Below are 72,089 nucleotides of genomic sequence, written 5' to 3'. Positions count from 1 at the left end.
AAATAAATAACGCTAGATAAATAATTTTAGGATTGTATTGTTTCATACTTAGTATATACAATTAGATTGTGAGCAGAAGCAAGATTTTATTTGTTCTTTACTCTGAGCTTGCTTATTTAACATTGAAGCCTGTGATTAACCCCCAAAAAATGGGAGAAGAGAGAAAATACAACCAAAAATATTACCTTAGCCTAAATCTTGACATAGTACCTCTTCTATACTAGGTTGCTGGCATCAGCACATAGTAAGACCAAACCATCTCTTTGTCCATGTGGATTTCTTGCAGGATGTTGGATTCATTTCTCGCATCCATCAGCGTCCCTCTTACTTCTGTGGCAAATCCAATGTGTAAAAGAAAATCATCACCAATATAAATATTATCCCACATTGTTATGAATAATTCCCACCTCAGAGTAAATATTAGTTAGCTTAGACTAGACAATATTGCCAAAAAGTTTTGTTTCTTCGTCAGGTTTTACATCTGGTAGTAGTTATGACTTAATGACTATTCTGTTCTATGTAGTCAGTCATTCTGGGACCCAGGATGTGGGAGACATTTTACATTGGAAGACGGTTCTCCGTGGATCACTTGCATTTCTGCATGTCTTATGAAAATACATTAGCAAATTTTCTTCTTAATTCTATATCCGAGGATCTTTTTGAAGAAGGTTCACCATGCACTGATTACAGGCTTGTTTGAATTTGATGAGACAGAACATGCATACAGGTAACAAGCTACATGTGGCAGGTTTATCACTCGTAGGAACAACAAGAGCCTGGGATTCACTCTGATCCATCCCAAAAAGCTCAGGAAAGCTGTCTGGAACAAATGAAGTCTCGTCTGTGCTTGTCTATGTGTGCCTCACTTGCACTGCAGCTGAGGGACCCTGGAAGTGCTGTGTAAAACACTGAAGGATCTCTTGTTCTAGTGGGGACTGGAACGGAGTCTGATCTCTTCTAGCCAGTCTTCCCCTATCTCAAGATGTTGCATTCCCAGCACATCTCAGTTATTCTTGAGAATTACAAATGAAAAAGGAAGGGGAACTGAGTTGTCCAAAGTCATCCAGAGAACTATCCTGAATCTCTGATTAGCAATCTTTGAACAGAGGCAGCACCTTCCTGATGGAGAGGGAAGATTTGCTTCCTGATCAGGAAAGTGAAAATATTGTCTCTATGTGGAACAAAGGTTGAACAGACCTTCTAGTAGCCCCTTTAAAATGTGGGTGGTTTTCTTAGCTATGGGTCCCTCAGGTGTGACCAAACCCACTGTGTATGGCATTCACTGGGACATTCCTCACTGCCCCCTGAGTCTTGGAGGGACCAGAAAAAAATTAGTAAAATAAAAGTCTATTGTTATTTCTCCCAATACATTTTTATTATGGATACTAAAAAAGTATAAGGTATATCAAAATATGAAAGGTAAGACTTGTATGCAACTTTTATTTGGCCGTATAGTCGGCAACCACTGTGAACATGGAGCGCGTGTTGTCTGCTCTACTTTGAGGAACAAACCCATTTGTCTCTGACCCCGGTGTTTCATGTGCTCTTCCAGCATTGATGAATCTGTGTAGAAAAACTGCATAGAAAAAAATGTGATTCCTGCTAGAAGCATGTGAGGAAGGAGAATGAGTTCATGTACTGAATATATTCCCTCAAAGGCAATTACAAAAAGAGAGTGACTGAGATTTAAGTTAAAGTATTAATTAGTTTACAGTCTTGCCAACAACATCACAACAACACATTTACTCAGATAGCAACATACAAAATGTATACTTATTGTAAATTATATTATTAAATTATAATCTTGAAATATTAGGCAACATCAACTTATAAATTAAGATATTTAGTTGTTAAAACCCAGTATATCTAGTAACTATCAAATTGCAATTTATTTTTTGAATATTAGTAAAATAAAACTCTATTGTTATTTCTATCAGTATATTTTTCTTATGGATACTAAAAAATTATACAGTATGCCAAAATATTCAATATAAGACTTGTATATAATTTTTATATGGCCTTATAAAAATTATAGTCAGAAAGACTATAGTCAGAAAGAATATTGATCTTGTTTTTGACAGTGTTAATGAATTTGTATATTGTGCAATTAAGTGGAATTTTTAAAAATTTTGTAGGCTTACTTGTAGGTAAATAACAAATAGAGTTGCAGAAAAGTGTTGTTTCATTACTTTAATCAAGTAAATGTTATACTTTGCTATATATGGATATTAAAAAATTATAAGGCATATCAAAATTTTCAAGATAAGACTTGTATGCAACTTTTATATGACCATATAGTCAGAAACCAATGTGAACATGGAGCCCATGTTGTCTGCTATACTGTATATAATATATACAGTTATATATATTGGTTTATATAAACAATGTTCTATTATGTAAAAAAATCAATCATTTCAATTTAACCAATGATGATTAGAATTATATTACCTGGCAGGATGGCTGCATCTGGTTGATCAATGACTGGATGAACAATGTTGGCCTCAATTATTTCTGGCAGGTGGCAGGCTGGTTAGTTTAGGGGAACTTACTCAGGATGAATGTTTTCTGATCTATATTGCCTAACATTCCAACAGGTTATCCAAGCCTTCATCAATGGCTCTTCTTTTTTCCACATTGTCTCATCTTCCAACAAACTAACCTGGGCATACTCAAATAATAATTGAGGGCTTCCAGTGGTAATGAGTCAGCACGGATATGCAAGTCTTTTCAAATATTTATTGTGTTATATTTACTGTTGTACCATTGTCCAAAGTAAGTCCATGACCAAATGCAGATTCAAGGTGTCAATAAAGTTAACTTCTAGAGGGGCGTATTAGACAGAATTCTTCAGAGAAAAAGAAACACCAATAAGATTTTATATATATATACACACACACATATATATGAAGGTATATATATGTGTATATAGATATGAATATTTAAACACACATATGTGTGTATATATACATAAAGATATATAATCAGCACTATCATGAGTGCTGATATATTATATATATTATATATATTATACATAAAGATATATATACACACACACACACACGTGGAGAGAGAGAGATTGAGATTCATTATAAGAATTTGTTTTATGCAATTATGGAGGCTGAGAAGTTCCAGGATCTAATGTCATTAAGTTGGACACCCAGGAGAAATGATGGGGCAGTTCCAGTTTGAGTTTAAAGGTCTGAAAACCAGGAGAGCTGATGGTGGAAGTTCCAGCCCAAAAGTCTGCAGGCTTGACAACCAAGAAGAGTTAATGTTTCAGTTTGAGGATGAAGGAAGAAAGAGCTCAATGTCCCAGCTCAAGGCAATCAGGCAGGAGGAGTTCTCTCTTGCCCAGCCTTTTTTGTTGTATTCATATCCACTGATTGGATACGGCCTACTCACATTTAGAAAAACCATCTGCTCTACTCAGTCACCTGTTTCAAATGTTAATTTCATCCAGAAACACCTTCACAGACACAACCAGCACAGTGTTTGAATAAATGTCTGGGCAGCCTGTGACCCAGTCAAGTTAACACATAAAACTCGTTATCACTATGGGTGAAATCATAAAGTCACATTAAAAGGGGGCATGCGTAGCTATAAAGAAATAACTTCTGACTCTTAAGCAGTCTGCTCCATTAAACATTCTAAGCAGATTATCTTGCGTTATCAAATATAGATAATAAAATCGGCATTAAAGCTTTTATATGTTTAAAATATTCATAAACTGGACATGTATTACATGTCTGTATAGGGCAGTTGCAATAATACATAATTTTCTAAGAGTTTGAATATTCAAAAATTTTCTGACTCTACGAAATAAGCATAGAATTGGGCTATAATAGGACTCATGATAATGCTGATGAAATAATAAATGATTATACTTCTCCATTAAACATATATGGCCAAAGAGTAATGAGTTAATGAGTTTTCTTGTAGTGTGTATAGGAATATATTTCTGCGCAAAGATTAGTGTTGTATTTCATTTATTTTATTTTCTTCACATAATTAGATATGTTCCATCTTCTTTACAGCAATTGAGGTCATTGAATCCAAGCATATTTACTTTTCTTATCACTAAATAAGATTCTTATTTTCAAATTCTTAATAATGTGTAGTTGAAGTAATACGACCGCTTTGGAGCCATGATGTCGACAAGTTCTAATTTTTGAAAATTATGTTGACCTTCCAAGCCCCAAGTGCATCATTTTTATACACTGAGTGCTAATTTCCTAAATAATATCCAACTGGCCTAATAGAACACAACTTCCAGAAGTGTTTCTTAGTCTCCCTGGTGTAGTTTACACGGTGGGAAAATATAGTTAAGTATGTCACACACTACATTATTGGATACAGCACAATGGTTGCAATTATATTTGTGGTTGTTTTAAACTAAGTAATTCTAATGGAAGTGTATCTCTAATAATACAGTTAAATTTGCATGCTGATTTGTAATATTAAAAGAACATTTTCCAATTTCATAAGTGTTTTCCAAAAATGTTTGTGTTCATCTACAAACCAATTTTAAGACTACCTTTAGGATACAAATGAGTGTCAGAAGGGATAGTCCATATCAGAGCAAATTTCTTTAGTGCACACAAAATGATTTTCATCATCTCCTATTGCTCTCTAAGGCACTTCTCCACTTCTGCAAACCAATATTTTGTATTTTTAAAGCTTGAACAGCAAATGGAACATATTATTTAGTCCAATGCAATTATATTCAGGCAAAATCCTACTTGTCTTGCATAATCAGCTATTTCAACTTTCTTACAGAAAATGTTTTTATGAGAATCATTCCCTATGCAACGAAAACAAAACTCTGATTTATCCAATTGATAGAGAAAGCATACTCAAATAAACAGCATATTGTGCATAATATGTTAGCATAATATCACAAACATATTAGCCTAGTTTTTCCCCAGTGCACTAGTAAATAGGTATCCTGCTTATAAATGAGAAAGTCTTTCTTGTCTTCTCTTCTATATCGGTTTTATTCTCATGCATAATCTAAAATAACATATGCTTTTTCAGGGTTATACTACTAATTAAAACCGGTATTTAGAAATTTGTGATAATTAATCTTTACGATTTAATTAATATTTTATTGCCATAAGAAATATCCTTGGAACATAATTAAATGCCCATAATTCTTTATGAGATTTGGAGATGAGAATGTTCAGAGGCTTTCCCCCACACACTTAGTTTAAAAAATCCCACGCACATTTTTCCTCTCACAATTTCACCTGGGAAATATGACTTCATTATAAAAATATGAATTTGTCATGATCAGTTTATCAAAGGATAAATATGCATCATGCTATGTAAGATGAACCAATGCTTCTCAAATGGGTCACCTGAAGATCTTGTTTAAAGTGTAGATTCTGATTCAACAGCCCTGGCCTGGATGGGAAATAAAATTGTGCATTTTTAACAATGTTCTCAAGTCAGGTCAGTGGTGGTCTAGCTGTATATACTTGAAGTGTGTGTGTGTGTGTGTATCCCTGCTGCATTGCCTTATGTATATTATACATTATATACAAAGCAACATTTAGTCTATAGATGCTTAACATCATTAAATAGCCTTAATTTTTTTTATTTAATCAACTAATTGGAATTCTTACAAATACAATTTTAATAAAAAGAAATATTTTTCCATTATTGAAATCAGCTTGAAGTGGCATAAAGCCATGACATCATAAAATCCAAATTTCACACTAAGGTGTTACTTAATGTTTTAAAATTAAATAACAATAGCCATATACTGTATTACAAATTTGAAGTAACAAGTTTACATTTAGTAACCTAAAACTATTTTTTCCTAGATCTCAAATTTCTGTTAGCAGCTCTGCGTTAAAAAAAAAGTTTGTTATTTTTACCTTAATTAGCTTATGCTATTAGCAGGAGATCTGAATGGAAGATAAAGACTGAATTTGTAGCATACTATGATATATACATTTCTGAAGCAGGTCAAACAGTAATGATGAGCAAAAGGAAGATTCCTTTGGCATTTGCGGAAATCAAATTGGGTGGGGTAGAGATTTTATGCTGGTAGAATATCTATAAGTTGAATATGTTGAGAGAAATATAAAATGATGGGATATGAACAACTCACAGAATAAGTACATAAACACATTAGGTATGTGTATCTATTACATGTACACATATAGACAAAAAGTTATCCTAATAACTAATATCTATAGAAAATACTATGTATATCCAAAACTATACCAAGAACGCTACATGAATTGTCTCACTGAATTTTCAAATGGCTGTTGAAATCAGTACAGTACTATGTATACATGTTTTGTAAATGTAGGTAGTCAGTCATGTTTTATAAATTAAGGCGGTAGACTCACTTGCATACCACAACACACCTACTAAAAGCTGGAGTGGAGATGGGATTGGAAAGAATTTTAATTTTTCTTATTTCTCATCCCTGAACAACAAAGATAATCCCACGTATGGGGAATTTTTTTCATCAGACAGCAACATTTTGCTACCCAGTTTTGGAATGGTCATAATGATGTTAGGCTGTGTTAGTGTAAAATGAATTTTAAAACCTCGGTAGTCCAACACTGAAAAATCATGTATCTCTCAATAATAAAATATTCACATAGGCAAGTGGCTCCCCTTTATGCCATGTGGAACATTTGTTTTCCAAAGTTGATGTGACAGTGAAAGAGAAAAGTGAAGAGTTGACTGGCTCTGAACTGCGCTGGCCTGGAACAGAAACACGAATTACTACCACTCATACTCCTTTGGCCTGAAGAATGTTTACAGTTTTAATCCAACAGCAAGGGAGAATGGAAAATACCAGGCAACATGTGCATAGCTGGTGAGTGTGATTTCTGTCACACAGTGTTGACACAGATTTTTAAGTCTTACAGGCATTTTATATTATATGTCATTTGTCTTAGATTGGGTTCACCCTAAAGCAGATACTAAGACAAGGAATTAAGTGTGAGTAGTTTATTCAGGCAGTGAACACAGGAATCACTGCTAGGGGAACTGGGAGTTTAAACAGGTAAGGGATGAAAGGAAAACACAGTTTCAACTATAAAGCAAGTCGCAGTTGTGGAATTCTATAGCTTACTTCCGCCTAGGAACTCTGGGAATCAGCATAAAACACAGGCCTCAAAATCAGGAACAGAAAGCTCAAGGAAATGAACCACTTCAGTGCTTCTGTCCAACACTGGCTGAGGACATTAGTTCCCTGCTACTTGTAGCCTGCCCCATGTACAAGATTGAGGGTTCCTTTAGTAAGAAGAATCTCCTTGACAGAGTGAAAGAGACACTGCTTTTGGAAATTCTGGAAAATGAAAATATGGGCAGAGAATCTACCATGAATATATATACATATACAATAAAATGCCCTTAATTATACACACACACATGCATATATATGTATACATGCATACATAAAATGTATGTCAATGAATATATATCTATACAACAAAAATATAAAGAATTCATGATTCTATGAATCATTACATTTCCTTTCAGATCAAAAATCATCTGCAGGCAAGATAAATTCAGTCTCAAAGCCCCAGTTGAAAGCATCACTCATGGCATGAACTTCAGGACGTTCAGGAAATGGCATAATCTGCGTTGCACACCCTCTCATTCTCACATCATGTGTACTGCTACAGAACTTTAAGCTGGACATTTGAGGATCAACTTTTGTAGGTGAGAAAGAGCATCTTGGAAGACATGAGTTGTATGAGCTGTGCTGTCTCTGAATGGGGTATATAGTTGTTTCATTGCCTGCACCTCTATGTTTTACTTTCTTTCAAACAAACTGACATAAGTGTTATTATTTTGCCTTACTCAGTGATGAGTACAAAGAATGCACTAGTAAATGTGAATTGCATGAAATTGAATTAAAAGGAAAAGTAAATGTTCTATGTCACTTTAATAAAAACATTAATCATTCATATACTGTTAGTCTCTCTTTAAAATTATAAAATTATAACTTACCGTGCGTATTATATTTTTAAATTAGCTTCATTTCATCTGTTCTAAATATATAGTACATTATCAAATGTGTTTTATCACTTTTTCTATTATTTGAAATGCTTTTAACTCTAATTAGTTAACATTCTGCATATACTAATTTGAAAACAGATATAGCCTCCAATTTATGTCTTTAGAAGAAAGAGAAACATTTAAAGAAATTACTATATGCATCTCCAGACTTTTTACAACTTTCTTCAAAGTTCTACGTGATTTGGCTGTAGCATAACTGCAGTATCATGTCTTGCCTCTTGACCTCTGCTTACTCCTCCTTACTGGCTCATTTTCTTCTCAGACATGTCAAGAATGTAACAGACTCAGCCTTTGCATTTGCTGATTTCACTGAAACCATCTCTATCAGACATGTGCAATGTTCCCTCAATATAGTCAGGATTCTTCTAAAATGTCAAATCATCAAACATCCCTTTCCAGATCACCCTACCTAGCAAGAAACCCTGATTTACTCTGCCTTTGTCCTGTCTTATTTTCTTAAAAATGTGCATCATTCTTGAGAAAATACACATATTTAGTTTCTTGGGAATGTGTATCTCTTATCCCTAATTAGAGAGTAATCTTCATGAGGGTGGGGTCTTTACCTTAGTCACTGTAAAATTTCCAGTGTTTAGAACATTGAAATACAGGGCATATTCAACTGATATTTGTGTAAGTAATAGATAAATGGAAGAAATAGTTTAATTAGTCTTAATAAAGTGTAAGTAAGACCTAAAGTAATTATAACATGAAATAATTACCTTCAACACAAATCATGTGAACTATAATATTATGTATGATGGCTATGATTTTTGTAGGCCATGTTTGAACTGATTGATTTGTTCCTTTCAGAAGCCCAAGGAGTTGGGTTTTATTATTACTCCTGCATTGTAGAGGGACAATAGATAGTAGCTACGTTCCAGATTCAGTTTATACAGATAGATAGGTTCACTGTTTTATCCAACATTTTTGTGTACAAATTTGGCAAAACAGTTGGTCAACTAGCTGATATATTTTTTGATACAGAATAGAGATTACACAATATCTGGAAATTGGTTCAGGGTTTTTATTTTTTGTTTTGTTTTGTGGAGCTTCTTGGTGACGGTGGTGGGGTTATTGGTTTCAAAGTTTTTAGAAGTAAAATTAACATATTATAGTAATTGGAGGTAGCAAACAATATGCATTATGTGGTACTTAGGATCTTAGGAAAACATGGGACAACCAGAAATAAGAAAAATGCTGAGGCAATGTATTGTTATGAAGGAGTATGTAAAACATTGATTTAGGCTTACCATCAGGGAGGATAGTCTCATCATCCTCAAGTCCTTGTGATGTTGAGCATCTCCTCCAGCAGTTCTGTTTGGTAGCATGTTTTCTTTATGCCCAGACTATCTACTGCCTTAGGTAGAACCATAGGCCAAGTTTTGTTTCACGAAGTATGATAGTGACTCGAGAATAATCCAGGTCAAGTATATATTATCCGGTTTACCTCATCCCAAACCAGTATCTGATCTGTCACATTAGTTTCTGTTCCCTTTGTTTATGTGAGCTTAATAAGTAGCTTAGACATTTTCTCACTTACATTCTCTCATGGATTTCCAAAAATCCATAAGATTGAGTTTTGATTAGTAGGATTGATTGTAGATTATCTGAATGTTCCATAATGTGTGTATGCTTTTGTGTGTGTTCCAGGAAACCATGTGTGCACGTGGTTTCCTGGAAACTAATATCAAATTGCTTGATATAAGGATACTAGAAATAAAAGAGATTTTTTAAATGGGAAAACAAGGCATTGAAGATGGACAGTTTATATGGGGTGATAGAGAATTAAAAAAAAAAAAACAAATTGTCTATGATGCCAAAGAAACACAGCTTCACTACTGTAATTGTTGCTAGGTATATAATGCAATTTTTCTATTTCCCTCCATTTTTTCTTTATTAGAGTCTTCTCTGGGCAAAATTGGCCTCCATTGATCTGAAATATCAATATACCAGGTGTGTAAAGTGATGGGCGTTAGGGGAAAGTAGAAGTCGAATAAATTAGTGTTCTTGAAACCTAGATCTTTATTAAAATCATTTTTGAGGACTTAAAAAATATAGATCAAGTAGACACATTATCAGAACTGGGACCCACTACCCTCGCTACCATCTCCCATCTTAGAGTAAGGGAGGTGGGTGGCATAAATCGATATGGTTAACCAGCGCTACAGTTTATTACAGTGATCGATCAGGATGGGAACAACTTCCATCATGTGGCTTTGTCCCATGCACAGTCTCATTCTTTTCTCCATTGGCTGTGGTGAGAATAAAATAGCCACTTTCCTTTGACAATGAGTCCCACCTATCTGTGCAGTTAGAGCCAGAAAGAATGTGTTCTCAGCACTCTTTCTTCCACAGCTAAAGACTGCAAAACATAAAATTGCCTTGGGAGCTTTTGTTGACGTCACCTTAATCTGATAATAACCCAGGTTCTTTCTACCTGCAGTTTTCTGGCAGGCTGGGAATGTGTGGCATTACCTTAAGTTGTATTTCAGGGTTTCTGGGAATAATTTATTTCAGGGCATATTTCCACCAATCCCTCCACTCTGTCTTTAGTCTTCCCATTTTACTCCATCTTCTAAATAGCTGCTTTACTGTGCCTTACCAATTGAGCATCAACTATGCGATCAGTATCACTATATGTGATTAATATGTGACACTGGCAAAATGATTCTGTTGTTTGTCTTGCTGTTGCTGAATCTGTCTTAATGTCAATACTTTGCATGAATGATAACGATGGTGATGATATGGCATAAATAAAAGCCAGTTGTATTACATCTGAGTCTTAGAGCTTTGGTGCCATCATTAATATATGCACTTAATTTAAATAGGAATCAACACTAAAAGCCCAGACTTCACCAGTATGCAATATATGCATGTAAGAAAACTGCACTTGTACCCCTTACATCTATAGAAATAAAGAATAAATAAAGGAATAAATAAACAAATGGAAATCAAGTAGTATATCTGTATCACAGAATTTACTCTTGTCTCATTCAGTTTGGTTTGTTTAATATATTTCAGTAGAACAAGGAAAAGTACTCAGTGGTTTTTTAAGATTCTAATTATAATTTCCTGTGAAAATTCCAGCTTAGTGTTCCATTTCTCTCTTGCTTTTTGGTGGCATCGGACTTATTTTACATGGTGATCCAAAGCATATCACTGAATCTGCAAATCAATTCAAAACTATTATAATTTGCTTGTGGAAATGTCTTATGTTTTCTGTTATGTTAATGATCCAGATGGCAACAAGAACTTGTGAAGCAAATAATACAACATAATTTAGACAAAAATATACATAACATATTTATGTCTGATATTGAAAAATGAAGATTGTATAATGTATTGTGATACAACTTAAACTTTTGGAAGCAAGTTCCTTTTCAAAGTTTGAATTATTGTTCTGTCAGTTATTTATATTTGTTGTTGAGCAAACTTTTGGATCTAGATGTTGGATCTACATTCTCATTGGTAATATAGTGACAATAAAAGCTACCTTTCAGAGATGTTTTAAAACCTAGGAAAAATATCTCTAGAGTATGTGGCTCATAACTTATACATAATCAATTCAAATCATAAAATTTTTATCCTTACATCCTTAAAGTCAAAACAATGAAATTATCACAATAATCACCTTTCTATATATATGAATAAGATTTTGTTATAATTAAAATGACAGGCCAGGGGCGGTGGCTCACATCTGTAATCCCAGCACTTTGGGAGGCTGACGTGGGTAGATCACGAAGTCAGGAGATTGAGACCATCCTGGCTAACATGGTGAAACCCTGTCTCTAATAAAAATACAAAAAAATTAGCCGGGCAAGGTGGCGGCGCCTGTAGTCCCAGCTATTTGGGAGGCTGAGGCAGGAGAATGGCGTGAACCCGAGAGGCGGAGCTTGCAGTGAGCTGAGATGTCACCACTGCACTCCAGCCTGGGTGACAGAGCGAGACTCCGTCTCAAAAAAAAAAAAAAAGACTTAAAGACTTAAGGTTTTTGGAGGCAAACATTTTTTCTCATACATATTTTCTAGAAACTTGACCTACTGCATAATAATGAGCACAGGCATAATCTACACCTTATACTTATTTAGTGTTTAAAAAGTGTAATTCTACTAAGGTTGTGGGTTTCTTTTTTCTCTAAGGTATTACCTTGCTTATCTGTGAAGTTTCTGCTGGCCATTTAGCCGTTCCAGATGGCATGATTTCCTGTGGTCAGAATTCTTGCACATAGTGCACTTAGTTGTCCTCATTTGTGATCCACATCGCGAAGAGGCTCCACTGCTACATATGATGAAAGGTTAGCAGGCCATTGACAAATGTCACCTGGACTAAAATCTTGAAATGTTTTCTTCAGACTTGTTTAACTGCTGCGTATGTACATTCACCCTATGAGAAGAGGAAAACAACATTCAATTTCAGTAGGGTAGGAATCAGTTCATTTATATTCCAAAAGAAACACTCAAATTATAATCCATAATAGTTGTTCTGTTATAGATGAGAGTGGAGTGTGTTCTCATAAAATGGTAAAGAACTGGTTGATAAGAGGTCACCCTAAAGTGTTCTTGAACCTCTTTACTGATATTTTCCTGCATTATGTTTCTCTGTTAATCCTGCAGGAAAAATTACCTAGAGTGGTGTATAAGGTTCGTTTGTGTTCAGTCCATGCATGACGGCTTTCACGTATTTGTTTCACCTGAGATAATGTCTATAGGTATTTACATATTACTGCTTCTTGGTTATCATTAGGGGACACAAAGCAAGGATATTTACTTTAAAAGATGACAAAGATAAATCACTGGCTGAAACGGAAGTGTGCACTTTGGGGTGGAAATATAACCAAGTCAGTAATTTTTAAAGGAGAAATTTAGATTTTATTACACAGTGTTCAAAAAAACAAAAGCTTCAAATTTCATATTGTTGGTACTGGGGTGATGCCTAGGAGTTAAAGATAAATCTTTAGATAATTCAACGAAATGCATGCCAATTTCTTGTTTATAAACTGAGTTTGACAAAATTGGGTAAAATTAAACTTTAGCTATGTTGGTAAATTTAGTGATAAATGATGTTGATTAATCTAAAAGTCTACCATTTTATTTGCACATGCTACTTAATAGTATATACATATTTGTCCTCATGGTCAATCTTCTTCATAAACGTCTATTTAATTAATTAATTAATTGTCTCAACATAGACAAATGTATTCTGGAAACTATGAGACACACAGGACAGAATGTGTTCATATTGAGGAAATATACAAGTTAAACAGTCAATTAAAATACAGAAGAATGTTCTGAGGAGTAAGCCATACATTTTATACTGTCAGTTAAAAATCTAGAACTTCAAACCTTTGTATTCCCCCAAACATACACACACACACACAGACACACACACACAGCCTCACACACGGACACACACACACAAGTATATTTTGTGTGCTTCCTTTAGAAGTGAGAATTTGCATATAAGAACAAAAAATAAAATAAAATCAACTATTGAGAACAGACCTAGGTAAACGTATTAAGACTTGTAATTTATATAAAATGTTTCTATAAGAATTATATGTAAAAAAGGTCTGGAGCAGCTAATTTCTAAGATTTGTTTTTTTTTTTTTTTTTTTTTAGAGGGTTTCTTAGTCTATTTTTGCTGCTATAACAGAATACTTGAGTCTGGGTAATTTAAAAACAATACAAATTTCTTTTTCATGGTTCTAGAGGGTGGGAAGTCCAAAACCAAGGTGTCAGCAGGTTCAGTGCCTGGTGAGGGATGCTTTCTGCTTCCTAGATGGTACCTTGTTGCTGTGTCTTCATGTGGAGGAAGAGCAAGATAGAATGAGGGAAGGAAAAAAGGTGGCCCAAGCTTTTGCTTTTATAATGAATCCAGTCCCATGATAACTGCATTAACCCATTCACGAGGGTGGAGCATGCATGGCCTAATCACCTCTTCAAGGTCCTTCCTCTTACTGCTGTAACAATGGCAATTAAATTTCAGCATAAGTTTTGGAGGTGAAAAACATTTAAATCATAGCAAAGGCGTAATGTTTTAAATTCTGCCCCAGGACATAGGGAACACACACACATGCACACATGTGCATACACACCCATACACACACACATGCACATACACACCCATACACACACACATGCACACATGCGCATACGCACCCATACACACACACATGCATGCACATATCACTTTTAAATCTTTTTGTGTGCCTTCTTCCTCCAAGTACTTAGTACTGACAATTAACTTCAAGGCCAGACAAAAAAATAATAATAATAATAAGACAATCTTTATTTCTGCTTTCTGAATATTGCCCTAACCTATCCTACGTTCCTCCAAGTACTGCACTATTCTCTGTGGCTTCTCTAAACATTCCGACACATTGTAAGTAGTCTGAACATTAAATTCTTCGCAAGATTCTCAGTGTGAATACAGCATGTGTTTAACCGTGGTATCCTGACTGATTTAGAGGAAAATGTTCTATTTTATATGCTCAGAAAGTAAACTCATCCTCATCAACGTCTCTTGAGCACTTCTTATCATGTAATTTTGGTTCAAGACATTCCCTTTTATTAAGTTTAGTAAGCTAGAATCTTAGCAACATGTTCAGTTTGTCTTTTCCCTCACTCCCAGCAGCTGAATGCTGTAATCCTCAACAACTCTCCTACTTTTGATTTCCTATCATCTGGTTTTTGATCTATTGCTATACTCTTATTTTATTCTGTTTCAAGAGGTGACCCTCATCACAGTGAAGGCTTTGAGGGACTCCCTTGCTCAGTTTTTTCAATCATGGGCCAACCCCATCCACAACTCCTACACAATCTTAGCTCCAGATACTGCAGTTAGTTAGGGAGACCCATTTCCCATACAGCCTATTATGTACACACTACTGGTCTGGAAAAATAATTCAGCATGTGTGTTTTTAACAGTATATTTACTGATGAAATTCTGAGCCTGTCCTATGAGGGACCATCAGTGTCACTGTAATAAGCCTGTCCTATATCTCAAAAGCAGTTATTTATTAAAAATACTTTCTTATTCTTCCAATCAGCTCAAGGTAAAGGGAATAAGATTTTAGTCCCAGTCAATTCAGACTCATTAATGGACCTTTCCTGAGGTTGTTGAATAATTCATGACTAATAATATGTTCTTGAACTTTTCTGAGCTTATGATCACAACCAGAAGGCCAATCATTTTCTTTTTTTTTTTTTTTTTTTTTTTTTTTTTTTGAGACGGAGTCTTGCTCTTCGTCCGGGTGGAGTGCAGTGGCCGGATCTCAGCTCACTGCAAGCTCCGCCTCCTGGTTTTACGCCATTCTCCTGCCTCAGCCTCCGGAGTAGCTGGGACTACAGGCGCCCGCCACCTCGCCCGGCTAGTTTTTTTTTTGTATTTTAGTAGAGACGGGGTTTCACCGTGTTAGCCAGGATGGTCTCGATCTCCTGACCTCGTGATCCGCCCGTCTCGGCCTCCAAAGTGCTGGGATTACAGGCTTGAGCCACCTCGAAGGCCAAGATCATTTTCTAATGGGAATTATACGAAAGTAGTTGAGGAGGCTCTCATCAGAGATCAGAGCCCAAAACACCTACATCTAACAGCAGTGCAGTTGCCTCATTCATTTATGCTACTTGCGATGGTCTGAATATTTGCATGCCCCTTAAACTATTATGTTGAAACCTAATCCCCAATATGATGGTATTAAGAGCTGTGGCCTTTGGAAATTGATTAGGTCATGAAGGCAGAGTCCTCACGAGTGAGATTAGTGCCCTTGTAATAGAGACGCAGCGGAATTTGTTCGCCTTCCACCATGTGAAGATGCAACAAGAACGGGGGTCTTTGCCAGACTCCAAATGTGCCTACACCTGAGTCTTAGACTTTTGAGTCCCCAGAATGGTGAGAAATCGATGTCTGCTGTTTATAAACCACCCAGGAGAAGGTATTTCGTCATAGCAGCTTGGATGAAAACGCTTGGCTTTTAGGTATTATCTCTGTGCTAAAATGGCTAAACTGAAGGTCTGTCTCTCAAAGACAATTTCTTGAATATTGTATATTCCCACCAGGTTCAGATTTTAGGCCTACCTGAAGTCTCTCCTGCATTAGTTCTATTTACTACCCAAAAAAATCACACAAAAACAAAATAACTTCATTATCTCCTGTGTTTAGAACATAATTTGTAAACAATGTGTTTGCATAAAGGCAAAGAGTTAAAAATAATAACAAAGAAACTGTAAAGAAAAAAAAAAAGAGGTAAGATTGCAAATGATAAACCCTAAAACATATTTATGACAGTGGCAGCTTTTAACACATTTGTCTCTGTTTAGTAAATTTCACCCCATCATATTGCTTTTATTTCAGAAACATCAACATGAATATTATCACTTAATCAATGTTAATGTCCTAAGAGACTATATAACAGACCTGCGGTTCACTACCTACCGGAATTTTTTGTTGAGTGTAAATAAAATGAAACAAAAAAGAAAATAGGCCATCAATATGATAATTTTTGTTTCTATTGAAAACTGCTCTAATTCAAGAGCATTTGACTACTTGCAACCAGGGGAACTAAAAACAATGGAAACCTTTAATAACCCCATGTCAAATATTAAAAGAATGTAAAATGATCTGATTTTTATTTATAAACATTTGGCACATTTCTACTCTACAGCCACAAAATCATAATATCGAATATGATGCTTTTATAAATCGTACCTTTAAACTTGCCCTAAATTTTTAATGGAATTTATTACCAAGATTTCTCAGTACTTTCATACCTAAAATTGTTAAAATATTCATCATCCCAGTATTTCATATAAAAATGAAATATGTATTTAGTTCAGTGAACTTGGGCTCAAAAAAATCTGACTTCTTCTTACATTTTGCCATTTGGTTATGATATAAAATTTATTTTAATATTTTCAAAAGAATTTTAAAGCAATACCAATTTTGTCATTGTGTATTTGATTAATAGCTCTTTTGGGAAGGAATTACCCTAACAATTACTGTAGGTATTCAAGTAAAATTTTTCTAGTTCTATTTTAATATTATGTTATGAGATAAATTTCTTTTACTCCCCTTCTTTCCTTCTTTCTTTTATAAGATGAATTATTTATCTTCAGAATTCATAAACATAAACCTCAAGATGTCCTATATGAATGATAAAATGAATTTCAAACTGTTTAAAGTGAAATGATTTGCTATTCTAACTGGATTTCTATACTTGTGAAGATAAATAAATGGATGTATTGTTTCTAATAAATGGATGTATCATATGCTAACCATCCAAATACATACACACACACATATATATACCCATATATATATATATATTTATATAGTAGGAGAGTAGCTTTATTTTTCTTCAACATCCTTCTCATCGATAAGCTGACAATTAAAACCATATTTCTCTAAGCTTTGTTCTTATATTGAAATCCATGTTAAAACTCTAGCAGCACAAAGGCATGACAACAAAAAGTGTTGAATCTAAAAAAATCAATTACTTTAACCAAAATAATCCCAATTGAAAATGCATTTGAGAACTCTGTTTCTACAACAGTTATTATTAAAGGTTGAACACTTACTGGCTTGGTATAAAATAAGTGACTAAAATATATTCAGTTTGAACATTTCATTATCTCTAGTTAAATATTTCCCTCTTCTTGATGTTACCATTTTTTGAAACAAAATAAATGGTTTAATCTATGCATCTATATGGCAGGTAAGGTGAAATAAATGTATTTTTGGAATTTTGATTATCACAGAATTACAATATTTGCTATTTTACCACAAATATTAAATGTATATGGTCCTCATGGCCCTGTGGAGTTTTTTGCAACATATTAATATTGTTAGATTATTTTCTATTACTGTTAAAAAAGAAAACACTGGAGCTTATTTATGTTAATGCATAACTCAATACAGTTTGTGTGTGTGTGTGTGTGTGTGTGTGTGATAGAGACACAGAGAGAGAGAGAGAGAGAGAAGTTGAGATATTTTCAACCCTATATTCCTTAACTTACATCCAAATCTCTGGATCCAAATTCCAAAGAGGCAAAATAACATTCCATCGTTCAAGTATCTTGTGAATGACGATGTGAATGCAGAGTGTGAATGAAGTTATAACCTCCATCTTCTGAACCTTAGACTGGTCACATTTGTTGTTTGTCTGTTTGTTTTGAGACAATGTCTCATTTCTTCACCCAGGCTGGAGTGCAATGGTGCGATCTCAGCTCATTGCAGCCTCTCCCTCCTAGGTTCAAGTAATTCTCCTGCCTTGGCCTCCCCAGTATCTGGGATTATAGGCATGTGCCACCACACGTGGCTAATTTTTCTGTTTTTCAGTAGAGACAGGATTTCACCCTGTTGGTCAGGCTGGTCTTGAACTCCTGACCTCAAGTGATCTACCCGCCTTGGCCTCCCAAAGTGCTGGGATTACAGACGTGAGCCATCGCACCTGACCTGTTTTTTGTTTGTTTGTTTGCTTGTTTTTATATATATTGTAGGAGAAAAGAAACCTAAAATTGAAGGTAAAAGACTCAAATTCCAGTCCCACTTCTGTTCTTTAATATATTTGTAACTGAAGCAAGTCTATTATATTTTGTGAATTTTAGCTTTCTCATTTACTTAGTGGGTATATCAGTAATTACTTTAGTGTTGTCATGGATATCTGGTGGTTTCAAATATATGAAACTGCTTTTAAACTGTTCTTACACCATTAAGAATCAATTGCTTCAATTTTATGAATATTCTTCTGTTGTATATGTTTCTCATATACAGTTAAAATATGAAAGTATTGCCCAGTGCCTTATTTAATTAATTTTAGATTTATCAGTGTAGTGGTAGGTCATGTGATCTATGTATATCTCAAAATCATATTGGTTATCATAGGCTTAAAACTGAACTTTGTATTAAGATTTAAACACTGTATCTTATTGGAGCTGGAAGAGATAATAGCCTGCTCTTTGACTTCTTTGCTTCTTCTTAAGCATTAGATTGCCAACTGAGCAAAATAAAAAAATTATTCCTCTAAAGATGGAAACCTCTATGTCTGTCAGTTTCCAAAATATTTTTCTTTTTTTTTTTTTTTTTTTTTTTTTGAGGCGGAGTCTCGCTCTGTCGCCCGGACTGGAGTGCAGTGGCCGGATCTCAGCTCACTGCAAGCTCCGCCTCCCGGGTTTACGCCATTCTCCTGCCTCAGCCTCCCGAGTAGCTGGGACTACAGGCGCCCGCCATCTCGCCCGGCTAGTTTTTGTATTTTTAGTAGAGACGGGGTTTCACCGTGTTAGCCAGGATGGTCTCGATCTCCTGACCTCGCGATCCGCCCGTCTCGGCCTCCCAAAGTGCTGGGATTACAGGCTTGAGCCACCGCGCCCGGCCTTCCAAAATATTTTTCGATGCTATTATGGGTCTCCTTGAGGGATACTGGGAAGTGTTAGATGAGGAAGATTTTCACTATCTCTTGTGCCCACAGTTTTAAACCTTCTATTCCCTGAGTCCTGCCTCTGGAGATGTCATGCAAGCTGGAAACTCAGCCAAATTCAGACTCTGCAACTGAACATGCGAAGCTATTCTTTGTGTGGAGTTCACACACTGTTGATTTGTCCCTGTGGATCTTTGTCAACACTGTGTTTCTTCTGGCACAATTAGTTATTATAAAAATGAAATAAATAAACAATAGTTTCTCTAATGTGAAAAAAAATCTTGCATGCATCATGTAGATGAAATTGAGAAATAAGGCAAAATAAACTTCTGGTAGCAAGCAGTGAATGAGAAACAGCTGCAGCAAAGACGGTAATAAGAGAGAAAGCGTAATTAAGCCAGATGTTGTAAAACATGCAATTTAAAATGATATACAACATTGATTTTAAATATAAATGTAAATAAAAGGGATGGATCAGAAGCATAATTAACACCAAAAGGAAACAAAAATAAACTTGGTAAAAAATAAATTAGAATGATACACCATAATTGACTTTGCTCAGACCACAAGATATTTCTTAGTGAAGGGAGATTTTTCCTGATTTTTAGATTCAGTGCTACTCAATCAAATATGCATTTAACAGAGTCTTAGTAGGCCCTTCAATGATAATAAACCTCAGAGACAATAAAACAAGAAAAATGTGCTTTCTTAACATTAAAAAATACAGTCCAAGCTATTCTCTCTCTTTTTTTTTTTTTTTTTTGAGACGGGGTCTCAGTCTCTTACCCAGGCAGGAGTGCAGTGACACCATCAGGGATCCCTGTAACCTCTACGTCCCCCAGGCTTGGGTGATCCTCCCCCGCCCCTCAGTTTTCCTGGTAGCTAGGACTACAAGCACAGGCCACCACACTCCACTACTTTTGGTATTTTTTTTAGAGACATGGTTTCGACATGTTGCCCAGGCTGCTCTAGAACTCCTGGACTCAAGAGATCCACCCATTTTGGCCTCCCAAAGTGCTGCAATTACAAGCGTGAGCCACCGTGGCCAGCCCAAGCTGTTTTAGTTCATGCTTTCGAAAAGCTTTTGCAATCCTAGGGACTAGGGAACTCAAAATAATGAGACTTATTTAAAAATATTAACTTAAACACTGATTTGCTCAAATTTCTAATCTTAGCCTAAATTTTTTCCTCACATTGACTACCAGTTTCCTTTCACCCTGAAACTAACTAAGTTCAGCTACATTTCCTGAAGAACCACAGGCCCATACATGTCTCCTCCCGATCTTACTTCTCCTTCATCAATTTAGTACCCCAGTCTCTACTTGTACTTTATTGTGCTAACTGCTGTCAGGTCTGGTTATTGTTATATTTGAAATTGATGCCCAGGCTCTCTATATCAGGGATGGCTACTGAGGTGAGAAGCAGAGACTAACTCATTGGGAGAAGTGAGGGAGACCAGTTAAGAGAGAAGTGGCTGGGAGACTGGGTTTCCTTCCAAGAAGACAGTATAAGAATGTCCAGATGAGGAACTCACATATGCTGCAACCCTGGAGACAACCATGGACACCCTAAGGAAGTAGCTTTCTGCACAATATTTGACATTAGACATATTGTATTTGAATTAGTTACAAACTTAGTACATATAAACTCTCCTCCAAAACAGCAATCTTTATTAGATAGCAAGTTTTAGGAAAAGCCAGTCCAGTCCCAGTCATACCAGGACCACAACACAATGTTGAATATTCCAAATCAATAGAATGCCGAGGACTGTATTATGTTGCTAGAAGCAAGCAAATATACCCCGCAAAGTGTTCTGAGGAAGCCACACAATACAACCATTCTAAAATTACACCCAGGTATTAATTTATAGAAGTATGACTGAGTGACAACATGAAGAGGCCAATTCCATTAAGAGAAGAACTTACTACTTACATTTCACAAAGGAAGGGTACATCCTGTGCTTCACAGGAACACAGGATGGTCCAGAGACAGAAGGCAAGAATCAAAGGGAAGCCTTAGTCGGAGTCTGTATTGGGGTTCCCGTGGAAAAGGCAGGACAGGACAAGGTGCATGGGTTAGGATTGGCTAGATTCAGTAATTCTGGTGGGCTCTGGGGGATAGGGGCTGTCCTTAGTTGTCTGTCACCTAGGCTTGGGATGATTTAGACCAGAAGAATATTGGCTTGGTGTGTGAGGGTGAGACAAAGAGAGTGGTTGGCTGGCATATGAAAAGCATGTTTGTAGGAAAATTGCTATATTTAAGAATAAGCTAGCCCTGGAAGGGGCAGTCTCTCCCTGCGTCTATAATGGGTCTGAGGCTCCCAAATGCCAGAGCATAAAGAATATAGAAATTAAGAAAACATAGTAAATACAGTTGGTCTTGTGGAATGGATACCAAATAGAGAAACTGAGAAAACAAAAACAGAACAAGAACACCCCTCTAACAGATGCTCCCTCAATGATAACCCTTTTCTGTTTGCCACAGGCAATTGTAGCTTTAAGGCACAGTTATCCAGAGACCTCACTGGCAGAGGCTGATGAAGAGGTGAATTAGGGACAAGAGAACACACAGCACAAAGGACTTCTGGAATTTCATCAGAGTTCTCTCCCCAGACGACATGACTGGAACATCAGCTCTTCTGATGCTGTTGGGAAATAATCAGTATTTATGAAGTTGGCAGTACATGCCACACTGGATGCACCTACATGCCCTGAATCTTATGGTTTTGTTATGGAAGCAAAAGAAGTCAATATGATCTCCCTTACCAACTGTCTGCCTCTTAAAGGATGAAGTCTTCCCTCGGATCACCAGAGCTCCCCACCTCACTAAGTTTACGCTAAGGGATGGTGAGGCAGGATTTGGAATCTTCCAGAAGTCCATTCAGTGAGCTTCACAATCCCCAGGTGTACTCCACAGGCTGCAAATACTGACCCCACTACATCGTGTAACATTTACTCACATACCAAAAACTGTGATGGGAAAAGTTTTAGGTTATTAGAGCGAAAAGGATTTTAAGAAAGGAAAGTAGTTTTAACATGAAGTAAATATTTTATTAGTAAGATTCCTAAGCCTGATTCATATGTGAAGAAAAATCATATTGCTATGAAAAAAAAAATGAGAGAAAAAGAGGACATTATTTAAAGTAAAAAATAAGAGTAATCATACATAGCTGAACAGATACTGGTGAAATTTTGATTGGCAAGTTAGAAAGTCAATTTTGGCGCAGGGGCTGGGGGACTAAGAAAATCATTCACTCACTATTAGGGGTCAAAAATAAGTTAGAAATTGTTCTGAGTGTCAAAGTTTGGACCATATGTGCAATAGGTGCTGACCTGATATAGTAAAATATCTGTACGAATGTTGCAAAAAGGGAAACGCAAGCCATCATAGAAGCTCTCCCTTGGGCCAAAAACTAGGAGAACCAAATTTTCTGTGGTAGAATGGGAAAAAATTTTTGCAACCTACTCATCTGACAAAGGGCTAATATCCAAATCTACAAAGAACTCAAACAAATATACAAGAAAAAACAAACAACCCCATCAAAAAGTGGGCAAAGGATATGAACAGACATTTCTCAAAAGAAGACATCCATACAGCCAACAGACACATGAAAAAATGCTCATCACACTCGCCATCAGAGAAATGCAAATCAAAACTACAATGAGATACCATCTCACACCAGTTAGAATGGCAATCATTAAGAAGTCAGGAAACAACAGGTGTTGGAGAGGATGTGGAGAAATAGGAACACTTTTACACTGTTGGTGGGATTGTAAACTAGTCAACCATTATGGAAAACAGTATGGCGATTCCTCAAGGATCTAGAACTAGATGTACCATATGACCCAGCCATCCCTTCTGGGTATATACCCAAAGGATTATAAATTACTCTACTACAAAGACACATGCACACGTATGTTTATTGCGGCACTATTCACAATAGCAAAGACTTGGAATCAACCCAAATGTCCATCTGTGACAGACTGGATTAAGAAAATGTGGCACATATACACCATGGAATACTATGCAGCCATAAAAAAGGATGAGTTTGCATCCTTTGTAGGGACATGGATGCAGCTGGAAACCATCATTCTTAGCAAACTATCACAAGAAGAGAAAACCAAACACCGCATGTTCTCACTCATAGGTGGGAACTGAACAATGAGATCACTTTGACTCGGGAAGGGGAACATCACACACTGGGCCTATCATGGGGAGGGGGGAGGAGGGAGGGATTGCATTGGGGAGTTATACATGATATAAACGTCATGCACATGTACCCTAGAACTTAAAGTATAATAAAAAATAAAAAAAGAAAAAAAAAAAAAAGAAAATCTAGGAAAAAAAAAAAAAAAAATTTTCTGTGGTTCATCATTCTTAAATCAGCTTTCATCCTCTATAAGCTATACGAACTTAGACCAGTTACTTAACATGTCCTAGTTTTCTCTACTAAATATGGCATCAAGATAATTGCACTTAAAACATAATGGGTTTATATTAAATGAGTTAATACATATACGATACAATAATATCTAGAAGAAAATAAATGTTAGCTGCTATTAACTTTTTATTGTATTATTAGGGTTACTATTTTAAAATTGTTAGTTCATCTGGGATTCATTTTGTGTGTGTTAGCAACAATGGCCTAAAAGTGTCCTCAAATGGTCCATGTTATGGGCCGAAGTGTTAACTTATTCATATCCCAAATGTGTGTTGTGTGTATGTCTTAAAACTACCTAGTCATTCTATGTCTGTGTCTCTGGTTCTCTTGGTGACTAGCCATATAAAGTTTGTCAAATATTCACTAAACTTTTAACAGTAATTCTTTCTTAGCCTGTGTGGTGGGGAGAGTAAGGCTTTAATTACTTAAAAATATGTTTACAGGTATATCAGTACAGTTTTAATAAATAATTATTACATTTATAACAAAAAAATCATTGGGAATGTATACAATTATGACAGTAGTCTATTTATATGTGTGACTTCCTGACAATTTTTTGCATTGCATATCTTTATCTATCTGCTTTGGCCATAAGCAAATCACTCTGGCCACTAGTATAGAATGATCTCAGTAGGATTCCTGTTATCTCTCACACTCAGAAGGCAGAGCATTCATAAGTTGAATACAGACTGCCATGATATGGCACAAAGTACAGGCAATACTGATTTTCAAGGAAAACAGAAATTCTCAGTTTAAAGACGCTTTCTGTGTGTTAAGCAACAATAAAACAAGAATCATAAACATTAAGTTGGCAATAAAATTTCCTAACCACAAAAATAAAGGTTCTATATTTGTTTGTTGTTATTTGCATTTTTCCCTTCCCAAATAATTTTAGGCACAGTGTTTCACAGCAGATCCAATGGGAATAAAAGAAAAGAAATTAAAAGGATACATTTTAATAGGGCCTTTGAGGTTGGTTGTAAATGTGAGGTTTCAGATAAAATAGATGATGAAATACTATTTGTAATTTTATTGCAGAGCACAGTACAACATATTTAAATAAAATAGAAATTTGAAAACTAAGATATGCATATTAGCATGTTTCCTACCTTAAAATTAAGTATTTATTGGATGTGTAGTTTGAGAATACTTTCTTCCTTTCTGTAGATTATCTGTTTATTCTGTTAATAATTCCTCTTGCTAGATACAAGTCCTCTAGTTTAATTAGGTTCTATTTGCTTTGGTCAGTATGGCCATTTTAACAATTTTGATTCTTCCTATCCACAAGCATGGAATGTTTTCCCTTTTGTTTATGTCATCTCTCATTCCTTTTAGCACTGTTTTGTATTTCTCTTTGTAGAAATCTTTCAGTTCCTTAGTTAGCTAGATTCCTAAGTATTTCATTCTTTTTGTTTTTGTTGCATTTGCTTTTGATGACTTAGCCATAAATTATTTGCCAAGACTGATATCAGGAAGGGTATTTCTTAAGTTTTCTTCTAGGATTTTTATAGTTTGAGTTCTACCATTTAAGTGCCTGATTTATTCTGAGTTGATTTTCATATATGATGAAAGGTAATGTTCCAGATTCATTCTTTCACATATGGCTAGCCGGTTATCCCAGCACCATTTGTTGAATAGAGAGTCCTTTTTCAACTGCTTAGTTTGTTGACTTGTCAAAGATCAAATGGTTTTAGGTGAGTGGCCTTATTTCTGTGTTCTCTGTTCTGTTCCATTGGTCTATGTGTCTATTTTTATACCTGTATCATGCTCTTTTGGTTACAGTAGCCTTGCAGTATAGTTTGAAGAAAGACAATGTGATGTCTCTGGCTTTGTTCTTTTTGCTGAAGATTGTTTGGGCTATTAGGACTCTTTTTAGGTTTCATATGAATTTTAGAATAGTTTTTCTAAATCTGTGAAAAGCGATGTTGGTAGTTTGCTAGAAATAGCACTGAATCTGTAATTGCTTTTGTCAGTATGGCCATTTTAACAATTTTGATTCTTCCTATCCACAAGCATGGAATGTTTTCCCTTTTGTTTATGTCATCTCTCATTCCTTTTAGCACTGTTTTGTATTTCTCTTTGTAGAAATCTTTCAGTTCCTTAGTTAGCTAGATTCCTAAGTATTTCATTCTTTTTGTTTTTGTTGCACTTGCTTTTGATGACTTAGCCATAAATTATTTGCCAAGACTGATATCAGGAAGGGTATTTCTCAAGTTTTCTTCTAGGATTTTTATAGTTTGAGTTCTACCATTTAAGTGCCTGATTTATTCTGAGTTGATTTTCATATATGATGAAAGGTAATGTTCCAGATTCATTCTTTCACATATGGCTAGCCGGTTATCCCAGCACCATTTGTTGAATAGAGAGTCCTTTTTCAACTGCTTAGTTTGTTGACTTGTCAAAGATCAAATGGTTTTAGGTGAGTGGCCTTATTTCTGTGTTCTCTGTTCTGTTCCATTGGTCTATGTGTCTATTTTTATACCTGTATCATGCTCTTTTGGTTACAGTAGCCTTGCAGTATAGTTTGAAGAAAGACAATGTGATGTCTCTGGCTTTGTTCTTTTTGCTGAAGATTGTTTGGGCTATTAGGACTCTTTTTAGGTTTCATATGAATTTTAGAATAGTTTTTCTAAATCTGTGAAAAGCGATGTTGGTAGTTTGCTAGAAATAGCACTGAATCTGTAATTGCTTTTGTCAGTATGGCCATTTTAACAATTTTGATTCTTCCTATCCACAAGCATGGAATGTTTTCCCTTTTGTTTATGTCATCTCTCATTCCTTTTAGCACTGTTTTGTATTTCTCTTTGTAGAAATCTTTCAGTTCCTTAGTTAGCTAGATTCCTAAGTATTTCATTCTTTTTCTGACTACTGTAAATGGAATTGTGTTCTTGATTTGGCTCTCAACTTGAACGTTACTGGTATATAGAAATGCTACTGATTTTGTACATTGATTTTGTATCCTAAAATTTTACTAATGTTGTTTATCAGTCTAGGAGCATTTTGGTAGAATCTTTAGGGTTGTCTAGTTATAGAATAATATTGTCAGTGAGGAGACATAGTTGGACTATTTCTTTTCTTATCTGGATGCCTTTTCTTTCTTTCTCTTGCTTGATTGCTCTGACTAGGACTTTCAGTACTACACTGAATAGGATTGGTGAGAGTAGGCAGCCTTGTTTTGTTCCAGTTCTCAAGACGAGTGCTTCCAGTTTTTGCCCATTGAGTAAGATATTGGCTGTGAGTCTCTCATAGATAGATTTTATTATTTTGAGGTATGTTCCTTTGATGCTTAGTTTGTTGAAGTTTTTAATATAACAGAATATTCAGTTTTATCAAAAGTTTTTTCTGCGTCCATTGGAATGATCATGTTTTTTGTTTTTAATTATGCTTATGTGGTGAATTACATTTATTGGTTTGTATATGTGGAAACCAACCTTGCATCCCAGGGATAAAGCCTACTTGATGGTGGGAAATTAACTTTTGATGTGCTGCTAGATTCAGTTTGCTAATATTTTGTTAAGAATTTTTGTATCTATGTTCAGAGATATTGGTTTGAAGTTTTCCTTTTTCATTATCTCCCTGCCAGGTTTTGGTATCACAATGATGCTAGTTTTATAGAGTGAATTAAGTTGGGGTCTCTCTTCTTCAGTTTTTTGGAGCTTAAATCAACAAGCAAAAAACAGCTCCATTAAAAAGTGAGCAGAGAACATGAACAGACACTTCTGAAAAGAATACGTGCAAGCAGCCAATAAACTTAAAAAAGCCAGTTATCACTAATCATTAGAGAAATGCAAATCAAAACCACAATGAGATACCATCTCACAACAGTCATAATTGCCTTTGTTAAAAAGTTTAAAAACAACAGATGCTGGTGAGGCTACAGAGAAAGGAGAACACATACACTCTCAGAGGAAATGTAAATTGGCCCAACTATTGTGCAGAGCAGTTTGGAGACTTCTCATAGAACTAAGAGTTGAACTACCATTCCATCCAGCAATTCCATTACTGAGTATATCTCTAAAGGAAATTTAGTTGTTCTATCAATAAGACACATGCATCTGTAGATTCATCATAGCACTATTCACAATAGCAAAGACATGGAATCAACGCAGGTGCCCATCAACTCTGGACTGGATAAAGAAAATGTAGTACATATACCATGGAATACTATGCAGCCATAAAAAAGAATAAAATCATAGCTTTTGCAGCAGCATGGGTGAAGCTTGAGACTGTTATCCTAAATAAACTAATGCAGAAACAGAAAAGCAAATACTGTATGTTCTTATTTATAAGTGAGAGCTAAACATTGATTATACATGGACATAAAGATGAGTACAATAAACACTGGGGAAAACAAGAGTGGGGAGAGAATGAGAGAGGAAAGAACTAAAAAATTACCTGTGCTCACTACCTAGGAGATGGATTCATTTATACTTTAAACCTCAGTATCACACAATATACTTTTGTAACAAATTTGCACATGTACTGCCTGAGCCTGTAATAAAAATTGAAAAAGAAATTGATCTTTAAAAGGATAGAACAATCAATACTGACTTAAACTATAACATCTGCAAGTGAAAATTCTAGTGTGTCATGTAATAATTTGGGAGTGAAAACTGTTACACTGCAGTGGTCTGACATCACTAACCACTAAAGTAAATTTCCATGGAAGCTATTGGTAGTTATGAGAAACCTAGATGGTATATATGAAACAGTAAGTTATACAGCAACACAACACTCACTCCCTCTCTCACCCTGCCCCTGTCTCTCTCTCTCTCTCTCTCTATCTCTCCATCTCTCTCTATCATTCTATTTCACAAACACTGACTAAAGAGATGAAATATTTTTACTGACTTAAAAAGTTATTACTTATTTGTCACCAAAATTACAAAGCTGGAACTATATCTTCATGATATAAAGGCATATAAATGTTTTATCCATTGCCATGTCTTCTGATTTTAAAATTCAGAATTAATGCAATGTTCCAAAGCATATGTTAAACGATGTATATAAAACTCATAAAATCTACATATCTTACAGCAAAAAACCACAAATCTATGAAATGTCTACACATTGGAATCTTTATTTTCTTTTAATATGCTCTACAAGATACAAATGACAGTTCATTGACCAGGTATAGATTCTCTCTTGAGTCAATGAAGCTCTGGTCTTTGCTTTAATTTGATGGGAATGTAACATGCTGCTTTGAGATTTGTCAGTAAGAGATGAAATGCCTTCATGACAGATAGAGTTATGGGGTATTTCTGGGTATCGGAACCAAATAACTTCCTTTAGCTGAAAAACTTATTATCTATTCCTTAGTTCAGTTCCTCTTTTCACTGTATTGTAAAAATTCACCCATCTCTTTTGAAGCATGTATATGTATTTGTGTTGTGCCAATTCAATTTAAACATTTTGTTGTTTAATGATCTTCAGACCCAAATGAAAGCTTTTTTCCAAAATAGATATTAAATTATATGTATCTTTCCTGATTAATTATTAAAATGCCATACCTCAGTTATCTATAAAAATAATGATATGGTTAAATAATTGATCAAGTTAGCTTCTTAAGATAATTGTATCCATTAGGTCAACTAGTGATCGAGATTTTGGTGGAGATTCTTTTTATATTCCATAAATTAAAAATTAAATATTATGTTACAATACTGCCTGAAGGTAGGCACCTGGTTTACTCGATGTAAATACATGATGTTTAAGGAGAGAAAATAAAAGGCCCAAGGATGTAAATAAGGACATAAGCAACAATAACAAACAACATCTATCACTGTTCTTATACTTTGTAAATAAAAGGAGAGATATAAAATTCTCTTTAAGGCACACATCATTTAATCACTTTTCTGCATGAAGGAGAGGAAGTCTCTGAAGCCAGATGACTGTTTCACTGAGTTTAGTGATAAGGAAAAGCTTTGAAAAAGAAGAAGATCAGTGCAGAAACTATCTTCTCTGGGCCAGAGGGGAAACTGGGGAGATGTAGGAAGAAGCTCTGCATGAGACTCTGGAAAGATCCTGAATTGTGGACTTCAGAATTAGGTCTCTCACAATCACAGGCAGATGCTGCCTAGTTCAGCTTTCCTTGGAGTAACAGATCAATTTTGTCAAGAGTAGGTTAATAAATCATGGAAGGAATACCAGGCGCAGTGGCTCACGCTTGTACTCCCAGCACTTTGGGAGGTTGAGGTGGGTGAATTACATGGTCAGGCGTTCAAGAGCAGCCTGGCCAACATGGTTAAAATCCCGTCTCTACTAAAAGTACAAAAATTAGCCAGGCATGGTGGTGTGCGCCTGCAGTCCCAGCTACTCGGGAGGCTGAGGCAGAATTCCCCAGAGGTGGAGGTTGCAGTAAGCCAAGATTACTCTATGGTACTCCAGCCTGGGCAACAGAGCAAAGCTCCATCTCCAAAAATAAATAAATAAATAAATCATAGAAGGAGATTTTTGTAGATGAACTAAGGAAATGGCCAGTGTTGAGATCTGAATAAAGAGATGAAAACCAAACAAAAGAAACAATTTGAAGTAAAAAAATACAAAAAGAAGCAATTGTGTAGAGGAAATAACTGGAAAACAAAAGGTATTATAGGTCTAATATGTGCGTGTTGAAAGATCAAGAAAGAAAGTAGATCAGATGGGGAGAGGCAATGAGTACAAAAAAGTACCAGAAGATGTGTTTTCTGATTGGTTTTGGGGCAAATAATAGATTTGAATAGTAGATTGAAAGATTTTTTTGAGTTTCAGACAGAATTATTCAGGGAAAACATATATGTATATTTAATTTTATTTTAGGAAATTCTTAGGCAACAAAAATAGGATTAAAAACTGCCAAGCAAGTTATAGGAGGGGAGTGACTAACAAATATTTCTGCCAAAAAAAGGTCCTTGATGAAATATTTCTTTCAACTCTTAATTAAGGGATCCAAGATAAGTGAGAATCTGGTCTAGGTTACTATAAACATGTGCCCATTGTTGTAATTTTTTAATCAAATGATATATCACTCATATTGATAATATACATCTGCATCAGAAAACAGGAGATAGTCAATATTACCGAAAGACTTCATAACTAGCGAGGTTAAAAAGCCAAAACGTCTCTTGAGTTCTCTGTGTTGATCTCTGGGAACCCACTCAGTTTCCTTCTTGAAGATGTGTGTCCCAACCTTAATAATTTGGGAACATTTGGAAACTTTGTTTGAAAATTACAGAAATTATAATATACTGTTGCTATGGATAATGCATTTTTCTTCCTATTCTATATGCTTTCATAAGATAAATAAATAAATAAATTGGTACTAGATGAAACCTATTTTATTTAGTTAGTTTGTCAGTTTCAAGTAAAGATCACTGATGCTGGTAGAGTGAAGAGCCTGTTGCAGAGGGATATCAGAAGCAGGAGTGACCACCACATCCTCATGTCAATATGTCAAAAGCAACTTTGCGTAAGGGAAAGTTTGGAGAGAGAGGTTCTGACAAAATTCTGATGCAAGGATATTGAATAAATCATTCTTGGTTAGTTGTAGGGAAAGTTCTGTTGAAAATTTCTGGAGATCGTATTAAAAATAGAAGTTGGATTTAACCATTCCACAATGTATAACTATCAAAATATCATGTTGTATACCATAAAGACATACAATTATTATTTGACAATTAAAATATATAAATATGTATTTTTAAGTAGAAGTTGGAGAATATAATTGCTGATTCTCAGCAGAGGAGCCAAAGCTTCTAAAATGAATGCAATTGAATGGTGTAAGGAAGGTAACACAGCTTGTTGGGAGAATCAGAAACTGGGTCATGACGAACTGCAATATCTCTAGAAGGACATGAAGTAATAATAGAGGGCAGAAAGTCAAAATGCAAGGTGTGGTAATTGTGTGGTAGAAAGTAATAGCTATGGTAAAAGAAAAATTTAGAAAATCAGAAAAAAAATCTGTATATAGATTCCATAAATGAAATAGATGTAAGAATAGAGGACTTCACTGCAGCTGACCTATAGTTAGATAGTGAATACTTACATCTTTTGCCAATTTTAATTGATCATGTGTAATTAGAAAGCTATAGAATAGCCCAAAATCTCTTCCATTATGAATATCAAACATTATTGGTAACACTAATGATTCAATGAGGAAAATTAATTGTCAGCAACCATGCTTCACTTATGAGAAAAGCAGATGGATCCTGGATGCTAAGTTGATTATTATGACTTGAATAATCTGGTTCCACCAGCAGCCTCTGTTGTGCCACATATCGTGAGAGCTGTTCATGATGTCCAATGGGATTATGGGACAGATGTGCCATCATAAACTTGTGTGATGTAAAGTCTAAAAGTAAAGCTCAATACATGTGCTGCATTGACATCTGGTAAAATTGGAAAGGCCTTGGATGGCTTCACCACAGGTTTCCCTCTCTACTCTGCTTCCATGGATAAGGTCTTCTAGTCAAATGACTCTCCTCACCAGGGCGATCAGGCACAGTTCTAGCTTATTGTCAAGTAGCAGTTTTTGGCTCCCTGCCAGGCTACAGAGTCACTAAAGCAAGCTCTTCACATTCTCCTGCAGAAACCAGAGGAAATCTCACTCTCTTGATTCTACAAAGCCTGTCTCTTACAACCCCTGGTTGTTATTCTGTTCCTGAGCAGAAGTCCTCTGTGGCCCTGCATGCACGTGGCATCCTCCTCCAGAGGGCTGTGAGTTATCAGTGCCTAATAAACTGCTGTCAACCTACCTGTTCAGAGTTGGGTGGTCACGTGTTCTGCTCTCACCAAAACCCCAGGGTAGGAGTCCCACTCGGCAACAGTTGGAATAGAAGGTGATTAAAACAGCTTGATTCTTGCTTTTTATTACCATTCCCATGTTGGGAGGAAGAAACTTTTGCTTTCCTTTTGCGTTGGAAGGACCGCAATATATACTTGCTGTCTTTCTTCAAGGTACCTGGAAAAGGCTGTTTTTCTTGGCATGGTCGACACAATGATATTTCCTGATATTTGGTGTGCTAAACACTGCTTTCATATTTCTATAATATCTTCATTGCATATTATTATGTTTTTATTTACAGAATGTATTTTATAAGAACGTCATCATATCTGACCCAAAATAAATAAGAATCCAGCTTATGTTACTATGTTTAGGATCAAACACCAGAACTTCATTACAAGATTCTATTGTTGAGCTGCAGCTGCCCTAGAAGATAAGAACTGGCCCAGTACCAGTGGGAGAACTAAGGGAGAACTAAGTGATTAGGGATTTTTGAAAGCAGTAAAGGCTTAGAAAGGATGACTACTCTATTTCATCCATGCTCATTCTGGCCACTTTCTTGTGATCACTTAGATCCCAAATTAGGAGTGACTGGGGAATCTGAAACTGGATTTATAAAGCCTGAGCTCTCACTCTGCTGTGTTGTTGACTGACCTATATTTCTCACGAATCTAAGTAAATATGGTGGTGGGGTAAGTCTACTGTGTTGATGGGCTTAGCCTGATTGCTCATCTGAATTCAAGTTTGTTAGTACTAGTTTATCAGAATGGGTTTTGCAGTACACCGTGGAATTGTTTGAAGATTAATGTGATACCACAGATAAAGTACTTCTTATAGTGACTAACATATATTCAGTTCTAAATAAATTATTTTGTGTGTTGTTGGCACACATGCTTCCTACTTTTTCTTAATAGAGTTTTCACATTTGTCAAATGTCAAGTTTCCAGCTCATTGGACAAATGCCAATATTAATCAAAAATATGTGTTGTCTTCAAAATATTGAAATCATATTTATATATTATGAAGAAATGTGTGTTCAGTATTGAATTAGCATATGCAAATTCAACATATGGGGTTTCAAAAAAGCAACAAACAATGAGTATGATTTCATCCAGTGAGGATATAGAAAATTACAATGTGTCCAAAGTAAAATGCATTTGGCGTAGTTTCTGCTGTGATTATGCTGCTGTTAAATATAAACTTGTTTTACTTCAGTAATAAAAACATGGAGAATTTATTTTTCTGATTTCTCTTTCTTACATATGCTTGATGAACTAGGAACCTCTAGTTATCTATTCCATTATTAACACAGAGATAAGCTAATTTCAGACTTAGTATAGAAAAATATTTATTTGGGGACTGGGTCATATTAGTTCTCCTCCAATACTCCAACACCTGTTAAATAAACATCCAACAAAATACACTAATCAATTCTAATTTGTCTTCTTACAGAAAAAAACTGAAAATACGTTCTTGTTTGAATTTTATTATTTATTTATTTATTTATTATTTAATTTTAAATAAACTTTATTAATTTATTAAATCTTTTATTTTACAATCTTCTTTTGAAGACATGTGGCTTAAATATTTTGAATCATATTCACCTACCATCACAAAGATTCTCCTTAAATTTACTTAATATTGCAGTAGTTATTTTATATTTTTCTGTCATGAATTGAAAATCAATTGCAAAATATACAGCCTTTTGACAAACTTTGTCTTCCTCAAAGTCAAGTTCAAAAATTTTTATTTAAAAGTGATAATTAGTAAAAATGACAAAAGTTTCAAAAGGTCAGTCACTCTTTGGCATTTAATACCACTTCTGCCATAAAAAGACTATAAAATATATTTATTCTAGAGGCCTTACATTTGTCCCTTAATTTTCTTTACCCTTTTTAGATATAAGTGGGCAAGTTCTCATCACATCAGTTTCTGAGTCTGGGCAATCCACTATAATATCATTCCATAAAAATTAAACACTTTCAAGGCCTCTCAAATGTATGCTTTGTTATTCTGCACAGAGTAGGTCCTTTCATAACATACAATCCTTACCTCACTAATTTAGATCCTCAAAATTCACTGTCCGATCAAGAATTATAAATATACATAAAGACATACACATAATTTTGTGTTTTATTATGTACCGTATGCTGTATATATATGTTTATTTAACATGTATTTTATGTATAATGTCATATGTGATGTTTACGATATATTATGGTAATGTATTTATAAATATTCGTTTGGAGTTGGAAGGAGCCAGAAAGTAGTTTTCATTGTCCCCACTTTCTATTCTTTAAGCCTATATATTTCTTGTGGAATTTAAGTGATTTATCCCCCTGATTCCTCCAGCTGTAACAGTATTCATAGAAATAATTTAGTTAAAAATACCTAAAAATATATTTTTACGGTGAACACTGTCAAAATTATTCCTAACTATATAATTAGAATAGAAATCTAATATTAGGGGACGGTACACACACAAACACAGAATGACCGGATTCTGAAATAATAGCATAAGAGTTTATTTAAGATAAATCTTTGTCCCTTACTGATTGTAATTTCCCTTACAAAATGACCCAGTAATCACATAGTCATCATGAGCATGGTAGAGTGAAAGCATAACCATGTCATTCCCAACTTGACTGATAGCTGATGTATAAAATGAAATGAGGAAGAGGAGGACTTAATTAATATGTTGAGCAGGATGAGAGAGTTTAGCCACCTGCATAATCTATATAATTTTCTTTATTTCTTTTCTGTTTTTTTTTTAGATGGAGTCTTGCTCTGCCACCAGGCCAGAGTGCAGCAGTGGCCTGATCTCAGCTCACTACAACCGCCGCCTCCCAGATTCAAGCAGTTTTCCTGTCTTAGCCTCCCAAGTAGCTGGGATTACAGGTGCTAGCCACCACGCCCAGCTAACTTTTGTATTTTTAGTGGAGACGGGATTTCACCGTGTTGGCCAGGATGGTCTCAATCTCTTGACCTCGTGATCCGCCCACCTTTACCTCCCAAAGTGCTGGGATTACAGGCATGAGCCACCATACCTGGCCTATAACTTTCCATATCAGACAAAGAAAGGAAACATGACATCTGAAATCCCTTTTTCAAGAATGTAAACTCTAGAATTTCACTATGAGACCAAAGTAGCCCGAGGACCCTGGGTGTTTTGTCCTAAATATCTGCTGGAGGTTAGATTTAGTATTACACCTTCTATTCCATCAGATTTTTCAGTGGCTCGACATTGATACTCTAACAAAGCTTTAAGTCAAAAAATATCTCCATCTATTTATTGCCTAAGAAGTAACAGGTTATATTCAACCTATGAGTAAGATGATACAGTGTTTGTCTTTCTGTGCCTGGCTCATTTCATGTCCTCCAAATTTACCCATGTTGCTGCAAATGACAGGATTTCAATCTGTTTTGTGGAGAATAGTATTTCATTGTGTATATGTATGACATTTTCTTAATCCATTCATCATTAGATGGACATTTAAGTTTATACAATATATTGGTTATTGTGAATAGTGCTGCAATAAACGTGGGTGTGCTGTTGTCTGCTAGACCTACCAATTTCATTTCCTTTGGATATACCCAGTAATAGAATTTCTGGATTCCATTACACTATATAAACATGCATTGAAACATCATACTGTACCCTATAAATATGTATAATACCATGTGCTAATTAAAAATAAAAATTAAATTTAAAAAAGCATTATGGTTTTTTCAGGTACTATTTTATACTTTAAAAAGATTGAAAATTGCTTTAGGAGTATGATAATTTGGTTACGTATTTTTAAGTTCAATAATTTAAGTGTGCTTTGAAAACGCATTATCTCATTAGTTTTCAATAAACAGGAGTGAAAATAGTGGAAAATAATGGGCAAACATTTTAATGTTTTGTATTTATAGTTAGAATCTTACAGAGTACCGTGAGCTTCTTCGAATCAAAGAACTCACATCCTCCAGGCATCTTCCTTCAGAAAGAATAGAGATGATTATAAATGTCATTGGTGGTACAGCAGCATAGGAAGTCATTTCAGAAAACCTGTGACACAGTAGTGGACAGGAACCCAATTGCCATTGTTCTCTATGTGAGAAATACCTACATCATTGTCCCGTGGTTATTTGTTTCACTGATCGGTATTTATTTCTGTGCTTCTCAAAGGAGGGAACATCAACTGCAAGAAACAAGTACATCACAAAATGCCTGACGGGAAAATAGCTAAAATTCAGGTTTCTAATCAGTCTTCATAAATCAGTAGCTCTAAATATCCAGATTATAGAAATCAAACTAGACTTCATGAAGCTTTAGTCTACCATGTAAGGTTATGCTTGCATGAATTGATCTAAAATAAAATACCATCACACTACTTCATTTTTAGCTTCCTAGTAAAGCATTTGTGAAATCACAATGTTGTTTTGTGAAAACTTGATGCCAAGTGCATTAAAAGAGACTTTTCTCGTGTTAGACAAAAGGGCCAAAGGACACATGACCTAGAACTGAGCATAATCTCAGTGGAAAGAGTTAGTGCTTTCTAATTTCTATTTCTGAAAAAAGGAAAATCATCCAGTGTTAGCACAGATAGAAAATAACAGCAAGTTGATCTAACACTGACAGTGGGTATCAAAGTCTCCCACTATTATTATGTGAGAGTCTAAGTCTCTTTGTAGGTTTCTAAGAACTTGCTTGATGAATCTGGGTGCTCCTGTATGGGTGCATCTACATTTAGGATAGTTAGCTCTTCTCCTTGCATTGATCCCTTTACCATTAAGTAATGGTCTTCTTTGTCTCTTTTGATCTTTGTTGGTTTAAAGTCTGTTTTAGCAGAGACTAGGATTGCAACTGCTGCCTGTTTTTGTTTTGTTTTGTTTTGCTTTGCTTTGCTTTCCATTTGCATGGTAAATATTCCTCCATCCCTTTATTTTGAGCCTATGTGTGTCTTTGCATGTGAGATGGGTCTCCTGAATACAGCACACCAATGGGTCTTGGCTCTTTATCCAATTTGCCTGTCTGTATCTTTTAATTGGGGTATTTAGATTATTTACATTTAAGGTTAATAGTGTTATGTGTGAATTTGATCCTGTCATTATGATGCTAGCTGGTAATTTTGCACAAGCAATGGGGATAGGATTCCTTATTTAATAAATGCTACTGGGAAAACAGGTTAGCCATATGCAGAAAATTGAAACTGGATCCCTTCCTTGCACCTTATACAAAATTTAACTCAAGATGGATTAAAGACTTAAATGTGAGACCTAAAACCATAAAACCCTAGGAGAAAACCTAGGCAATACCATTCAGGACATAGGCATGGGCAAAGACTTCATAACTAAAACACAAAAAGCAATGGCAGCAAAAGCCAAAACTGACAAATGGGATCTAATTAAACTAAAGAGCTTCTGCACAACAAAAGAAACTATCATCAAAGTGACCAGGCAACCTACAGAATGGGAGAAAATTTTTGCAATCTATCCATCTGACAAAGGGCTAATATCCAGAATCTACAAGGAACTTAAACAAATTAACAAGAAACAAACAACTCCATCAAAAATTAGGTGAAGTATCTAAGCAGACATTTTTCAAGAGAAGACATTTATGTGGCCAACAAACATGAAAAAAAACTCATCATCACTGGTCATTAGAGAAATGCAAACCAAAACCAAAATGAGATACCATCTCGCACCAGTTAGAATGGTGATCATCAAAAAGTCAGGTAACAACAGATGCTGGAGAGGATGTGGAGAAATAGAAATGCTTTTACACTCTTGGTGGGAGTGTATATTAGTTCAGCCATTGTGGAAGACAGTGCGGTGATTCCTCAAGATCCAGAACCAGAAACACCATTTGACCCAGGAATCCCATTACTAGGTATATATCCAAAGGATTATAAATCATTCTATTATAAAGACACATACAAACATATGTTTATTGCAGTACTATTTACAATAGCAAAAACTTGGAACAAACCCAAATGCCCATTAATGATAGACTGGATAAAGAAAATGTGGCACATGTATACCTTGGAATACTATGCAGCCATGAAAGAGAATGAGTTCATGTCCTTTGCATGGACATGGATGAAGCTGGAAACCATTATTCTTGGCAAACTAACACAGGAATAGAAAATCAAACACCACGTGTTCTCACTTATAAATGGGAGTTGAACAATGTGAACATATGGCACAGGGAGGGGAATATCACATCCTGTGGCCTGTTGGGTGGTGGGGGGTAGGGAAGGGATAGCATTAGGAGAAATACCTAATGTAGGTGATCGGTTGGTGGGTGCAGCAAACCACCATGGCACGTGTATACCTATGTAACAAATACGCACATTCTGCACATGTATCCCGGAACTTAAAGTACAATAATTTTGAAAAAGAAGAAAATAACAGCAAGAAATGTATTTACTTTCCTTAATGAACCAAGGTTTTTATAAGATCATTCCACCCTATTGCTGGTTATTGGTTTTTATCCTGATGAGTTGACTATCTCACTCAGATTCCCAGTGGAGACAGAAAAAGAGTGTTCACCTTGACTGACGTCTCTCTCTCATCAGGTTTAGCTGCAAGAAATCTTAGGCCTAAAATTGTCTTATAGCTTTGCCACAAAGTTTTAGAGAAAGACCTTTTTTTATTTTTACACTGTTTAATTTACTTTATAGTACTTGGAAATGTAGGTTTGATGGGAATAAACTCTGTGAGGAAAAAATATCATCACACCCCTTTAAACTTGTTTTCTTTCCCTTTCTCTGACTTTATTTCTTTGCTTGCTTATTGTAACAGTAACTCCAACCTTGGGTTTCAAGTAATATTTAACTGGGTAAGGCACTAGGGCAATTTCTTATTCCCGACTCTGATTACATCTCAGGGAATATTAGTGCTGACCTGCAAGGTTTCCCTGGCAAGGCTAGGGCCATCTCCTGGACAGTGCAACTAAGACCTTTATCTTATTCCACAGATTAAACCCAGACCTTTAAAATGCCTAGAAATATTTTCTCCCTGCTTGTTCCTACAGGGTATTCTGTCTAGAACATTTGATGTAGAAATAGTGTATAACCTCCCGAGCTGTGAAAAAAATGGGTCAGATTTGTCCATTTCAACTGTGCACCTTTGCCTAATTATATAAAATGGTTGAGAGACTTTAAGATTCTTCCTCAAGTTCTTATATTTAAAAGGTGTTATAAGTGCTCAAACCAGAAAGTCTTGCTATTAAATTTACACTCTTTCTTTCAATTTCTTCTTATTTAACAGGTTTCACTGCCATCGTGAGATATTAGGGTGCCACTCTCAAGACCACAAAGCTCATTATGACAAAAAGAATCTATAGGTCTCTACTTCCAGGCCACTGCTGTTCCCGTTATGTCACGTTAGTATTAGGACAATCTTTTTTTGGACAATAATTCCTGAAATCAGATCCTTTTACTTTGAGTTAAATATTTTAAAAAATTAGGTGTGGCATTACTTTAATGAAGCTAAAGTTAGAACAATAAAACTATTAGATGTTAATGCATAATCACTGCAGTGTTTCAGTTCTGCATGTACCGTCGCACGAGTTCATTTGTTGATAAGGAAATACTGACAGGGCAAAACATTAGGAAAACTCCAGTGCTAACCAGCTAGCACAGGTATCTTTTTCACAGACAAAGCAACAAGTTTTGAAAGACATTTGAATGACATTTGAATGAGCTTATTTGTAAAAAGAGGTGGCCATTTAGATTTCAGTATACATTATGAGTTTTTTTTCCCCCAAGATAGTGCTTCTGTTTAAGACGCTGTTCGATTTGCATTTCTGACAAGAAAATTTTTCTGAGTGGGTCCAATTCAAGTTGGAGAATCATTTACATGAAAAATTTCATTTGACTAAGAAATGTGGCCAGCTGAAAGAATATAAATGTAGCTTTAATCACATATTGAGGAAAGGACAAAACTGCACGGTTACTAATTGCTTTGGTTTATAAAGATGCTAATGCTCATTTAAATCCTTTTCAAGAGAGGACAATTGAATGGACTCTTTTTGGGACTTTGTAGGACAATTATTCCCATATTATACTTTTATGTAGTTTTTCTTCATGGAAAAAATAAATACATTTGCCCGCTGAATAGTTTTTGCTGATTCTTAGAATAAAACCGAAAATATTGTGGTTTTGAGGGGATAAAATTTTGCTGTAAATTAAAGTCATGCAAAGTCCATGCTTCTGTGTGTATGTGCAGTGTTAAAATATACACAAAATTAAATTTCCCATTTTAATAATGTTTAAGTGTACCATTCTGTGACGTTGTGTACATGCACATTGTTGTACAAGCATTACTGCCATCCGCCTCTAGAACTTATTCATTTTCCCCAACTGAAACCCTGTACCCGTCAAACACTAAGCCCATGTGTTTCTCCTCCCAGCTTCTGGCAACCACCATTCTATCTGTTTCTATGAATCTGACTACTCAAGGAGCCTCATACAAGCGGAATGATGCAGTGTTTGCCCTTTTCTAACAGGTTTATTTCACTTGGCATGTCATCAGGGTTCATCCATGTTATCACGTGTGTCAGAATTTGTCTACATTTTTAAGGCTGAATCACATATGTTGGCCAGGCGTGGTGGCTCACACCTGTAATCCCAGCACTTTGGGAGGCTGAGGTGGGAAGATCACCTGAGGTCAGGAGTTCGAGACCAGCCTGACCAATATGATAAAACCCATCTCTACTAAAAACACCAAAATTAGCTGGCTGTGGTGGTGCATGCCTGTAATCCCAGCTACTTAGGAGGCTGAGACAGGAGAATCACTTGAACCCGGGAGGTGAAGGTTGCAGTGAGCTGAGATCGTGTCATTGCACTCCAGCCTGGGTGACAGAGAAAGACTCTGTCTCAGGAAAAAAATGCATATATGTGTATATATATGCATATGTACATATATACATGTATTGTATATAAATTACTTTATATATGTAAATTTTATATAATTTATATATAAATTTAAGATTTATATATAAATATTAAACTTATATGTATAAATTATATATAATTTAATATTTATATATAAATTACATAAAATTATATATAACTTATGTATATAATTTAAATATAAATACATGTGTGTATGTACATATATTATATATATAATATATAACATCTCTATGTAATAATACATTTGGTTCAACATTAATGTATTATATGTAGCACATTTTGTTCACCCATTCATTCCTCAATGGACACTTGGGTTGTTTCTACCTTTTGTCCTTTGGATTGTTTCGATCTTTTGCCCATTATGAATAATCTTACGTAACCGTAAGTAGAATTGCTGAATCATATGAATATTTGAGGAATCACCAAATTGCTTTCACTGTGATTTTGATTTGCTTTACCTTAATAAGTAGTGACATTGAACATCTTTTCATGTGTCTATTGGTCATTTGTGTATCTTCTTTGGCTAAATGTCTATTTAAGTCCTTTTGCTCATTTTTAAAAATCCGATTGTGTTTTGTTACTGTTGACCATGCCTGTAGATGAGGAAGTAAATACTGGGAAAGAATCCAATTTTACAAATAGATAAGAATGACATCTTAACAGCCAAGTTTTCTCAATATTTAGAAATTTATCTAATGTAATATGAATTATGCCTTCTAAGTGAAAATTTATAGATGAATACTGAATATTCCCTGTATTCAGCACAATGCAGCAGTTTTCAATGACCAACTGATATTACAAATGACATAGCTATTTTGAATGAACATCTGGAAAAAGCAGCAGCAGGGATGAGTTCCAAACCAATCTGTGTGCCATGAAAATTTTACTTTACAGTTTAGTTCATTAATATATTCATGAAAAATGTTGGATAGTTGCAGTAACTCTCACCTGTAATCCCAGCACTTTGGGAGGGTGAGGTGGGTGGATCACCTGAGGTCAGGAGTTCCAAGCCAGCCTGGCCAACGTGGCAAAACCCCATCTTTCCTAACAATACAAAAATTAGCCAGGCATGGTGGCAGGTGCCTACAATCCCAGCTTCTCAGGAGGCTGAGGCAGAAGAATCACTTGAACCCAGGAGGTGGAGGTTGCAGTGAGCCAAGATTGGGCCACCATACTCCAGCCTGGGTGACAATATGAGACTCCATCTGAAAAAAAAAAAAAAAAGTTTAACTTCCAGAACTTTCGCCTGCCCAAATGGCACCTGCTGCATGACTTTGCATCATTTATGAACACCTTTCAGACGTGTTATTCAAAGTCTCTTCTGATATGAATTTGATATAAGTATTTCTAATTTTAACATTAAAGCATAGAAACAGTTTCAACATCATGAAAGTCTTTTTTTATTTGAAAAATTGAAGTTTTAAGTGTTAAATTAATTTCTTTGAAAATAAAAGAAAATATCAATAAAACTACATTGTATACTTTGCTCCAGTTACAAGTCTGGAGATAATCAAGTAGTTCATTCCGGAGTCTTCATAATTTTCATTTTGTATTAAGGAAAATGTTACCTGGTTGTTATTATCTCATTAAAAATTAAACTACTTCAATTTGAATTGTAACTAAAAATGTCATTAAGTCAATGAGTGACTCACATGCTAAAGCTTGTCCAATATTTGGCCTGAGAATGAGACATCTGGGAAAGGCAAATTCTACTTTAGAGGGCATCTATGTAGAAGGCTGTCTTTTTTTATTATTTATTCTTATTGTTATTTCTATTATTATTATTCTCCATTTGAAAAATACTTTTCACATTGTATAAATCAGTCTTAGAATCAGTACAATTTGTGCGTTGGTATTTTTGCCACTCAGATTTTCGGAAGCTATTTTACTGATGGAAGTCGACTTGTTCATCTGTAAGATCCTGATGAGTATTATAAAACATTTAGATACGAGCAAAATCTAAACATACATTTTAAGATGACTTTGCTCTTAGCTGGAATAAGTATATCATCCTATAGCATGTAATATACAACCTGTTTTTACTGCTTTATTTATAACCTTCAGTCGTGTTCAAATTGTATATGGCAACTATACTTACTGTAGTGATTAGAAAAATAAAAACAAAAAGAATAATCTTACCCATCTCATCTTATTCAAATGTTAATTACAGTAGATCATATCCTAAGAGCAGAATACATAGGAAATCTAAGAATGGATATATATATATATGCAAGTCGAAATTTTTTGAGAATAGGGGTTTCCAGGGGTATAAGAGCAGCAGTATTAAATCTTTTCATTACAGATACCCTTCCAGTGTAGCAACTACACTTTCCTTTGCTTTCACTTTCTCGATAGGGATTTGATTGAGATAGAATTTGCTTTTCAACTCAGCTCTTGCAGCTCAAAACTTCTGCTGTAATTACTACCTTAACACCCTGCTGAGAATCTTCATTAACTGTTAACCCAGAGGAGATATAAAAGACCTGACAATTTTAGAAGTGATGAATATCTCAGAGTTTAAAATAATCTCTGAATATGACGCCATTTTGAGAATGTTGCAATAGAAGTACATGGAGGAAGGTTGAGGAAAAAATGAAGGCAAAATTGGCTCTATTGTAGTCAGGCTTCAGAATGTTTTAAATTACAAATGAATGAGTAATTTTAATAATGGCTAATGTGTACTGAATGGTCATTATTGGCTGGTCATTGCAGTAAGAGCTTTAGATGCGTTAGTTTATTTAATACCTTCTAGAAGCTTGCTGATGAGTAATCTAACTTCGGTAAATTAAATAGCTTTTAAAATACATAAATAAGAATGCTTTGAAATTAAAAGAGAATATAATGCTTGCCTAGGAAAAAATATTTCAGTAAGTTATTCAGTACTTTTGGAAGTAATTATTTCAGGAAAGCTAACCATGAGCTAAATTCCTAGGATGTGAAATTTGCATTTTAAATTTGTCCAGGCAGTGTCTTTAAATTTTAAAGTGAGATACTCACTGTTGCATAATGGTTCATCATCACTATTGTGGGATCTGGCCAGCAGCCCACAATGCAACGGGGCTCTCTCTTTGTTCCCAGGCGGATCGGCAGGTCCAGAAATAATAGACACATACAAGATGGTGAAAGCTGGGTCCAGGGGGGGTCACCGCCTTCTGGTTCCATGGTGCTGCCGATGCACTGGATATACCAGCATTTATTATTAAGTTTAGTGAGGGCGGGGGTAGGTTAGTGAAGGATTTAGGGTCGTTTGCTTATGAGGTGAGATAGTCACATGGGGATGAAGTAATTCTTTAACATAACACCTGTATGCAGAAGTACAATGTACAGAGACAAGAATTTATAAAATATTATGTGCATCAGTAATTTTAACAGAGCCTCAAAACAGAAACACAGTCTTTCCATAACCTATGATTATCCAGATATTAATCAGCAGTAACAGTTGCAGCAAAAACTGGTTACCAACAATCCATAGAAACAGGACGTGAAGCTAGACAATGGATTAGACCAGAAATTCTCAGAAGGGAGTATGCCTTAACCCTAAAGAGGCCTAGAAGAGCCGTGGCAAGATGAGGGCATTTATGGCCCTGTCTTATCCATATGGACAGGTGCCCCCTATGCGTCCATTTATAGACTCTGCACAAGGGTCGCATTCCATTCCCAGAGCTATGAACATCTGCTTTTCTGGGATAGGAATCTTGGTGATGTGAAACCTCCCTGACTGCACGTCCATTCATAGGCTCTCTGCAGGGAGAAGCACATCACACGCTGTTGGCTCATTTTGGGAGTCCATCCTGGCATTGTCTTTACACAATCCTGCATGCAATTTTGTATTTACTATGATCAGGAGCATTTTATCTTTTATTCTGTAGCAATAGTTTCAGGGGGTCTCCCTACACATCACCTTCTTGCAAACCTAAGATATATTCATTATAGATAACTCTAGATGATTGATTTATTAAAATAATCATTAGAGAAATTATATTATTATAGTATTAGGTTCATGTGTAAAGAGATACATCCTGTACTTTGCTTAAATATTCTTACATATTTCTTAGTTTGCTTTTCATGAAAAAAAATTGACAGGAAGAAATCCAGGAAGAGTAGTGGACTCCAGTAACAATGACAAAATGAAACAGCTAAATGAAGTTGACGACATCCCATTAAGACCTAAGCTGTTACAAGTTAACCAATACTGCTAGTCTAGAAAAACATAATTCCAGTTTTTCTTTCCATGTTGCTAATGTAGGAAATAATATTTTGTGCAAATATTAGCTCCTTTATCCAAATCAAAATTATATGGTTTTATTTACAATATAATGTTTTCATTTTGTATGGATTGTTAGAATCACTACTGCTAATCCCAAGTATAAGATTTACTTTAGGAACTTGAGATATTCAAATTTTCTAAAATCTGACTTAAATGATGAATCTAGGCAACTATATATTCTACTGTTACCATTTGTTATTTTAAGCGTTAACAGTATCTTGTATTTACGGCGTCATATTGTATTGACATTCATTAGACTGTTATATCTAGCTTTATTAATCTGACTTAAAAATTAGAAAATTACAAAAAGTAAATATCGTGCAAGTTTTTTCCAGATTACCTTAAAAATTGTATTATTAAATTCAATTTTAATCCAAGTTCATAGCATTTTGACATAGTTAAATTATTAGACTAAATATATTGCTTTCTAGATTTATATTATCAAAAATTAAATGTGGTTTATGACTTAGAGTCTTAAAGTAATTTAATTATCCGATTTTTATTGATAAAAAATTACATTTATTTAGTGATGATGGAACTTTTGACAGAATTATAAAGGTTCACATTTTTGTTTTTAATCAAAATATTGATTTATATGTTTGATTTGTTTGTGACATAGTCACTTAGATGCGCTATTCCAGGATACCATATATTGGGTGTTTAAACAACAAACATTTATTTCTTTCAGGTTGGAAGACTGGGAAATACAAGATCAATGTACTAGCAGATCTGGTGGTCCAGCTGGCTTTCTTTTTCTATCCTCATATGGCACAAAGAGAGAGCACTCTGGTCTCTTCATGCCCTTATAAAAACACTAATCCCAGCATGGGGGCTTCACCTCTACGATCCCATTTAGACCCCCAATTACCTTCCAATGGCCCCATCTCCAAACCCTACCACACTGGGGATTAAGGGTTCAATGCATGCATTCTGGGAAGACAGCAATTTTCAGTTCAGTCCATAGCAATTTGTTTCAGTCCAATAGCTAATTTCATCTACTGAAAGTTGCACCTTTAAAGTCTTCAGTTGAGCAACAAATCTCCTTTTTCTGTTTCCTTGTCCTTTCTCCATTTTGTTCAATCCCTAGTGTTGCCTGGGGAAGCGCACTTGTGACACAGGGCTGAAGACAGGGTTTGTTTATTACGATGAACAACTTTTCTGATATCATAAAAAATGCACTAATCAACAGCTACAAAAAATTACAAAAATTAAATACTTTGAAAATTGCACTCAACAACCCCCCAAAAATTAATGTAAAAGGAATATTTTTTAATCCATTTGCAATTTATCTCAGCGAAGCTTATGAACAGATACATTAAATACACTTCAAAAATAGCATTACATTCTTCTATGATTCAAATATGGACATTTTCAGATAAACTTACCTTTTTGAGAATAGTGAGCTCTATTTAAAACAGCAGAACCCATTAAAAAGTGACAAATCTATATGATTCAAATGGAAATCAGTTAAATTAAATTATAATAAACTTCAGTTATTCATTAGTTATAATATATTTATTACCTACTGAGTTATTGTGGGCTGATAATTTGGTTTATTGGCATTTAAACAAACATATAACTCATGATTTGAACAGAAGTTTATGTATTGTATTTTATTCAATTAATCAATTAAATAGTAAAGTATAATTTCCTCAAGCTTGGGAAGAAAACATAATACTTATAAATATTTTTATGAGTTATTAGAAATAAATACAGGCTGCACTATAACACCAACAGTTATAAACATTTGTGTGAATTATTGGACATAGAGGCTACATGGTAACATCAACCTCCAACTGAACTTGCCTCTCTCCCAAAATTTTTAGTACAGTATATTATCTACTAGTCATATAAGATCATATAAAATCAGCAAACAACCAATAAAACTATCCAGTTTATTGTTTTATGAAAGAGAAACTCAAATAACTGTGCAAAACTTTTTGAGATATTATGGAATAGAAATAATACTGGAAAGATACTTTCCTACTTATATCCACAATGTATACATTTTCTCGTTTTAACCTATAACACACTTATAATTTCTTTCCATTACCTAAAGAACCTATTATCTTATTACTATGATAAAAATATAAAGAGGACATGATATTTTGATTTTAGCAACTTCAAAATGCTTTTAGTACACTTATCCATGTCAAACTTCTAATAGCCTATAAATCATGTCTAATAAATTATATTAGTATTATATAAAATTACACCTAATCTTTTGAAAATGTGGTTATTATAAAATTTTGTAGTTAAATTGTCAAAGATAGCTGTAGTTTACCTTTCTGAATATAAAGTTGTGTTTCCTTGCTTAAGTTTTTGATCTTTCTCTTTTATTTAATGCACTTGAGTGGAAATAGATATAATTCAAAATGATATAAATCCTGGCATCATTCATTTTTTTAAATTTTACGTAAAAAATTCTGCATGTAAAATTTCCTGACTTCCATCTGTCTTTTTCTCTTTTTTCTTTTTTCTTTTTTCTTTTTTCTTTTTTTTTTTTTTGAGACAGAGTCTCACTCTTGTTGCCTAGGCTGGAGTGCAATGGTGTGATCTTGATGCACTGCAACCTCTGCTTCCTGGGTTCAAGCAAATCTCCCCCCTCAGCCTCCCGAGTACCTGGGATTACAGGCGCACCCGCCACCATGCCTGGCTAATTTTTTTGTATTTTTAGTAGAGACAAGAGTTTCACCATGTTGGCCAGACTGATCTTGAACTCCTGACTTTAGGTGATCCACCAGCCTAGGCCTCCCAAAGTGCTGGGATTACAGGTGTGAGCCACCTCTCCCAGACCCATCTGCCCTTTTATATTATCTTATTACATTTAAATTTAGTATAATTTTATATTCATATGTAAAATACATTCTTTTTTGAGAAAGCACTTATGAAATACAGTTCTATTCAAAAGACTAATGATGATAATTGGAAATAATCATTGATTCCAGGTAACAGAAAGGAGTATACTTTTGTATCACTTAATAAGAATGAAAATTCTTGGAGATGATAATATAAAGCAAGTGCCTATTTTTATTGTATAGATAGAGTCACCCTGGATTTTGCTGCTGTCAGTCATCAAACATTTCTGTAATACACTAAACTTTCAGTGTATACTCTTTTTTCTTTAATGTAACTACTTTTTCACTCTGCAGTGAGGCAAATAACAAGCTTTACACAGTAGTTGCCAGTTTAATAATTAAATAAATGTATTAAGATAGAAATACTCCTGTCTCTTATATTTTCATTTAATAATTGTCAAGAAACTATGATGGTGATGTGATTTAAAATTTATGTACAAACTTCCCTGAAGATTATGGTAAGTTCTAAAAATTAGTGAGTTATATTGCGGAATCTGGCCAGCAGCCTGCAGTGCAACAGGGCTCACTCTTTGTTTCTAGGTGGATCGGCAGGTTGAGAAATAAAAGACACTCACGAGATAGTGAAAGCTGGGTCTAGGGTGTTCACTGCCTTCTGGTCCTGTGATGCTGCCAATGCACTGGCTATACCAGCATTTGTTATTAAGTTTAGTGAGGGCGGGGGTAGGTTAGTGAGGGATTTATGGTCATTTGATTATGAGGTGAGACGGTCACATGGGGATGAAGTAATTCTTTAATGTAACATCGGTATGCAGAAGTACAGTACACAGAGATGAGAATTTACAATATAGTGCATGCATCAGCAATTTTTAGCAAAGCCTTAAAACAGAAACACAGTCTATCCATAACTTATGTTTAGCAAGATATTAATCAGCAGTAACAGTTGCAACAAAAGCTGGTTGCAAACAATCAATAGAAACAGGATGTGAAACCAGAGAACCGATTAGACCACCAATTCTCAGAAAGGAGTATGCCTTAACCCTAAAGAGACCTAGAAGAGCCGTGGCAAGATAAGGGTGTTTATAACCCCATGTTATCCATGTGAACAGGTGCCCCTCATACATTCGTTTATAGGCTCTCCACAAGGGTCGCATTCCATTCCCAGAGCTATGAACATCTGCTTTTCTGGAATAGGAATCTTGGTAATGTGAAACCTTCCTGACTGCATGTCCATTCATAGGCTCTCTGCAGGGGGAAGCACATCACACGTTGTTGGCTCATTCTGGGAGTCCATCCTGGCATTGTCTTTATATAATCCTGCATGCAACTTTGTATTTACAATAATCAGGAGCATTTCATCTTTTATTCTGTAGCAGTAGTTTCAGGGGGTCTCCCTCTCTACTAAAAAAAAAAAATACAAAAAATTAGCCGGGCGAGATGGCGGGCGCCTGTAGTCCCAGCTACTCGGGAGGCTGAGGCGAGAGAATGGCGTAAACCCGGGAGGCGGAGCTTGCAGTGACCTGAGATCCGGCCACTGCACTCCAGCCTGGGCGACAGAGCGAGACTCCGTCTCAACAAAAAAAAAAAAAAAAAAAAAAAAAAAAAAAAAAGAGATTATATTCAAGAGAAATGTTTAGTATAGCTGTGGTTATTATTAACTAACTACAGTTTAGTGTTTAGTAAACACTAAAATTGGTTCTTGAAAGGGTTTTGGTATGCACAGTTTCAAAGTTTCTTAAGTAGTACTTGGTAACTGCAGAAAATGAAAATGAACAGAGACACAAAATTGAAGGTAAGATCGGTGAGATGCATATTACTAGAAAGCACTTTATGATATGTATTTTTTCTGTAGATTAGTTAAGTGGGGAAAGTACAGGACAGGGTGGATTATAAAAAAAAAGTTGTCCATTGTTGTATCGAAACCAAAGTCACTGATGCAATGACAATATGTAAATTAGACTTGGTTTTCAAGGGGATTTTATGTAATTAGGACAACAGAAAACTAATGCTTTGGTTTTCTACTTTCAAATCTTAATCATTACCCATAGGTACTTAATTAAAGCGGAAAATATTTGAATTATGTGAGTTTATGTTTTAACATTTTCAGTAAAAGTAAATTGACTCATGAAATGATGAAATGTAATGCTTTTAGCTGGAAGAGAAAGCTCTTGTAATGTTAGATATCTGTTGTCAGATATTTAAATTTGATAATAATAGCCAATAAAATAGCTACTTTTTATAAGCATTTTAATAGCTGTATTTTACATGCTTTTTGTGCATTAGAGAATCATGTTATATTCTGTATCTCATTTAATTATCTCATTTAATATCTCAAGAATATCTCATTTAATTATCTCAAGACTGTCAGGAAAATAGAGTCATTATTCCCATTACACAATAAGGCATAGATGAGTAAATATAAGTAAGTAAAATAAAGCATAGATGAGTTGTCACTGACCTAAGATCGCACAGTTAATGAGGGTGGGGACTTGGGCCCCAGAAATAATGTAGCCAGTCACTATTCTTGTGACTGATAATCAAATAATGAATTGTGAATCCTTAATACTAAATGGGACATAGATGAAGACTTCTCTTATCTATGAGTAGGGAATTAGAGTGATCCGTGAAAATAAGACACTTATAAAAATAAAAGATTGTATCCTGAAAGAAGAATAGATTAGAAAGAGATGCTATTGAATGCAGATATAGCAATAAATGACGTCTACATAAATAAGGAAACACAAAAGTCAAGTAGTCGTAACTTCATGTAACAGGGGATTCAGCTGCCATCATTTGCCTTTGGTGGAGACCCAAGTGCAAGGAGAGGAGTGTGAAAGCACTATAATGAACACAGGAGAAAGTTTCAGGAATGCTCTGATGGGAGGTTTCTGGCCTGGAGAAGCTGAAGAGGGCTAACTTGAAATATACCATTAGTTTGGAAAGCATATTTGGCTCTCTATGATTGGCTCTGAGCTGGAAGTGGGATAAAAATAGGGAAGGTAGTAGTCATTGTCACGGGTTCTTAATCCTTCTGTGCTGACTGCTAACGAGAATAGGCTTTGCCTTCCTGGGTTTGTTGCTGTAGAACTTGTGGGTCAAAGATCGATTACCCTACAGTATTTCATAATTGCCCATTGTATATTCAGTCTCTCAGTCTCCCTTTTTGTTACCTTCATTTGTAAGAGATTTACCAATAAATGGAAGGTTAGGGATCCAGGTCTTTACTGCTTGAGATCATTCAGTTGTCTCCATAATCAACTGCATCAATAGATCTTGAGCTTTTTGCGATTGTATTATGATGGTGATTTTCTGACAAGAGGGCAGCTACAGAGAAGCACTTAAGACTCTGGATGTAAAGCAATGAGCTAACATCATGACCACTATGGCAAAAATGAGAATAACGAATAGGTCCTCAAAGATAATTTGGAACAAGAACCCCAACCGCCCAATACAAGCCATGATAGCAAGTCCCATTGTAGAGAGTCAGGTAACATTTTTAAAGAAAATGCGTAGCCTATTCTACTTTGCATGCCTTATCTTTGTACCACCAAATATAGCATGACATGTTATTAACAGTTCAGAAGCTACCATACTTGGACATCAAGAAATAGAGAACAATGAGATTGTCCACTACTACTTGTGTCAGTAATTTGTTGCATTGGTCCCAACTTCTATAATAACCCCCTCACTAAGAAGTAGACATGAATATTAAAGTTTCTTAACTTGCCTATTTCTGGTGGAGTTCCCAGCAAAAGAAAGTAACATCCTCTGTTTCCAAAACATAACAAAGCCAAGTACTACTTGAGAAGGTTATCTGTGATTTGTATATAGGCTTTGTCTATGACTGTTGACTAGTTGACAGTTTCTAGTATCTAGTAGGTGCAATAATATCTGCCATCTGGGCTGATTTTACCTGATGTAAAGTACTGTAAAATAGAGGAGAATTTTTATTAGTGATAGCATATCCTTTTGGTTAACCTCCAATTTCAATTTTGAGGCATGATCCCTCAACAAAAAAACATTAGGTCAGGGTTCTCAATGGGAATCTTTAATAAATTTGAGTACAATAAAGAAACTTCCCTGAGTAAGAAAACAGTGAGAATTCCCTTCTGGTAAGGCCCAGTGTGGCAGGATTTTGGGTGTTATAGCAGGAATAGTGATGTGGAAGAGAGAAGATAAGAGATTCTGAGAAGACATTAATCTACTGGCTTGAAAGTGTAATATTTTCTCAGTTAGAAGTATCAATAACATATATACTGCATGAGGAGCCGTGAAGTCAATGGGGAGCCTCGGACTAAGTCCGTAGGAGCATCAGTAGGTTTTGCAGTGGCAGCTCTTGCCCTAAAGCAAAGGATATGAACCTTTGCAATCTGGTCAAATATGGAGTTAGAATAAAAAAATGTGTTTTCATGTTTCCCATGAAGTTGAGTTAAAGTTCCAAGGATTCCAGATCACATATGTATAAACAGAAAAAAAAAAAAAGCTTCTTTTTTTGGTAGAGATGACTAGAAAAGAAGGCTGTTGAAGAGCTTTCTATAGGTTCTAATGGGCCTGTTTATGTTTGGATTTCAAAAAAAGAGTCTTATACTGAGAACTTAGCCAATGGAAAAAAGGGGTTTTAGAATTGCAGACAAATACTGACCTTCTTGTCCACAATATCCAGTTAAACCTAGGAATCCTTTTGATTATTTTTTTGTGAGGGGTCTGATGTAAAGTTGGAGTCTTTAGTCTGTCAGGAGGAACTATTTTTATCTTGTTGGGTAGGTCATGCCCTAAATTACGGATATTAGAGTTTGTTGTTGATGTTGTCATCGTCATGTTAAGTTTTGTTTTGTTTTGATTTTCTTGGAGATATGGGTAAATTGTGAGGGAATATGCACTAAGTATAGTCTTCTTCTCTAGAGGGCATGATAAATAACCAATTTCTACCCTAGTTCCTATTTGTGTCTTTGAACTCTGTCTCCATTCCCATCTTTTCTAAAGCCTCTTCCTAATTATACTAGATTGTTGCTTTTTTGGCCAGCTTCCTCCACTAACACACACTCCATCTTCTTTCTGAAATGCCCAACCCGTTGATGATTCTCTTGACCATCCTGTTCAGGAACTGAAGATGCCCATCGTTGTTCAATAGAAGTAGTGATGATTCATTGTACATTGAAATCTCATTTTCATTCTTATTTACCAATGAAACTTCTTAATTGTTGGCTATCTTGGTAAGTCATTCACACTTGGCCACAAAAAGGGATATGCTTTTCTAATTTTCCATTGCCAGCGTGGTCAAAAATCAAAGGGCAGAAAAAACTATTTTTTTCACTCTTCACAGAGAAACAGTTTGACATCACAGAATAGGGCTTAATGAATGGAAATAATTAAATTCATCTTTAAAATTAATTTAACTGAGTACTATATCTATTTAAGCTAGTGATTGCAACAAATTTGTTTATTACAGGACTATCAAATTCTCTGTTCATCTACTTTCACTCAAAAAATCAGGTAATTAAAACATCTATAGCAATAATATTGAATAGAGAATGAGGATTTAGCTCCCTTTGTCATGCTGAGTGTTGGTATTTCTTTAAAAAAAAGAAAATTATAAAATGTCCACATTTATTCTTTTAAAAGAGAATATTCAAATATTACAAAATTAGAGAAAAAGTTAATAGAGTTATGACATTCTGGAATACATTTTAGGTCACCATCTACATGGAGACAATCTCATAAACTTGTACCCACAGTGTACCACACAGTGACAGGTTTATTGTTCTGGCCTTGTTGCTAAACTATGGATACAGACTTGTCAAGAAAAACAGCATTCATAGAGGTGAATAATAGCTATAATAAAATGGTAATAAATTACTTCAGGTGGAATCTGCAGAGAGTATCAGAATTATTACTTAAAACAATCATTAGATATCTTTAAGACAAGGGTTTCCATATGTATAGATATATTCTTTAAACTGCAATCTGTGTTCAAATGCATTTAAGAATTATCAAGAAATTAAACAAACACATGTACAAAAAAGTTTGAGAAAATAAAATCAAATTCAGCATTCTTAAAGTCTTTATAAAATGAGAAAGGTAATCTTCTTTGTTTACCATCATCTCCGCATTTATTTTTTCTATGCACTCTGATTTTACTTTGTAAAAAACCGTGTTTCCCTGAAATTTTACTTTATTCAAAAGAGGGCAGTATGTCTTCACTAATGTAGATCCACATACTTTTTTAATTTCAATCTTTGAGATATACTGAGTATAAATTAATTTGAATATAAACAATACTATAAGAACATGCTTAAGTACCTTTTAAAGGTAGACATTATTTTTCCTAAAATTGTTTTAACATCATGTTAACTTCAGTACTTAAAGTTTAAGAGAGATGTTTGTCTTCGGGAAATGGTTAAAAATTAAATACTGATCTAGTCAACAGAATGCTTAGTGATTTTTCTAGTAAAATATTAAAAAATACAATTAAGATATTTTAAGATTTTGTTGCATTTTAGTAAAGACATTTACTTAATTTTAAAATAGTATTGGGGGCAATTTACATATTCTTTGACCTTATTTTCACTCCCCTTCATCCTAACATACTAGAATTTAAATCAAAATTATTGTTTCTAAAAGCAGTACTCACAACTTCGGAAAAATTTACCCTAATGAGATCTTTAAAAATGGTAATTATAGGGATATACACAATGTTCACTAATTCTGACCTGGAATGAGTTGGTTCAACTCCTATGATTGGGCTGAAATCGTCAGGTTCTGCATAATAGATAAGAGCAGGTATTTAGCTATATTGAAGGATGGATTATCTAAAAAGGTTTTATCTTTGAATGAAATATTGTGATGAGCAAGAAAATAATGATTGGAATTATCATTTATAGGCAATATAATTCAGATGAAGAAAGCCCGGAACTGGACATTGAGTAACCTTAAACTTATTTTTGTTTCCTAGTTTAATGAAAAATTTTATTACTGAATATATTATTCATACAAATGTACAGATAACTTCTGTATCCAGTTTAAAACAATAAAATACATACTAGCATATTCACCATCAAATTTAAGAAGCAGAATGTTACCATGTTCCTAAAATTTCCTGTCTTGATTCCTGATTGTATCATCACATCTCTTTTCCTCTCTGCCCCCCAGGAAAGCCAATATTCCGACTTCGTGCTCATCACATTATTTTATTTCATTAGAGCTCACCTTGTGTTCCTAAATCACATTTTGTTTAATTATCCATATGGAATTTATATTTTCTTTCCTCTGATATTACTACAACAATACAAAATTATCGTAGAAGAATATTGAATAGGTGACAGCATGCAATTTATTTTCTATCTGATCATAACAGGAATGTTCTTAATATTTCAGCAGTATGACAGCTACTGTTGGTTTTACAGATACCTTTCAGAAGATTCAGACTGCTAACTTTTATTACTAAATTGAAAAATATTTATTTTATATTTTAAAAATTTTGACAGATGTTGGATTTTATAGAACTATATGGTATTTATTAAGATAACCATATGGCTCTTTATATATTCTGTTTATCAGATTAATTTACTAATTTTTAAAACATGCATTAATATTTTATTTCTATAAAATATTCCAATCTAGTTATAACCTAGTCTTATTTTTATCTGAGATGGAATTTTTGCATATATGGTCTTAAATGATAATGACCTGTAACTTTATTAAGTCATAGTGTTCTTGGCTTATTTTGATAACAATGTTGGACTAGTTTTACAAAATTAGTTGAGGCTTCCCCTTCTTGTTTTATTCTCTACTGCATTTTACAGAACTTAAATTTTTCTAGACCTTTTTACGGCTGAATAGTATTCCATCCTCTATATGCGTGTGTGTGTGTGTGTGTGTGTGTGTGTGTATACCACAATTTTGTTATTGACTAATTGATTTGTTGATTAATAAGCATTTGGGTTGGTCCCATGTTTTTACAATTGTGAATTGTGCTGCTATAAATATGCATGTGCAATTATCTTTTTTGTATAATAACTGGTTTTCCTCATGGGACAGGTTGGGAGGGGTGAGGGCTAAAAGACTACAAATTGGGTTGATACGATTTGGCTGAGTCCCCTCCCAAATCTAAACTTAAATGGTATCTCCCAGAATTGCCACGTGTTGTGAGAGGGACCCGGGGGAGGTAATTGAATCATGGGGGCCTGTCTTTCCCGTGCTATTCTCATGATGGTGAATAAGTCTTGAGATCTGATGGGTTTATCAGGGGTTTCTGTTGTTACTTGCTCCTCATTTTTCTCTTGCCACTGATATGTAAGAAATGCTTTCACCTCCCGCCATGATTCTGAGGCCTCCCCAGACGTGTGGAACTCTTAAGTCCAATTAAACCTCTTTTTCTACCCAGTTTTGGTTATGACTTTATCAGCAGCATGAAAACGGACTAATACAGGCATTCAGTGTACACTGCTCAGATGATATGTGCACCAAAATCTCACAAATCACCACTAAAGAGCTTACTCATGTAACCAAATACCACGTGTTCCCCAAAATCTGTGGAAAGGAAAAAGTTTTAAAAAACTTTTAGACCTTAAGTATTGGCTAAAATTCATTTAGAAAACCATCTATGCATTATCTTTTTTTTTTTTTTGGTGGGAAGCTTTTTAATGATTTCAAAATTTAGTCAGCTAAATAATTATCCAGATTTTCTACTTCTTCATGGGCATATTTAATAGTATGTATGTTTTATGTTCATATATGTATTTATTTCTAAAGTGATTTGTTCTTCTTCTTTTGTTACTGCAAAAATACAAACTCATTGGAGTAGAACATTGAACTTTTAGCAAGAGATTTTTTCATGGTTTAGTGTTTCTAAATATTTTATGTTTGGGGTCCATTTCTTTTCAACTAATTTCTACACTTATATCTTTCTTCCTACAGTCTTTAGATTTTTAAATTTTAATTTTTATCACTCCTTGAGTTATATACTTAGCATATCGATTTTAGGTTTCTTAATTTTTTCTAAAATGAATATTTATGGTTATTCATTTTTTTCTAAGATCTGTGAGGAATCCAGTATATGACCAAAAATTTATGTGTGCGTGTTTTGTTTTGTTTTAAGCCCTGACCAAAGGCAATTACAAAGGCTCTTCCTGGCAATCCTCATGAGGGAGGCACTGTCCCCACACTTTACTTGATGTACAGCCAAGACAATGTAGTCTTGGAAAAGATTTGCAGTCAAGGACAAAAAACAGCCAGCCATGCTCAAACACACACGCATGCGCGTGCACACACACACACACACACACACACATATATATATATCTGCATTTATAGCCCAGGCTCTAATTTATTTGTATTCTGTTTTTCTGTTTGCTTTATGCTTAAATTTATCTTCTTCCTCTATTTTTCCCAGACAGAAGCTTAGACTGTTTATTTGATTTACTTCTTTTTTGATACAGCCATTTAATGCTTTAACTTTACCTCAAAGCACTGATTGTGCTGCATTCCACAAATCTGAGTTAAGTTGTAGTTTATCTTAACTTAGTTCAGAATATTTAAAAATTTATCTTGAGACCTTTTCCTTGATCCATGTATTATTTAGAAGTGTTTAACTGTTTAACTTCCAATACCTGGGGAATTTTCAGCTATCTTTCATTATAGATTTCTAGTTAAATTGCATTAAGATTTGAGAAAATACTTTGTGTGGTTTCTATTTTTATAAAACATTGTTAAAGTATGCATTATGGCCAAGAAACTAGTCTGTCTTAACTAATGTTACATGTGAACTTCAGAAGAATGTGCATTCTGCTTTTGCTGTGGTGGAATGTTCTAAATGTATCAATTAAATTAAGTTGATAATAGTGCTTTTCAGGTTAACTGTATCCCCATTTTATGCTTGCTTGCCTATCAATTACTACTAAAGGACTGTTGAAGTCTCCAATTACAATACTGGTTTTATCTACTTCTCCATTTTTTAATTAGTTTTTGCATCATAATTATTGATGCTTTGTTCAAGTGCAATCACATTATGAATTATGTTTTTTAAGAATTAATTATTTTGTCATATAATGTCTCTCTTCATCCCTCATAAATTTCTGTTTTCTGAAGTTGTTTTCTCTGAAATTAATATAGATTCTCCAGCTTTCTTGAAGTTAATGGAAGGATATACATTTTTCTCTATTGCTTCATTTTTGCCTATCTGAATCTTTATATTTAAAGTGAGCTTCTTGTAGACACTAAAAAGCATCTTTCTCTCATTTAAAAAAAAATCTATTCTGACATAAAATCTATTTTCCGATATCTATTACCAAAAAATCTATTTCCTGTCATATTTCTGTCTTCAACTCTCTTCTAGCATTTGTTTTATTTTCTTTAGTATTTCATTTCATATCCACTAATGCCTTATTAGAGATATTTCTTTATATAACATTTTAGTAGTTTGTCTACAGATTGCAGCTTCATCTTTAACATATTATCATCTACTTTCAAATAATATTATACAACTTAATGGATACAAACATCCCTTTCATCCTTTTTGACGTTTTTGTTATATGTTTAATATCCAAATTTGTTTAAAATCCTGTCATACATTTGTTTCTTTCTCGTCTAAAGAAACAAAATTGTGAAAAAAATTTTATATTTGGTTACCTATTTACTATTGACTTTGCGTTTCCCTTCTGCATAGATTGCCTTATATTATTTTCCTCATCTGAAGAACTTACTCTTCTTGATGTGAAAGTTTTCTTAGTGTCCAGTTTTAGGAGTTCTTTCCATATTATTAAAAGTCTTGTTTTCTCTTTCCTTTTTGAAATATATTTTAATTGCAATACAATCTCCATGAATCAGTCTTTCTCTTTGGGTCTTTTAAAGGCTGCTTCATTGTCTTCTGTTTTAACATGTTGCAACAATGTTTCTGATCTCACTTGTATTTATTTTTCACTGAATATATGTGTTTTCCTCCTAGCCACGGTCATAACATTTTCTCACTGATGCTGGTGTTCAGCAATTTGATTTTGATGTGTCTTGATTTGATTTTTCAATATATTTCTAGTATTTGCTTGTTTTTTAAGCTTCATAGATTTAATAACTTCCATAGTTTTATAATTCTCATCAAATTTGAAATGCTTTGCCATCATTTATTCAAATATTTTCTGACATGCATCTCTTTCCCAGTTTCTGTTTACACTTGGTGTTATAATATTCCTTTACATATCACCAGGCTCTTTCATTTGTAAAAAATATTTTTTTCTCTGTGATTTCTATTGTTATGTCTCTAACTTTACATTTTATTCTCCTTTGTATATCTGTTTATAAATTAATCTGATGATTTATTTTCTTACTGCATTATATGTATCAGCTCACAAACTTCCATTTAAAAATAATTTAAATTTATTTCTTATCATGTTCAGTGTTTCTTTAAAAGCTTTGCATTAAAAAATTTTTAATGAGTTTGTGTGTTAATTCCTTCATCTCTGACATTTCTGTAACAATTTCTATTGACAGATTTTTCTCCCAATTATGGATAACACTGTTGCTTCTTCACATGTCAACTAATCTTTATTCCATGCCAGACATTATGAGCGTTACCCTGTTGAGTTTTTAGATTTAACTGTCTTCCTTTAAGAAGTGTTCATGTTTATCTTGTCAGTCAATTAAATTTCTTGCAGATCAGTTTGTGTTTTAGTTTGGGCTACAGTAACAGAATACTGGATGGCCTAAACCACAGAAAGTTATTTCTCACAGTTCTGGATACTTGAGTGCCAAGGTCAAGGCACTCAGTAACTGATGAGGACCCCACTCCTTGTTTGCACATAGCCATCTTCTTGTATTTCGACATGGCAGGGAGTAGAAAGAGAGAGATCATTTCTGTTTTGTCTTATCATATAATGTCACTAGTCTATTTATTAGGGTTTCACCTTAATACCAAATACAATTTGGAATTGGTATTCCAAATACCATCGCATTGGGGATTTAAGCACCAATGTACACGATTTGGAGGAACACAAACATTGAGTTCATAGCAATTTGATTTTTACTTAGAACAACTGTAAAGTGATTTTAATTCTAGCAATTGTTTAGCTTTATTATTAAGACTAGATCCCTTTAGCCTCCTTATTGACTGTCCCATTTATTCTAATTTCTTCTTTTGATTTTCACTTTGAGACAGGGTCTTGCTATGTCATCTAGGCTGGAGTACAATGGTGTGATCATGGCTCATTGCAGCCTCAACATTCCAGACTCAAGTGATCCTCCCGCTTCAGCCTCCCAATTAGCTGGGATCACAGGCAAATGTTGCCACACGTGGCTGATTTGTGTAGTTTTGGTAGAGAAGAGATTTCACCATGTTTGCTAAGGGGCAAATATGTAATTAATTAATCGAATAAATTTACACCAATAATGTGATAATAAATCATCTTGCATATTTTTTCTCCTCCCCAAATTTTTATTAGTGATGACAGATTCAAATCAAATTCTTTTCTTTGACTTTCATAGCTATGAAAACACTATCTTCCCAGTCTTATATTCTGTCTATGATTCCACTGATAATTCTAGTAATCAATGAAAAATACCTTATGCTTTATATATTCCCATTATAATGCCTCTTCTGGAGTAGATTTTGAACAATAGTATTGAGTTAAGAAAGCAGGCTCAGCTGTTTATCTGAGTTTACATCCTAGCTTTGTGATTCCATGTCTTTGTCCCTTTGTGTAGGGCATTGTAAAGGCATAGACGTAAACTGTATACAATAATGTCTGACAAATTATAAGCACATGTGTTTACCATACACTCAATTTGTAATGCATTGTGAAATACATGACCTTACCAAACTTGTTTGGAAGCTTCACAAATGTGAGGATAGATTATGTGTCCTACATATGTTCAATCTCTCAAAATGTGTAGTATACTGTCTATAAAAGAGATGCTATAAAGCAAAGCGAATTTCCTAAATAGTGTATGCATGAAATAATTTTATCTGAGTTTTGCTTTAAAAATAATTCAAATTTCATGTGAAAGCAAATATGCAGATATCATATTATAAACATTCATAAATAAATGTCCTTTAATTTACTAATCAGACTCTGGGCCTTGAAGATATTCTAATGGAATTTGTCCTGAAACATGTGGCAACCTTTATATCTCTTTTGCCTTCTAACTCACTTTCCTCTCCCCTATCCATATTGTGTGTCTTTTTATCTTTTTTGTTTTGTTTTGTTTTGTTTTGTTTGAGACAGAGTTTCACTCTTGTGGCCCAGGCTGGATCTAGGATCACTGCAACCTCTGACTCCCGGATTCAAGCGGTCCTCCTGCTTCAGCCTCCCAAGTAGCTGGGATTACAGGTGCCCACCACCACGCCCAGCTAGTTTTTTTGTATTTTTAGTACAGACAGTGTTTCACTATGTTGGTCAGGCTGATCTTAATCTCTTGACCTCAGGTGATCCACCAGCCTCAGCCTCCCAAAGGACTGGGATTACACCACACCTGGCGTTTTGAGATTTATTACACCAGCTAGCAATAGATACAAATGGTGACGCCTGTATCTATGTCTATTGTCAACTGTTATAATGATAACTTTAATGACTTTTAATATATGTCCAAATGTATGAGATAGGCAAGGTAATTCACAAATTGTTTTCAAGTGATTGATGATGTATCCCATTGCAAAGTCAGTTAATTACTGATAGGGAGTTTTCCCAATTATAGTTCAGAGAGATATAAAAATAGATAACAGATTATTTATTTAAATAAATCCAACTGCTCAGTTAAAGATAATGGGTTATAGAATTACATGCTTTAGTGCTTTACTGCTTTACTTTTATCTCCCTGTGAATCATAAATTTCAATACTTCAAATATACCATTCTGCTTTGTTACATGTAATTTTAAAATTTTGTGTTATAGTAGGAAAGGAAATTAGTTACTGAATAAAAATGTCGATTTTTTTTTTCATTCTAAAACATTGCTATGGTTTTCAAACAGACACTGCCGTATTTATGAAGTGCATCAATGTTTGTTTAAAATCAAATAACCCATTTGTCTATGGGAAACTTTGCTTTAACAACAATGTTGCTGTTCTTGGCCACTTGACTACCACCTAGTGAGAGTTAAAATCGTTTTCCTTGTTGACCTAAAGAAAGAAACTGAGACAAGGTTTATAGAGAGAGTTTCTTTGATTCAAGGTTGAGGACAGCCGCTGGGGACACAATTCCAAGTTGCGTTGGGGAGTGGTCTATTCAGCAGTTGTTGCAAGCAGGTTTTTAAAGGTAAGGAGGAACAATGAGTGGGCTGACACACAATTGTTTGGGAGGAATTCTCACTGGTATACAGACATAACATTTAAGTTCAACATTGTTGAACTGTTGGGTATTAGTTATGGTGTCTAATATGTGGCATTTTATGAATACGTGGTGTTATTTAGTCGGAAGCCCAATAACAAGTGGCTTCACAAGGTAAATATTTAGCTCAAGGTCTCAGAGAGACTTCACTGCTGTTACACACTATCATATTTCAATTCCATTCTAGGCCTGATAATTAAAGGGCGCTCACATTCCTCAGAGAGAAAGCTTCTTTTTTTTGTCAGTCCATTTTTCCTACAGAGTGAGAAGACACAATTTTTGTTTGTTTGTTTGTTTGTTTTTTGAGATGGAGTCTCGCTCTGTCGCCCAGGCTGGAGTGCAGTGGCGCGATCTCGGCTCACTGCAAGCTCCGCCTCCCAGGTTCCCGCCATTTTCCTGCCTCAGCCTCCGAAGTAGCTGGGACTACAGGCGCCCGCCACCAGGCCCGGCTAATTTTTTATATTTTTTAGTAGAGACGGGGTTTCACCGTGTTAGCCAGGATCTTCTCCATCTCCTGACCTCATGATCCGCCACCTTGGCCTCCCAAAGTGCTGGGATTACAGGCCTGAGCCACCGCCCCCGGCCGGAAGATACCATTTTTATCTGGAGAGGATATCCCAGCAGGTAGGTACTTTGTTATTTGGTATAAGCCCACGAAATACCGTACTGTACAACTGGGAACATCAGTATGTAATTTGCCTCATGTGTTTCTTATTTTAAGTGTCCAAGAATCACAATGCATCAAGGGCTACTATAATGGAAAGGAGATAAATTGGTAACTAAATACTTACAACATATCTTAGTTATATTTGAGTGATGTATCTTTATACTCAATTGTAAATGCAGATAGATTAGGACATTTAAATGTCTTCAATAATAAATTAAGTAAAAAAGAATAGATTAATAAATAATAGTAAGTAATAAAAATAAGACTACTAGTACAATAAGTACATACTATATTGTATATAACTTTTTAACAGAAAATAATCATTTGATTTACATGTGTCACTGAATTATTTCTTAAAATATAGCACATATTTTAAGTGTTTGGATTTTTTCCAATAAAATGTTCATTGTAGTAGCTTTCACACAATGCTGCATTTGAAAATAGTTAAACAAAACACAATAATTGATCAATTTGTAAAATGTGCAGATGTATCTCTTTGTCAGTTACAGTTTTAGCAATGTCTCCAACCCCTAAAAAGACACAGAAAATAATTGCAACACTGATTTCTGTAAATTGTTTTCCTGAGGCACTAATCATCAGAAAACACAGACAAGACACCAAAGACCATCATGCAAAACTAGAATCAATGTTGATTGCTTTTATTGTTGTGTGCATCTGTTGGTCTCATTATTTGTTCGCTTCCCTTAATTTGTTTCTAAATGTTTATCAGGTTTTACAGAAGCACTCATAAAGTTATTAATGAAACATCTATTTGTTTGTTTTGACTTTACTGGGAAGTCTGTGCAAAGAAGTAGAGTAAAAGAAAAAGTGATCACATTTTATATTCAATTTGATGCCTTTCTTACCTACTATAGCAGGGAAAGGCAAGCACCTCTACTGGTATTTTGAAGAGCACATATAATACAATATATTTGCCAAAGAAAACAGAAATGACTTTTTTTTTCATAATTTATTTAAATAGGCTGACAATCTGTTTCAAAGTAATCTCAAGGCCCTCAGTGGTAGATGATGTTTAATTTTTCATTCATATTTTCAATTTTCTACAGTAGCATTGATGTATGAGGAAAGTTTCCTCAAAAAGTAAAAATATAAAATAAGGTTTTGGTCATACATGTCAAACTATGGTTAATGTATTAAGGGCCTGTCATAAAACAAGAAGAAAAGGTTAAAGTCATATTTTCAACTCAGATCATTTGTTAGTTTCTTCTACTGCTGAAACAGCCAAATTCCCTGGTTATGAATTCCTCTGTAGATGGTGTATTGCAAGGCATGGAAAAGTGCATTGCTCTTCAACTCTTTAATGCTTTTCCCAGTGTTGATGAAACAGAATATTTCCCTGACCCCTTCGCAGGCAGAAACTGAAATGCATGGGCACCAGCAGGGGTGAACTCCACTCACTCGCTGCTCCATCCCTCACGGGAGAGGGGAGTGCAGGTGAGCAGGTACAAGAGCCAAGCCAAGCGCTTTTGGGCGCTGGCAAAAGTGAACTCCATCGTGGCCCCATGGCAGTGTCTAGGGCAGAGTGCCCACCAACCCTGACGCCCCAGAGGAAGTGTTACATTGCCCCTTTAGCTTTGATGTCCACAGATGGCTTCAGTGTTAACAGCTCAGTGGAGAGAGTCAGTGTGACAGCCGTTAGTACCCACACTTGTGGCCCCTGAGTTCTTGCCCGGTGTCCAGGAGGAATGAGGTCACATGAACAAACTGAAGATGGTAATTGCGGGGGATTTTATTGCCAGTGAAACTGGCCCTCAACAGGAAAGGGAGCTGAAAAGAGGATGGAACCGGAAGGTAATCTTCCCCTGGAGTCCTGCCCTCACCAGTCCGGCTCCTCTTTGAAGCTACACTGTGAAGCTATCCCTCTGAAGTCAAGATGCTTCTCTCTGACGTCTGACTGTAGTTTCTGACGTCCAGTTGCTTCCCCTCTCCATGTTGGCCGAGCTCAGGGGTTTTATAGGCACAGAATAGGGGCAGGCAGGGCCATGGGTGGTTTTGGAAAATACAAGATTGAAGGAGAAAAGCAGGGCTGTAAGTTCTCACTTTGGGCCATGGTTCTAGGCTTTTCAGCTTGAGGGTGGCGTACTTGCTGGGGACCTGCCCTCTTCTGCCCAGAATTTCCCCGCCTTCTCTCCCTATTGTGTTGGATTGGATTGTGTTGCCTAGAGTTCATATATTGAATGCTTATCCCACTGAGATTGCATTCACACATGGAATCTTTAAGGAGATAAGATTAAAGGAGGTTGTAATGCTGGGTCCTGATCCAATAGAACTGGTGTTCTAATCAGAAGAAGGGACACCAGAGATCTCTCTCTCTCCCTCCATGTGCGACTACACAAAGGAAAGTCCATCTGAGGACACAGCAAGAAGTCTACAAACTAAAGAGAGAGGCCTCAGGAGAAACCCTGCTGGCACCTTAACTCGGAACTTCTAGCCTCCAGAGCTGCAAGAAAATACATTCCTGTTTTTGTAAGCCACCAAACCTATGGTATCTTGTGGCAACCCAAGCAGATTAACATACTTAATATAACTTCCACAATAAGAGGATATTTTTAATCTTTATCTTTGAAGACTGAGATTTCTAGCAAAAGCCAAGATCATCTGAACCAGACCTCTGTCCCTATTTTATAAACTGCTCAACAGTCCCACCCGGACACCAGATCTTGATTCTAATACCTTTTCAGTCAAAGAAACAAGGATGCTTATGAGAAGCAGTCAAATCTATAGTTAGGGAAGACAAAATATAGAATGAACATGTCATATCCCATAATGGCAGAAGGGAAGGAAGTAATCAAGAGACAGAAGGATGAGAGTATGTCAAACGGGCACCAGAGTCAACCTGAAAAGCTCCCAATGCCAAAAGAGTGAGAAATTTGAGCAACAAAATAAATAAAGAAGTATAAGATTATAACCCAGTATAAAAAAATTAAGATCTATAAGTCCATAGTGTTATAAATATACGATTGACTAAGGAATAAATGAAGATAAAGGATACATGATCCTTACAGAAAATTCCCAATAACATGTGTAGATTCTTTCTCCTCCAGGTGGTTGACTATAATCCCTCCCACTCTGGAGTATAGGCTGGACTTGCTTATTTGCTTCCCTAGAGTAATGGGATAAAATAGGTTGCTTTATATTGGAAAAAACCTGACAAACACTACCTTAACCAAGTGACTGAGAGGAACATAATCTGTGTTAAGTCATTTTGATATAATGTGTACCTGATAAGATGGGATAAAATTGGCACTTTCTTTCTGTGATATTTGTCACAAAATTCCATAAATGTAGTCTATGAAAAAAATTTCTCAAACTCAAATTTAGAAGACTTCTTCAAAATACCTGACCAGTGATTCTGAAAATTGTCAAGGTCTTTGAAAACAAGTAAGGACTGAGGAAATGTCAAAGGTACAGTAAATTATGGAGACAAGCTGTGGTATCCTGGACTGGATACTGGAATAGAAAATCACAATCATTGAAAAACTGGTGAAGCTCTAATAAAATCTGAACTTTTGTTAATAGCAATTTTCCAATATTTATTTCTTGGTCGTGATAAATTTCTCATAGTAACATAAAATGTTAATATTAAGGGAGATGGGGAGAAGTATTTGGGAATCCTATGGATTATCTTTGCAACTTTTCTGAAAACTAAAATTATGACAGAATATAAAGTTTTTTTTAATAATAATATACAGTTAGGGTTGGGGGAAGAAATGTTCCATGACTGTTTTGTTACTATTACAATGCAAAAAAAGTAGAATTTTTCAGTTATCAAAAGATTAATACAGTGTTCAAAATACAATAAGCAGAATACAAATAAAGATTGCCAGAACTAAGATATTAAGAGAAACCCTTACAGAAAAAGAGTTTGCTTACACACACACACAAGTTGAAAATTGATAAGACGGTCTTGGAGATGAAGGCTTCAGAGTGCAATCTCTCTTGCAAAACTGACCGTAGAAACTGGGGTGAATTGTGCTAGCGGAAGTGGCTTCCTACATTTGTTTTGGTTCAAGAAGCAGGAAGATGGAGCCACTCAATCAATCTCACAGGCCAAGTTTATTGAAAGCAATCTCTGTGCAACCGAGAACAAAGGAGTGTTTAGGTTGTGAAGATTGGAAGGTTAACATGACCCTTGCTCATACTCCAGGAGTCTTCCGCATTTTGCTAGTCTGACAAATTGAAGCTTGATCACTAATGAGCAATATGAAAGGAACTTGAACTGTGCTGACACATAGAGGCATTCAGGAAAAAAGGGGGCAAAGTGTACTTACAAATTATTTCTATCATGTATCAGAGGAGATGAAACAGTATTAGTGTGTGCATGTGTGTTTGTATAAATATACACACATTTAAGGTATGTAAGCTACACACACACATATACATTTCTGTGGATGTGAAATAAACTCATAAATGTGTATATACATACATACACATATATACATATGTATAGAGGCATACACAGTTCAGTATTAATATCTGTATATATATGAAAATAGGTAGCCATGTGTATTCATGTATGAATACATATGGCTCTATATGTGTATATGAATCCACATATTTGTATATACATATGCATATGTGTACAATGTATATTTAATTAGTTATACAATATATAGTGTGTGTGTTTATGTATGTATAAAATTACAGCTTTGAAAGTGCACAGCAAACTAGAAATTAAAAAATTCAAAGACAAGATAAAACTACTTGAAAAAGTAAGAGCTAACAGAATGTAAAAAAAAGTATAATTTGTTTTAGATTAATAAAATGCTCAGATTATTATTGTCATATAATGTCCTGTAACCTGAAACACAGGCATTTAATATCAGAGTCTACAGAAGACAGACGAAAAAGATTGAATGTACAGAGTCCCAGATGAAGAAAATAGGGCAGAAATGGCAGAAAATTATCATTTAAAATCATTCATAAAAACTCCCTTGAAATAAAATACACTCACACATTTCTTCAAAGACACAGTTACCAAAAAAAGACACAAAAATAGTAAGTATAAATCAATAATTTTTCATCAAAGTAAACTGCTTTTCCAGTATAAATCACAGGGAAAAAGTGATTTAAAAATCACTTTTTTAAATCACTCAGAAAAATATTTTCTGAGCATACAGAAAATATTTTTTTTGTATTAGCTGGGAGACCGAGGCAGGAGATAATTGTTTGAACCTGGGAGACAGAGGTTGCAGTGAGCCTAGATTGTGCCATTGCACTCCAACCTGGGCAACAAGAGTGAAACTTTGTCTCAAATAAAGCAACTTTATCTCAAATAATATGTGTATATATATATACATTTTTTTCGGGTTCCTAGAAATTTCTAAAATTCTAAATAAGACAAACAAGGAATGTCTGTAGAAACAAGGCAAAAATACTGGTAGTAAGTTTAAGATATATATGTGCGTGTGTGTATATATATGTATATACACACACACAAATATACATATATATTTACCATTGAACCAAGAATAAGTTACCGTGGAACTAAGCATTACCATTGAATTAAGAATAAGAGTGTAAATATAACTGTTAAAGTTATTGGTGAAGGAAAAAAAAGGCTAATGAGTAAATAATTTCCTGCTTCCTCTGATAGAATAGCAAATTGAAGAATATTTACAGTTGAAAAGTAAAGTAATATAGTCATATTTATTAGTATATAAAGATAATTAAATCCATTAAAATCATGTAGCAGAGGAAAATGAGGAAGAAGATAAAAAGAGAAAATGTATTTATTAATTATAATAAGGCTTAATAAATATCTTCTAAAAAAGTAACTAATGGTATTATTAAAATTATAATTATAAATGTAACCACTAGATCAAACTTTTAAACTTTCTTAGGTATCAGGAAAGAACTATACACAATAACAAACAAATGAAAAACTGAACATACCGTATTTACATGATAGACATATAAACAGAAAACATAATTCATAACAATATGACACAACTCAAGCTAACTATAACTTTCTTTTCCACTATGATGTGGTTTAACTCATTAAATTAACAGTATTTTCAGATTGAATAAAAAAGCCAAACTTAACTATGCATTGAATATAAGGACACTTCTTTAAAAAGTTGATTCAGAAAACCTGGGTGATATGCTTTGGCTATGTGTCCACCCAAATCTCATCTTGAATTGTAGTTCCTGTAATCCCTATATGTTGTGGGAGGGACCCTGTAGGAGGTAACTGAATCATGGGAGTGTTACCTCCATACTGTTTTCGTGATAGTGAATGAGTTCTCACAAGATCTGATGGTTTTATAAGGAGCTTTATAAGGGAGAATTCATAAATAAATGTGGGGAAATTCACAATGGAAATGTATGGTCAAGAAAGTCTGTGCAAAAACTAACAAGCCAGAAACATTCTAAATTCAAACTTAGAGATGATACAATGAGAAACTGAAACATGTATGTGCACGTGTGCACACACACACACACACACCCCTCTGTGTTGCAAAAACTGACCATGTGAAGGGCAATTTGAAAGTATAAAACCAAATGACAAATATATTAAAACTGATTTACCACCCTCACTTGTGATAATTTGCCCTAAGGTTAATATGTACACACAAAGAAAGTAATATGTGTACAAAGATGTTCAAAACAGTAATAGCACAAAAGTGAAAACCATTTACAAATCTAAGATTTGTTGAATAATTATATAAAATATAGATATCCATACAATTAAATGACATGCTGGAGGGAGTTAGAGATAGACAGAGAGAGTATGTGTTATATAACACATATATACTGATATCTGATACATAATACATATATGTGTGTATATTTTACACACGCAGTATGTGAATTAAGGGATCATTTCCACCATATTCTGGTAGGGGTGTAAGTGTCCAGAACTTTAGGCATTATAAGCATAGAAGAATGGGAACATCAAATATGTTACAGAGAAATTCTGAATAAACACAAGGAAACTAGTAAAGTGAGCTGCTGCTACACTGGCTAGTGTATGTGAATAGAACCAGGACAGATGAAAAGTATAGATCCAAAACAGATCTTTTGCCATTTAACTTTTTAATGTCTTTAACATATATAAGTATATTATCTTATCCAAATATATTAACACTTAAAAATTAATGCAGTCAGATAACTGTTCATGGAAATAAGTCAGAAAAACAATTTTTGTGGAATAGTAAAGGATTCAGATGGCCTTTGTTTTTTTTCTATTTTTTGGTGAGGTAACTATTTTATTAATCATTTGTTTAATTCAGATTTAAAAATTGGTTAAGTTCATGAGCTAATCCCTTATATTTATAAAATGGGTTAACTTCATTAGATAATCACTATGTTCCTTCTAATTACAAAGTTTTTTAGTGAAAATACTCTGCACCCAATAAAGACATTGGTTTTCTATTTCATAATACATATTCTGCCTTGAGACTTTTCAATGGTTTTGGCTTACTGATAGTTCACCCAGAGAGATCCCATTAAAAGAGCAATGACAAGAAATGCTTCCCATTTTCTCTCAGTTACAACACACCTGCAGATACATGAAGAGACCCTCCGTAACATCAGATTTAGTCTGGAACACAACGACTGCAATATCCTATTAGGGACACAAAATAAGATAAGTAGGAGAAAAGGTACAGTTTGGACATCCCCTACTGTTTTAGTTGCTGGTTACCATGACTATTGGAATGATCTGCGAATAGGCAGTGATCAATGCTATCAAACTTCTCTTGTGCTGAGCTTTCAGCCAAAAAGCCTCCTGCAGTCTGTAGAGAAGCAAAGATCTTTCCTTGTTATTTTGCAGTCAAATACTTAATTTAACATTGGTAGGTAAAATTGCTCGATTGCAAATTGAAAGGACAATAACTTAGCCTTGTACTGTTTTGATTATAAAGCAAAACAAGGGTCAAGTTTAAATAAACATAAATCAAATAGAATATGTTTGCCTTCCTGCTAGTCAAGTGTTCAGGTTACTATGGAAAACAGCTATACTTAAAAACTGTGTAATCATTAGGTTGAATTTAATGAACACTGACTGAACTTTATGGAGCTTGGTCTTCTCAAACAAATTTTACAGCCCCTGCCATTTAGGATTTTGGATTTTAAAGAAGCCAACAATAAGTTTGACTGTAAAAGTATGGTGTTGGAAATAGAGAAGATAGAATATGGGGAAGAGAAACAGAAGGGATGTAGTGGCATAGTAGACATCATGAAAAATATCGCATCTTAGCTGACCCAAAATTTTTGACAACTGCAGTCAAAAATGTCTCATCTTATACATTGTATATTTGTGACAAAAGAAGACAGACCAAGGTTAAGGCACTCTATGACACAGAGCCATGTTCAGGTAGAGGAGATCCTGAAAACTGAACTTAAATAACTTTTTGGATGCAGACATGAGTTTGTCATAACCCATTTGACACATATGGTGTTATTTCTCTTTGCTAGTAATTATGCCTTCATGGCA

This window comes from Trachypithecus francoisi, unplaced genomic scaffold (assembly GCF_009764315.1).
Source record: "Trachypithecus francoisi isolate TF-2019V2 unplaced genomic scaffold, Tfra_2.0 Lachesis_group14, whole genome shotgun sequence".
NCBI classification, from domain to species: domain Eukaryota; kingdom Metazoa; phylum Chordata; class Mammalia; order Primates; family Cercopithecidae; genus Trachypithecus; species Trachypithecus francoisi.
Note: the sequence above shows the minus strand (reverse complement) of the source record.